The sequence below is a fragment of the Paramisgurnus dabryanus genome, chromosome 10 (genome assembly GCF_030506205.2).
Source record: "Paramisgurnus dabryanus chromosome 10, PD_genome_1.1, whole genome shotgun sequence".
Taxonomy (NCBI): Eukaryota; Metazoa; Chordata; class Actinopteri; order Cypriniformes; family Cobitidae; genus Paramisgurnus; species Paramisgurnus dabryanus.
The window spans coordinates 36,154,089-36,226,177 of NC_133346.1; the positions used below are offsets into that span (position 1 = coordinate 36,154,089).

Genomic DNA, 72,089 nt, shown 5'->3' on the forward strand with positions numbered 1-72,089 from the left:
CTCTTTAAAAATAATGTTGTGTCATCTGCTAACTGACTGATTGCTAAAGATTTACCAAATACATTTAACTTCTTCACTGATAAATCATGTCTAACCAAAGTGGATAACATATCTGTCGCCAAAATGAATAAAAGAGGGGATAGTGGGCAGCCCTGCCTTATTCCACGACTAATCGGAAATCTATTTGTAGTGCCAAAAGGAAGAGAAATTGAACTATTCATATCTTTGTAAATCATTTTTATGATACTAACCAATTGTTCACCAAAACCAAAATGTTGTAGGGAATTAAAGAGAAAACCATGTTCTATCATGTCAAAAGCCTTCTTAAAATCTAAAAATAATATGAAACCATCATCCTCTATCAAATGACTGTACTCAAGCAAATCCATAACTAATCTAACATTATCATGACTAGATCTTCCTTTGAGAAATCCTGATTGTGATTCGTTTATTAGATTATGTAAGCCCTCTTTTAATCTGTTAACATATATATGTGAGAAAATTTTATAATCATTGTTTGGCAATGTAATTGGGCGCATGTTGTCCACATATCTTCAGTCTTTATCTGGTTTAGGGATTAAGGTAATCAAACCCTGATACATAGTGGGGGATAAAGACTCTTCTTTAACTCTTTCCCTGCCATTGACGAGATATCTCGTCAATTAAGAGAAAACGCTTCCCCGCCAATGACGAGATTTTCCGTCTTTCCGCAATACCGCAACTTTTTAAAACCGGAAGTATTGCCCTATGGCAAGCTGCTGCATCTCCGTGTCTGTTTTAAAGATCGCTCTGAATGGGATCTCTATGAAAAGTCCGTTATAAAAATGGAATTATCTCTGCTTTTTGCTCAAAATATGGTGTTTTTGCAGAAACCTACCCATATTCAAAAGCTGATTGCAAAAGAACCACTAAAGGTAGGATGAAACGTTTTTTTTGTTTGAAAGCAGAGGGTCTGTTCTTTCATTTGGTATATTGTATGTTCAAATATATTAAGAAGAACATTTTCTGGAAGGCATTAAACTTTGGTGAAAATCATGAAAACGCTGGCGCTGGCTGGCAACTTTTTTTAAAAACGCTGGCGGTGAAAGAGTTAATAGATTCAACAAAAGCATTGAATATTAATAGTTTAATATCTTTCCAAAACAAATTGTAAAAGTTAGCTGTGAGGCCATCAGGGCCAGGAGCAGGGCTTTGAACCAGATTTTTTCCCAATTGGTTCGTTCTGAACAGAAACAGTATTTTAACGTTTCCGGTTTTCGGTTCAACCTTAAAATTGACATTCCTGAACTGGTTAGAACAAAAAAAATAAGGTTCCTGAACCGGTTAATAACGTTCCATGTCAGCTGTGGGACATACAAATAAGTAGGCTGATCATTAGGACTTAAAAAAAAAATATGACTTATTAAATTTAAATTATTAGTCTACATAATTTTCCTTAAGTGTCTATCTTGTCATCAAACATTAAAAATTGTTACATTATGTAAGCAAATTCCAAACAGCGCTTGGGAAGAAGATGCAGCATAAACAGTCGCTCCACATAAAGTGAAAATTACGTTGTTTTCCTGCGCTTTATTCGCCAAATGTATTTTACACAGTAGTGAAACTCTCTCTCTTATCTTCCAGAGTTCTGATCTTTGAAGGGCGGGATAATTACGTTTGATTGGAGTTGAACCGGACACATTCAATCACACTTTAGCGCCTTTTTGCGGTTAAATTATTTAAAATCACTTAAGTGTTAACATTTACAAGCCTTTGAAACACGTGCAAATGAACAACTTTCACCTTATTTAAATGTGCATATTAATCCGCAAATCGCATGCGAGCCAAACTGTGGGTCGTGATCTGTACGGATCACAGATCAACTGTGATCGGTTACACCACTAGTATTAAAAAAACACACATCTCGAGATACTTAATAATAATTAATAATTAATTAATTAATAACAATTCCCTACATTTATATAGCGCTTATCTCAGTACTCAAAGCACTTTACATATGAACAGGGGAATCTCCTCAACCACCACCAATGTGCAGCATCCACCTGGATGATGCGACGGCAGCCATATTGCAGCCATATTGCGTCAGATATTGTGTCTTTTTTTGACAGTATAGTGTCCCCATCACTATACTGGGGTGTTAGGACCCACACAGACCACAGGGTGAGCACCCCCTGCTGGTCTCACTAACGCCACTACCAGCAGAAACGTAGTTTTCCCAGGTGGTCTCCCATCCAAGTACTGACCAGGCTCAGCCCTGCTTTGGTTCAGTGGGCAAGCTGTCTTGGGCTACAGGGTGATATGGCTGCTGACATACTTAAGTACATACTTGGTAGCCTACAATATTTACCTCTTATGATTGAGCATTAGAGACTTGGGCTTGAGTAGCCTACTTGCTGGTGGCAAGCTTCTAATTTCTCCAATGAGTCAACGACGACCGGAAGTGAACTTCAGAGAGTCATATTAGACAGAAATCTTGTCAAAGAACTAAAAAAATAACGGTATTTACCGGTTACCATTATTTTCAATTAACGTTTCTGTTCCGGAACATATCTTTTTTTAAAGTTTCTGGTTTTGTTTCTGTTCCATGCAAAACATCAAAAGTTTCTGGTTTTCGTTTTCGTTCCGTAAACCGGTTCAAAACCTTGGCCAGGAGATTTGTTTGTTTTAAGCTTTTGAACTGCTAAATCAAGTTCTTCAATGCGCAAGCTAGCATCACAGCGCTCTCTCCAATCATTATCAATTTGAGGAATGAAATTTGTTATTTTTTCAAAGAAATTATTGCACACTATTGGGGAGAAGTTGGATGAATACAGGTCACTGTCAAATTTATGGATTTCTTTACTTATTAGAGTAGGGTCCGTATTTTCAATACCATTTATCATTAAAGATATGATTGTCTTTTTTCTAATCTACAAAAGTAAGAAGTGCTTTTCTCTCCCTCTTCGATCAATTTAGCGTTGGAACTTTTTAATGTAAAAAAAGTTTGGCTTTTTAATGTAAAGATTGTCCAGTTCTAATTGTAAAGAGACCATTTTTCTTTTTCCGACATCACTTAACATAGTTTCACTACAGTATTTGTTAATCTCTTGGATAATCGTATATTCCTGCTGTCTCCTTACTTTGGCTAGTGTTTTACTATAATTAATAGAAAATTCACATATTTTAAATTTGAGAAACTCCCATCTGACTGTATGAAAACTAAAGTTATCATTTTTAATTTCTGAAATTAAATCTTTAACTTTATCACAGAATCTCTTATTATTAAGTAACTCCAAATTGATTTTCCAATATCCCTTATTTCTTGAAGTATTACAGTTCGGTTTTACTAATAGAGATATGGCACAGTGATCTGTCAAAGGCACTGCTGAAATAGCACAGTCTTTGACAAATAAAGACAAGTTTTCTGAAATAAGCCAATAATCAATTCTTGACCTGCTGGAAGCATTACGCCTTAACCAAGAGAAATGTCTAAGATTAGGATGGATATGTCTCCACACATCTTTCAATTTCATATTAGTGCAAAAGTGGGAGATTAAAGGGTTAGGCCGTGAAGTATTGCTTTTAGGTGGATGTCTATCGTGCATCTCATCTGGTACCACATTAAAGTCCCCACCTACAACAATATTATCTGTTGGGTATAATCTTTTTAGATCAGAGATTACATAAGATACCTCCTGTAGTTGATTTTGATTCAGTTTAGAATTATTGTGGTTAGATAAATTAATTAAAATGAAAAAAAATATTCTCAATGTCTAAAACTACCTCAAGCCAATGTCCATTTAGATCAGATCTAGAAGACATTATTTTCCCTGGACAATTATTAAATAAAATTGCAGCTCCTGCTGAGTGGGAGGAACCATGGCTAAATAAAATTTTATCTCCCCACTGACTGGACCAAAAGGTAGCATCAGTAACAAAAGAATGCGTTTCTTGTAGAAAAATATAGTGAGATCCACTCCCTTTACAATATAGGAATATAGCCTTTCTTTTAACCTTATTTTGAATGCCCTTAACATTTAATGACATGAACGACAATGGTATTTAACTGGAAGCATTTAAAGTTAAACCAAAGAGGAAAATTAAATGCAAAAATATAAACAAAAAAGAATGCAAACACTTGTATGTAAAGGAACAAGAAAAAAATTCCACCAGGTTGTATGACCACAAACCTAGAACATAGGCCTACCTCACAACCTAGAATCTCTCCAAACAATCATATCTCTCATCATCCTACCTATAATCAGAACAAGTATATAACTATGTTGAGTCAATGCGTCGTCCCTCAATGTAACGGACAGGTCCACGGTAATATGCTTTCTTTCCAGCTTTGCGCGCCTGATCGATCAATGGCCACAGCTCCGCATGGGCCAGTCGGTCCTCTTTCGTAAGATCCTCCATGAATCTGACTCTGCGGTCCCGACAGACTAATGAGTTCTTAGTTGTTTTCCACATTTCATCTCTATACTTCCTCATGGTAAACTGCACAATCATCTGTCTTGTCTTCCCCAGTTCCTTCTTGCAAATACGATACACTGTATCCACAACGTCATCTATTTTGTGAACGAGATGCAGTGCTATTTCAGCGATAAGATCAGTCAATTCCTTGCTGTGATCCTCCTCAGGCGTTTCCTTCAATCCGTTGATCCTGAGGTTCCATCTACTTTTGTACCGCCTGAGTTCAGACATTCTGCTCGCCAGGTCTTGTGTGTTGTTGTTAAATCCAGGAGCGCTTTGCTCGTCTCTGTACACTTTCCTTTGCATTCTCTAATTTCAGCTGCATTAAATTCTACAGCCTTGGAAACCTCTGCGATCATGACATTGTTTCTCAGCATTTGTGTCGCCATTTCTTCTAAATGTACATCTTGTGCATCAAAACGAGCGGTCAATGAAGTGATGGCTTGTAGCAAAGTTGCATTAGTGATGTCTTCCTTGCAGAATCTTACTTTTTTCAAGGTGTTTGTTTTAGTAGGGGTTAAATAAGACAAGTCACGACGTTCACCTGCAGGGTCGGTCTGTAACTCCATCTTTGAGTCATCTGAGACCGGAGCTGGAGTTGAACCATCAGCCGGAGGGATGACGATCTTCGGATGAGTGGCTTGCTGAGAAGATTTCCGCATTTTGAGTGTGCAAAACACAGGAGGAGTGAATAACTTATATTTTAGGTAGGTGTAAAAGATAATTTTAATAACTTTTTAAATGGAGATTAACTAAGCAGCTCGGTAAAACACATGTGCTCAGCCCGCCATCTTGGCCAGAACCCCCTGGTGTGAATAAAGTTGCAAGCGTAAGTAAACAAGTTTTGCATCATTGAACCGTTAATCATAAGTGTAATTCATGTCTTGTAAAAATGAAACTTCATATTTACACTAAGTATAAACTGTATGCATCTGACCTCAGTTTTTCCGCGCTTACACTTTTGGCACAGTTTTTGCGCTGAAATACTGCCAAAAGCATTGCAAGTCTGCAAACAGTGGTGTGCAATAAAAAACAAATATGCAAATGCAAATATGAATTAATTGCATATAATCTGTCTCTGTGTGTAAAATAAACCAATGGAAAATGACTTGCATACAGAGGGAAAACTATTTCCTGAAATAACTCATCTACTTGTCCCTCTGTGCTCGCAGTTTTGTCACGATTCTCTCACTGATTTGAGTTTAAAAGCACGGGTGGGAAGGCAGGGCTATGAAATGAGGCTCCTGATGACTCATTGTTTTCTCTATACTGATTGGTTATATTCACAGCGCCCATTCTTCTCAGATCGTTTTAAAACATTTTAAATAATTTCGCGAAATTCCGAATAGATTTTGCAAAAGAAATCCGCAGAAATAGCAAAAAAATAAATCCTTACACAGATTCCTTACACAGCTGTACTACTCTTGCAGCAATTAAAGCAGTTCAGTTTTGTTTTAAATGGCGAAATAGTTTATATATACACTCACCGGCCACTTTATTAGGTAGTACCGGGTTGGACCCCCTTTTGCCTTCAGAACTGCCTTAATCCTTCATGGCATTGATTCAACAAGGTACTGGAAACATTCCTCAGATATTTTGGTCCATATTGACATGATAACATCACGCAGTTGCTGCAGATTTGTCGACTGCGCATCCAGGGCACGAAGCTCCCATTCCACCAAACCCCAAAAATGCTCTATTGGGTTGAGATCTGGTGACTCTGGAGGCTATTTGAGTACAGTGAACTCATTGTCATGTTCAAGGACCAGTCTGAGATTATTTGCTCTTTATGACATGGCGCGTTATCCTGCTGGAAGTATCCATCAAACTAGTGATTCCCAACCCCCGGTCCCCGGACCGGTGTCGGTCCGTGGACCCGTTAGGACCGGGCCTTGAAATATTCCTTGAAAATTCCCAGAATTATATTTTTATAATAATAATAATTGTCTTTTTTAAATGCTATGACATGTAATGTTATTTAATCTAAAACATAAACAATAAATCAATTAAATTGTTTCTTTGAGCACCTTGCGCCTTGCTTAGCAACACGTCGTATCTGAACGGACTGCAAAAATGCGCGTTGCACCTGAAGTGAAAGAGAAGTATGTGGAGAGATGAGCGGGCCTCAGCAAACTTCAATGGCTTATTTCATTAGTTGATAAATTGCCACCTAACATCACTGTCTGATGAGTTTGAGCGTTATTCTCCATCTGAAAAAGACCCAAGTAATGGCAAAGAATGGATGCGCAACCCACTCCGAGTCCAAGGTAAATGCACATTACATATTCATATATAACGTCCGTCCCCAAAGTATATTTTCTATTTAATTTTCAATTTGGCAAAATAGTAATTTCAGTAAATGCAGATTTTTCAAAGAATAATAGGCTACTTTTTATATTTAATTAATTTAAAAATATTATTTTGACTGTTGTGGACGCGCTCTTCCTGGAACAACGTGCTGAAAATAACAAATACCAATAAATTAACAACAATTTAGTATTAAAATAGTGTTTTCATCGTTATTATTAGCTGTGCAATGTTGTTTGAGGTGCGTGCGTTAAATAGATACCAGTAAACTGGAGCATTGCTAGCGCTTTATTTCACGCAAAGTGAATTCGAACGAAGTTATGTGCCATTCAGAATGCTCATGTGGTGGACGCGCTCTTCCTGGAACAACGCGACATGGCAACACCAAAATAATTCACAATGTTTTATTACAATGTTGTTCTCTTTATAATGTTATTTAATATGACAGTCCCAGTAGTCATTAGTCGTGCAGTGCCGTTTAAGATTCGCGCGCTGAAGCTGCGGATCTCAAGGCTGCACTTTACTACATTAATTTTTAACCAAATGCATCCTATCACGAGATAAATCAGATAGACAAAATAAAAACAATATTATAACTTACATGTGCACAAAACCAAAAGCTGTGAATTAACACACAAACTTATAGTCATGATGGTGTAAAATGGTCCCAAATATAACTCCTGCACGCTCTGCGATGTTTTGAATGCGTATGTTTTTTTTTCACATTAAAATAGTTTTGTTCTCATTGGTCTGGTCTGGTATTTTTTTGTTGAAGGTTAAAGCTTAATCTCTAATTTAATACTTTTAAAAATGATTGGCTGATTAGTGATTAGGCTGAACAGAAATTACTGTGTGTTTGATATTGTATCCTAAAACTGTCTGACTGTTGAAACTGGCTCTTATTTTCATACAATTAGTCTTTGTTGTCACCTGTTGGTAAGTGAAAACACTAAGTTGCTGTTGAAGTGATTGTCTTTGGTGGTTCTGGATAGATTTGACCGGTAAAATGGACTGGTATTTACATACAATTTGCCATTACTGCCACCTGCTAGTGACTGAGTGCTGTGTAAGTTGCTTTTGAAGTAGACCTAATTGTATGGGAGAAAAGGGAAACATTTTGTGAACCGGTCTGAAAGTTTTAAAAGATTGGTATATTCATACAAGTAGCCTCATTATATGCAATTAAATGATAGGCTGTTACTGTTTTTACACAGTGATATGTTTCAAACGATGCATCTTAAAATTGAGGCATTCAAATTGACAACTGGTCCCTGGAAATTTTTTTATGAATATGCTGGTCCCTGGAACAAAAAAGGTTGGGAACCCCTGCATCAGAGGATGGGTACACTGTGGTCATAAAGGGATGAACATGGTCAGAAACAATACACAATGCTCAATTGGTACTAATGGGCCCAAAGTGTGCCAAGAAAATATCCCCCACACCATTGTGCCATTGATGACCAGGTTGCCTTATCTTACAACTTTGCTATGCATACATTTTTTTAAATGTAAGCACTTTACCACAGAACATGGCTATATGTTACCAACAGTTAAACTAAGAAAAAAAGTCGGTCCATTCTCAAACAAGAAAAAAATGACACAGCCTTCTTACATGAATACAGGGAGAAGTCTTTTATAGATGATGTCTAATGATGATGATAAATATAGTAATTATGATTAAATGTACAGCTGTGCGTGTGTGTGTAGCAGACTTGTGTGATAGGTTAAACGTCTTCCTTTGTTTTACAATCATCAATGTCTCAACATTTCTTTTAACTAAATTGAAAAATATAAAAAGACGGAGAAAGCCAGAGGTCCGGCTTTGGATATTAGCCCAAACCCAGAGTACTCCCCATTCTTTAACTGGGGTAGATACCAGCTGAGAGTGTGATGATAGGTCAAGGTCAAGGTCAACTTTATTATCCCCCAAGGGGAAATTCGTGTGGTCAATATTGCAAGTCTCACAAAACATGAACAAACAAACAATAAATATACGACATTACAAACATCACAAAGACATTTCATGAAAAAGCTATAAAATAAATAAAGAATAAATAGATAAGATTATAGATAAAAAACTTTCCAATACCTAAAAAGAAGTTGCATAGATGTGCCGAAGGGTGAACTAAAGTGCAGCAGATATTTTAAATCTATTATTATGCAATCTGATTGCTGTAGGTACAAATGACTTGTGGTACCTTGCTGTTTTTATTGCTCTCTGCAGAATTCTACCATTCGACCTGCTACTTCTGACAAACTTTGGGAACAGAGGATGTGTTGGATATGCTAGGATTTGCTCCATTTTACCCAAAATGAGCTCATTATAAAGCTGGATTGCAGATACCTGGTCCACTCCGATAAATCTACTGGCTGATTTAATAATGCACTGCAATTTCTTATGATCATGTACATACATATTTCCAAAAACAACGATTAACCCAAAAGACAGGATACTTTGCAAAAGAGACTTATAAAATAATTGGAGGATGCTGCTGTCTGTTTAAAATCTTTTAGCTTCTTAAGAAAGAACATCCTCTGTTGCAGTTTCCTACACTTGTTCTGTGCACAATGGTTAAAACACAATTTATCATTTATCTCAATTCCCAAATATTTATAAGATGAGACCCGCTCTATCTGTTCACCATTAATCTCAGATGAAGAGACAGGTATCCCTTTTTTACTAAAATCTATTAACATTTCTTAAGTTTTCTTTACAATGACCTGTAGAAAATTATCTGTGCACCACTTAATAAAACCTTGAACCTCCCTTTCAAAGCCTTCTACAGATGGGGTATCAGGATAAAAGAAGCCCACCAGTGCTGTGTCATCAGCATACTTAAAAAAGGTGTGAGCTGAGGAGGATGCTTGGCAATCATTTGTATATAGTGTGTAAAGGATGGGTGATAGTACACATCCCTGCGGTAGAGGAGGAATAGTGTTAAAACTGTTACAGGACAGCGATAAGTGATGAATATATAAACAGATGTCTTTAAGGGGATAGGTTTGATTTACAGGACCATGCTCCTCCCAAACGTAATTAGAATGTATCAAATATTAACATAGACAGAAAAAGTCAGTCCCGGGAAAATATTTTTGTCTTCTAGCCCTGTAAAAAGGGTGCTATCCTTTATGGCCATTATCAGTAGGCGGAAAAACTCTTGTGAAGGACCACCCTCATCAACAGAACCCTCTGCCTGTATAGTCTCATCCATAAACACAACACTTTTTCGTGCTCCAGGATTAAAACTCTTCCTAGTAACTGCCCTTTTGGCACCGTCCATGATGTTATCATGACAAATGTTGATCATGTTACTGATGGGCGTCTCCTCCATGGACACTTTGAACACTAGAATCGTCAATAGGGTTTTCAAATCAACACAACTATAAATTTGTTAGTAAAGTTTCACAAAGTACACATTCATCAAAGAGGACTTTGGGCCATAGGCAACAGTTTTGATGTTGCAGTCTCACCTAACAGCAAGGTAATTAAATAAAATGTAGACAAACAGTACTTACTCGCTACTGTCAGTGCCATGACTAAAAACAGGCAAGTTAGCAATAGATGTGTTGGTTTCAGTTTGGTTTTCTTGATTAACCTGTCCATTCAGATCAAGATAAAGAACATTACTAAAGTCGTATTTACAATTTTTGAGGTTTCATACATTATAGTAATACAGGAATCTCACTTCCATATTTATGTCTATTTGATCCCATGTAACAAAAAGTGTGCAGAATTCATTGACATAATCAATTATCTTTCTTCTGGTTATGTTTATTTTTGCAGAACCCCGGGTTTTCTTGACAGAAAACACAGCTGTGGCCATTTTATTTGGATCCCACAAAATCGAAAAGGTCCTTTTAAAAAAATGAATGAAGTTTGTTGGCTAGCTGTCATGACCGCAACACACTTTTTCTAAATCAGATGTGGTTGATCAAAGAAATCTAAAACAAATGTGTGGCTTAGGAAATTGCTTTAGAACAGATCAAAAAAGCAGCTCAAACTGTTAGTTGTGGTGTTAAGGTCAAATAACACTTATGCTTGAGAATTTTCCTAAATTTTAACACAATTTCATAATACATTAATTGGTTCCATGAGGTTAAACCTCCTTAAGACATGGCCATCTGGATATTTAAATTGTAGGGGTATGCCATCCTTTGACTCGATCTGCATGCTCAATTTAAGACGATGTCTTTCCACAGCCTGCCAAAAGTGTATAAAAATGGAAATTAATGAGTCTCTGATTTGAATGCATACAAATGGGGGGAGGGGGTGTAAGTAACAATATACGTCCCTCTGTCTGTTATTAAGGTCTGCCGGGCACAGTCCTGTAGTGTAGAAGACAGAAAAAAGGAAATTACCAATATGAATTTGTATGCATAAACTTACATATACAGAAAGAAACATTTTATTTCATAAAAATAACTAAGTGTCATTAACTCTTTCTTGGTCAGCATGTAGACTGTCATTATATTCCTGATCTTGTCTAGCCCTAAAGGCACGCCATTCATGTAAAGCTTATGAGCAACAAAGAAAGTAATAACCCTACATATAATTTATTTTTATATAAAGTTACCAAAAACCCTTAAATAGTGCATGGAAATGTTAAAACAAACACTAACATTAATACTATTGTTTACCTCCACCACCTCAGGGTAAGGAGACTGAGCTGTGACCTGAACGACATCCTTAAACATATCACTGCACGGTCAATAACTTATTCTTTTTTATATATATATATAATTATTTTTATTGGATTTTCATTTGTTATACAAAAAGAACAAGACATCCCACAAAAGAAAAAAAAAAAACAACAACAACAACAACATACAGCTCAGATTCTAAACAAAAAATGACAAACCCATACATAACAGATTAGAGAAAAAAGAAGGGGGGGAGGTGTATATGAATAGGGCAAACAAGTTAAATGTCTAGACATTTACACAATTACAATGTTCCTTGTAGTATAATTGGACGAAGATGAGGTTCCATATAGTCCAGATAACGTATTCTTTTTTAATAAAAATGAATGAAAACTCTTAAATAGTGATTAACCTTCTAAACATTTTGTACCATAATACTTAATTCTGTTTAACTGGAACCTGTCGCACTCAAACATGGACAAATACACTGCTTCATGTTCTTAGAAAAATATTTGGTTATTATATTTATTGGTTCTTTCTAACCCCAAAATAGCTGGTAGATATCTGAATAAAAAAGACAAACCAAAGGTCGGGTTTTAGGAGGTAAAAATTTATATTTAAACTCTTACATCAACATCATCAGGTACTTCAACCATCTCTGTGTTACGAGATTAATCGGAGACCTGCGAGACATCTCTCACGGTGTGACCTTTTTCCGTGGGCGGAACCTAAATTTGAGAAGGTTGGTTCCGCCCGGAGATAGTTCCGCCCGGACGACTTACCAGAAACCCCGGAACTTCCTGTAGTCTTTTCGACAGCAAATCAAGCCAGATGAGACACAGGGGCAAAAAATCAATGCAGCGGTTGGCGACTGGTTGAAGCGGAGAAAGGAATGAGTATAAAAGGCACTCTGAAAATACAAACGGGGTCTTGTTGTGTTAGTGTTGGTTGTCGTAGTGCTGTGTTGCTGTTGCCATGGAGGTCTGGTGGAACTGGGAAACAGAGGAATTGGAGTTAGGCTAAACTGGGTGAAGGAAGCATCGCTAAATCGAGTCACTGGGTTGAGTAAGTGGAAAAAAATTGCTGGTATGATGTGGATGTAACGACACGACACGTCTTCGTGGAGCTAGAGAACTTGGAAAGCACTTACCGCGGCGGACGGCAAGGACCATCAAACAGCGTAACTCCAGCTGTGAACAGGATCAGGAAGAGTAGTGAAGCCTCCGGGAGTGTGAGTAAATGAACTAAATATTTGGGAAGAATTCAGCAAAGTGTATTACCTGTTTGTGTGCTGTGAGTTTATCACGTAGCGTTGCGGCCCCACTGGAAAGGGAAGCGTGGGCGAGCCGGGGAAACATACTGGAAGTACAAGACGCATGTGAGTGATATCAAGGTCTGTGTTACGTATTGTAAATCTAAAGTGTATTACCTGTTCGTGTGCTGTGAGTATCGCGTAGCGTTGCGGCCCCACTGGAAAGGGAAGCGTGGGCGAGCCGGGGAAACATACTGGAAGAACAAGACGCATGTGAGTGATATCAAAGTCATTGTTACGTATTGTGAATCTAAAGTGTATTACCTGTTCGTGTGCTGTGAGTTTATCACGTAGCGTTGCGGCCCCACTGGAAAGGGAAGCGTGGGTGAGCCGGAGAACCATACTGGAAGTACAAGATACATGTGAGAGACATTAAAGTCTGTGTTACGCTTTGTAAATCTGAAGTGCATTATCTGTTCTTGTGTTGTGAGTCTACCACATAGCGTAGCGGCCCCACAGAGGAGCGAAGCATGGGTGAGCTGAGGAGCACCAGTAAATACCACAAGGGGGTCCCGCGTCCATCTTCTATGCACTTCTTCCCCTCCACCGAGAAACAAAACCACCCAACCAACTGCACGGCAGGCCCGGCTCGAGTTCTGGCTTAGTCCGTAGTTCACTTAGTGTGTGTGTAGTGCCGTGGGTGAGTCCGTGTCTTCATTGTGTGTGTACACCTCAGCTTGCAGTGTTGTGCTGTGCTCGTGTTGACAGGAGCCACTTCGAGGCCAGAGGAGTCGTGAGGAAGACCCCAGCTGTTGAGGTCGGTGGAGTGTGGGTTGGAGGAAATTGCAACTAGGATTCCCTTGAGGTTGAAGCGACGAAATCTTTCCTTGACGAGTGAATGGGCAGTGGTGAAGCATCTGGGTATTGAAGTGAGCAGACCAATTTATGATCAATGCTTGCGACGAAGGGTTGTCGGGTTGAGGTCTGTACAAAATAACTGTTCTTGTGTGGAGCCTCTTCAAAGGTTCGCCCCTGTTCCGCGTCCCCGATACTGTGAGCGGAGGAAGAACAAGGGAAGCGTTCGGCTCTACACCTCCATACTCGACGTCCCCTCCCCTGCCCTTTTGGAGCCCGTAAGTCGAAGCACATTGTTAAACCCTTGATTGACACCTTGTTAAGCCCACTGCCCCAGGGTAGAGAGGAATTGGGAAGAAAAGTCCCAGTCTTGTGTAGTCACTTACCTTTGCTTACAGCACGAACCTGTGAAAGGAGAAGTCCCAGTCTTGTGTAGTCACTTACCTTTGCTTACAGCACGAACCTATGAAAGGAGAAGTCCCAGTCTTGCGTAGTCACTTACCTCTGCTTACAGCAAGAACCTGAGAAAAGGGTGTAAAGTTTCAGTCTTGTGCAACACTTATCTTTGCTTACAGCACGAACACGTGAAAGGAGAAGCCCCAGTCTTGCGTAGTCACTTACCTCTGCTTACAGCACGAACCTGAGAAAAGTGTAACACTTACCTTTGCTTACAGCACGAACCTGAGAAAGGAAAAGTCCCAGTCTTGTGTAGTCACTTACCTTTGCTTACAGCACGAACCTGAGAAAAGGAAGTAAAGTTTCAGTCTTGTGTAGTCACTTACCTTTGCTTACAGTACGAACCTGAGAAAAGGAAGTAAAGTTTCAGTCTTGTGTAACACTTACCTTTGCTTACAGCACGAACCTGTGAAAGGAAAAATCCCAGTCTTGTGTAGTCACTTACCTTTGCTTACAGCACGAACCTGTGAAAGGAAAAATCCCAGTCTTGTGTAGTCACTTACCTCTGCTTACAGCACGAACCTGAAAAAGGAAGTAAAGTTTCAGTTCTGTGTACTCACTTACCTTTGCTTACAGCTCGGACCTGAAGAAGGAAGGAAAAGTCTCAGTCTAGTGCAACACGCACCTCTGTTCGCAGCACGGACCTGAAGGAGGAAGGAAAAGCCAGTATTAGTATTGGTAAACAGTACAATAATTTCTTTCTCTTGTGATCTTGCCTCCAGGAGAAGAGGAGCGCGCCACGGGTTCAAGGGAGCAAACCCCAAGGAGTCTGCCCCCCCGTCCCTGTGGAAGCCCCGCCTGGAGGCGTGAAGGAACCATTGTTTTAAATTGTCCCTTTCCCCTTTTCCCGCTTGTTTTAAGTAATTTAATAAAGATTTATTTTAATTATAATTCATTCCTTGTGTGTCTGGTCATTGGGGTGGCTTTGGGACCTCCTCGAGGTGGAAACTAGGAAGGGGCGTGGCTTGTTACAGTCTGTGGTCCGTCCCGACCTGTGACACATCCTTACAGATAAAATTGCAATGTTTACAATTGTGACCAATCATGGAAAGTAGGGACACAAGTTGGATCTGGAGCATTTTGAGTTATTCGCAGATTCTGAAAGTGTAGTCTCCAAGCTTTTCAACGATATGTAACACATGGAAGACTGATAATAATTGCAGAAGTTGTGGCCATTTGAAGGTAGGCACTCAAAAAAGCTCAAATTGGAGAAAACAGGCTTTAATGTTTGTGCCGTTTTCACCTCTCTTAAGCCGAAAGTATACTAGGGACGTCCGCGTATGCGGGACGTCTGCATGACGTCATTTTCATCATCAGGAGGGTCCGTGGTCGGCCGCATGGACCGACCACGTGCAGCCCAAAATTTGAGACCGCACAGACAGTGCGCGTACAGTTGGCGTACATCAGACAAGACACTCCACTACAAACAATTATACAAAGGAAATAGACAGCATTTGCACACACACTATCGTTTTTCTTCTTTAACTTTTACTTCTTCCAAGAACAGAAACTTGTGGAGCATGTTTCTTACCATAATACTTTCCTGTTTGTTGTTGTCTTGTTGTTTGTACTAAACTGTGTTTGCAATGGTGGATCAGTTACTTTTCTTCACCTATCCTAATGTTTTAATGTACTGTTAATGTCGCAAAATCAGTGATGCCCTGACGGCCTGTTAGAGTAATAATTCAATAAGAAATAATTTGTATTGCGTATAGTGTCGAACGTTAAACAAAATAAAAGTTGCTGTTGTCTTTATAACCGTGTGCACGAGACACTGAAGTCACGTGACTGCAGTGACGCGGCTGACGTGTTATCTGTTGCACCACAGCTTTTTTGTTTTGTGCAACCAAGCTTTGTTTACTGTCTGAGGGAGACGCACGTTGTAAGTTTGAAAAAAAAACTTTGCAAACACGTTTGAGAAAACATGTCAGCCGCGTCACTGCAGTCACGTGACTTCACGCGGTTCACAACAGAACTGGAAGAGAATACAATGCTAAATAAAGTCTGAATTTTTGCTATTTTTGGAATGTATTTAAAATGTATTGTCAATGCTTCAACACATTCTAACTGACCCAATGATGTCACATGGACTACTTTGATGATGTTTTTATAACCTTTCTTGACATTAAAACATCTTACACTGTGCTCGGAAGATGAACGGTGGTCTTCCGAGTTTGGAACGACATAAGGGTAAGTCATTAATGACATTATTTTCATTTAAGGGTGAACTATACCTATTTAGTAGCCACGGTGCTGGAAAAACAAGCCAATTTCAACCGCAAAATGTATTCTTTTAAATATACAAATACTGTTATCTCAAACATGGAGAGGCTTCTTCGTGATCTCAACTAACAGAATCTGCAAAAAAAAGGAAATCACCAATTTTGAAAAAAAAAAATCTTTCTCTTTATCTCAAAAGTTGTGCTGCCAGCTTGTGTCACTGTTTTCCGTGATGGGTCGCATATTTGTTGTCATGCAATGAACTTTGTTCATTTTATTGGGCTAATCTGTAAATTAAGTAATACTTAGTTATAAAGTACTTAATATTTAATAATTGATATTAAAATTAAATTGAACATTTTACAATATATCAATCAATAAGATAGTAATAACATAAGATTGCATCTTCTGTTCATCACCCAACTTAACATAAAAGCAGATCCCATGTTTTCAACCTCTTTCCAAGATATTCCTCTTTTTTCCCCTGGAGTACCATTGACTTCCATAGTAGGAAAAAAATATATTTTGGAAGTATTGTGATAAATGATGGTAAGCACATGGTTGACGGAAAATATTTTGATAAATGATGGTAAGCACATGGTTGACGGTACCCATTAAATTCCATCATATTTTTTTATTCCTACCATGGACGTCTATGGTCACTTTCTGCTGTGTGTTGTGGGATTTTAAGGTTATATGTTTGTAAATAGTTTACTTAGAAGTGTTTTCAATAATCATTATAGCATGCTGAAGTAAAATATTGTTTGTGTTTGTCTAAGAGAGTGGAAAGTTACTGAGAGGGAGCAGTTTGGGTGTGCAAAAGCTGCAAGGCCATGGTTTCGGTTGGATAAGCTTGGAATGTGTACAGCTTGTATTGGTCAAGATAAGAGTGAGGCCTGAGGGAGAAAAGCAAACATACATTCATGTTATTAACCAATGTTTTAATATTTACAGGATAAAATATGCAATGTATTTCTTACTTAATCAGTATTAATCATTGAATAATTGATGAAATAAATATAAGATGTTGTCTTTGATAAATGTGTATTAACCAATGAAATAAAGGTTGCATACAGAATAACTTAATGGGGGCATGGCAGCTCAACTTTGAAGAACAGAATCTCCTGTGTGTGTGTGTGTGTGTGTGTGTGTGTGTTTTCTTTCCTAACAGATGGTTATTAATAATGATTAAAGTGTTTGCTTAGAAGTAGTATTGCAGTAAAAGACTTAATATGTGTTTATCTATCTAAAGAAGTTAATGTGTGCCTTATTCACATAACCAATTTTACGAATAATGAAATGATGTTATGATATTGAAATGTGTTTTACATAATAATCATTTCCATCTTACAGCTTATGTCTTTTTATGAATAAATGAATGTTTTATTAATGATTTGTTTTTAAGAGAGCATTGTAATATGCTATGTGAAGTCAATCATATGTGAAGTGGAAAAGTACTGGGGGAAAAGTTACAAATAGCAGGACTCTCAAAGTGGTGCGGAGAACAGTTTGTTTTTTCTTTGTCTGTGTGTGTGTGTCCATTTTTGCCTACAGGCTAAAACTGGGTGTGGTAATGGAGTCAGGTGAACGAGAACAACCGATGTGGGTGGAGAATTCTAAGAGAAATCGACGTCATATAATATATAAATAATTGTTAGAAAAGAGGCTGGGTTTCCTTCGCTACCGAGTGTGGTCTTGAGAAGGTCCGGCATGCTGTGAAACTTTTTCATATCTGATCAATAAATATTTGAACTTAGATATTTGTATTTTGTGCCTTTCCTCTAAATTATGAACATGCAAGGACGCCTTAAAGTCCAACAATTGGTGACCCCGACGTTTCTTTGGAGGGAAAGGAGAGAGTGAAAGGAAGGAGGGTTTCATATTGAAGAAACCAAAGTAAGGGAGGAATCCAATTCAACACAAAAAGCGCGCTCTACTAAAAAGGTAAGCAGAGCCTGTTTTATCATATTCTGCTCTTTGAATATACCAAATTACTTGTGTTGAAAAGGATATCCGAACTGAATTTTAACACATAGATATTTTAAACATATGATCAGAATGAAAAACTTTTGAAAAAGGTACCTTGGTAATTTATGGTTGGAGTCCATTAGTGTATTAGACACTATAAAGAACCAAGAGAAATAGTAATTTATGGTTGGAGGCCATTAGTGCATTAGGCGCTATAAAGTACCAAAAGAAGGGTGAAAGGCCCGTTAGGTGAAAATCCTACGAATATTAAAGCTGGGTTGGAGGCCCTCAGCGTATTAGGCGCTGAAAAGTACCAAAAGAGAGGTGAAAGGCCTGTTGGATGAGAACTCCACAAAAACTGAAAAGACGTCCTATTTTTGTATAGTTGTGTGTTTTTCGATTTTCTTTGAAAAGACGGGTCAGTAGTCGCGCGGGTGAAATTCCTGAAAACTACTGGTGTATATATCCTTTTGCTTTCAAACTTCGCTAAAAGACGGGTCAGTAGTCGCGCGGGTGGAAGTCCTGAAAACTACTGTTGTATATGCTTTTGCTTAAGATAGGAGCGACTTGTGTGTCTTTGTAATTTTCAGTGCTCGAAAATTGTCTTAAAATGGCTGAATTTCAAAAAGAGTGTGATGAGTATGGTTGCCCACCGGTCTATGTTCAGTGGCAAAAAATATTGAAACTGATGTTGGCCCAAACCGATCCAAAAGATATTAAGAAAAGACAAAAGGAGGTTACATCAGCATGGAACACATTGTGTGAAGAAAATTGCTGGGTTACGGAGGAGAAAAAACGTGTTCCCCTGACTCCCATCATTTTTGCCATGGAACATAGACTGGTACACAGAATTGAGATTGTAAAGGCAGAAGGAAAAAGTGGTTTGGCAAAGGGCCAACTGTGACAGGCTTAGAGAAAGAGTAGAGAATTTGGACGAGATTAGCTCTTATCGCTGCTGCCATGCAGGCTATCAAACCAAAGAAGAAAAGGGGAAGTTGGCAGTGGTGCAGCTGCAAAGCAAAAGGAAATTGAACAAGGAAACAGTCAGCCAGACTCAAGTGTGACGCCCACAACTCCTCCCATGGCTCCTCCTAAAGTGAAGTCGCTACACCCCTCACTGCAAACAACTCCTCCTTATGAGGTAAAGTCTGTTTCGATCTCAAAGCAACAGCCGGTGTTAACAGTAAACAGCGGTGAACTAGATGTTGAATTTGATGAAATAGAGGCCCTGAAAAGAAAAATGGAAAGATTACAACAAACAATTATGACACAGGGACAGATAGTCACAACTCTATTAAGACTTCAGAGAAATGTAAATGCTAACAACAGGGGAAAGAGATTTTACAGACAGGGCCATAAACAAATCACAAACAGAACTTGTACAGGTAGATATGATTGAGAATGAGCTTTTGAAACTGTAGCTGTACAGGCCACAAACAAAAAGAAACAAATGCCACAGCAGGTTGCCCAGCCACCCTCCACTTCAGGTCCTCCCAATGCGATACAGTATGACCAATACTCACAAGCCTATGGTCCACCAGACCCTTATGCAGGCCCACCCTACACAGGGAACCCATGGGGAGGTTATCAGCAATATAGAGGGGCTCCCAGAGGACGGGGTGGTAGTAACAGAGGGGGGTATGGTGCTTTTGGAGGGAATACATGTTATGTATGTGGACAGGAAGGTCATTGGGCCCACAGGTGCCCACAACTCGGGCCACAGCCCCAAAATTCCAGTGTACGGCATCCACTTAACGCACCGAATGCAAGGGGATGGGGTCCCAATAGAGGAGGTAGCGGGCGTGGACATGGTGGTTTTGGCAGGGGACCACCAGGGCCACACAACTCATCATCACCTGATTTAATGGCGCCTATGCTCCCATCATGGGGCCAGGGTGGTGGTGCAGAGGAATGACGGGGCACACAGGGAACCACCATGGGGGGAATGGCCGAGCCCCTCATGGACATAGTGGTGAATGGCACACCACTAAAAGCTCTAGTGGACACTGGAGCTACATACTCTACTGTAATAAGCGGCACCGTATGGTCAGCATATTTAAGTAACAAAACAGTGAGTGTGATGGGTTTCTCTGGTGAAATTGAAAAGTGGCCATTGACAAAACAGTTACCAACACAAGTTGCTAATCAACTTGTCTCGCATTCATTTCTGTACTCCTCCAACGCACCTGTTCCCCTAATGGGCAGAGATTTGTTAACAAAACTAGGGGCTAGCATACTATGTTCACCTGATGGTATTGTAGTTAGGTTTCCAGACGGACACACAGTTAACTGTTCATTGAGCTCAACAGAGACAGGTAATCAATGGATGTTAGTGGGGGGGAAATATAAGGAGTCAGTCGACATTTATTGGGCAGAACTGGAGGTCGACTGGGAGGATGAAATGTCTAGCAACAGTGTAGTGTCTCCTTATAACACCCACAAGTCATGGATACAAGACAGGGCCCTATTTTTACCCCCCATAGACCCACTTCACTGCACCATGTTTTATGACAGGTTTGTCACAACAACCTATGAGGAACTTTTCATGTCCATTGAGGGGACCAAGTGGAGACTGGTGGATGGTGGTATGTGGTATATTTGTTGGCAAACAAGGCGTGGCTGCACCCATATTTTTGTCAGACGGCCAGAAAGAATGGTATAGGATGTCTGACACAGCCGCACCACATATTTCACTAGCTTTGCACCCTAACCATGAGGCTAGAGAGCTAGGCAGCATGGTTAAGATGCTTTTAACCCTTACCGACTGGCAACCATCACATATCTCAGGGGTATGACACTCACATAGTCATGACGTTTATTGGATCAGGCAGCAGACAGAGGATGTAGCCATCCTAAAACACGAACAACTGACCAGGAGTCATGGTAGGGAAAACACAGACGGTGAAGGGACGGGACAACTAATTGAAAGCATGCCACATGACCTATGGTCACAGGGGCCTACGGACGTAGGTTTTTGCAATATCACCCCGGTTTCATTTAAGCCCTATACATTTCAACAGACAAAACATAACAAAGTATTTACCAATATATATTACTGTGTCCTACAGAAAGCTTACCAAAATCCTGGCCAACCAAACCTGAAATTATGTCCATGAGGGTGTAAACATGGCAGATCTAATCACTGAGGGTGAGCCATGTGACTGCATACCATTGACTGAAAAAGCAAATATATTGAGAGATGGTTTGTTCGCGGTACCACTGACAACTCCCCGACCGGTAATCACACTGTTTACAGATGGTTGTTGTTTCAGAGCAGCAGATGGCACATTGAAGGCAGGTTTTGCAGTTGTTGAACAGGTTGAAAATGATTTTGTAACAAGACTGAGTGGTAGGTTGAACGGTAAACAGTCAGCACAGAGAGCTGAAATGATAGCTGTTATCAAAGCCTTGCACTACATGGTGAAGAGAGGGTGACCATTTTTAGTGATTCTGCATATGTGATTGGTGTAGTATATATGGATCTGCATAGGTGGGTTTGAAACCAGGAAAGGCCGGCCTATAACAAATGCTAGCGAAGCCTGACACATACTACAGGCCGTGTAGGTACCTAATGAAGTGGCTGTTGTCAACGGCCTAATAAACCACTTATATCCCCAACCATGGTTTCCCAAGACAAAGTTAGATCTGACAAACTGACAAACCCGCAATGGAATTGACATATAGTTTCGGGGCTGCTTGACACCCCAATGACAGAGCAAAGCTGAAATAATGAAGCTGACCTTGATATCAAAACTTGACTTGACAAAATCTGTGCACAAACGAAAATAACATGGCTTGATGCATTGCCAATTGCATTAATGTCTATTTGCTTTTCTGTTAACAGGATCACTGGTTTGACAACATTTGAATTGTTTACAGGTCGCCAGTTTCCGGGTCCGAGGAATGCCCTGGTGAAGGACCCTATCCTGCCACTAACACATGCTGTTTCTTTTGACACACTAACTGATCTGATTGAACATTTTTCATGGCAGGCTACCAAAACACGTGAAGGGGACAGTGACCAAACCAAAAGTATAGCTGATTGGGTGAGAGTAACGGTGTTAAGGAGGAAGTGGGACGAGCCCACATGGTCCAAGTCGCTAAGAGTGACTGCCAGGCCGTCGCATTGTGTGTAGCTCCAAGGAAAAGGAGACACCTGGTTCCATGTTTCTTTTTGTGTTCCATGTGATTTTCCTTCCAGGTCACTGACAGACACAGGTGTGGACCTGAGGACTCAGGTCCAAGAGAGGGAGGTTGTTGAGAGGTTGTTGAAAGTGAAAGTGAAAGTAAACTAAACCTGCTGGAGAGCAGAGAGAACAGACGGGAAGTGAACCACTATTGGTAACACCCACACAACACCAACCACAAAGTCAACAGACAATCTGTAAAATTGTGCATAAAAAAGGTGACATTTTTTCCAGCCCAGCAACAGAACCCCTAGCACACTGTGTAAGTGCAGATTGTGCATACGGTGCAGGTATAGCCGTACAGTTCAAGGCAAAGTACGGTACACAAAAGGTTGTAAGTCAAAACAAACACACAGGTGAATGTGCAGTTACCCATGAGGATGACGGCAGACTGATCTTTCATTTAATAACCAAACAAAACTGTACTGATTTACCAACATATGAGAATTTTACTAACAGCCTCAGATGCATGAGAGATTGGTGTGAGGAAAAAGGAATAACAAGTGTGCCTACTCCCCGGCTGGGGTGTGGGTTAGATAAATTGATAGATAAATTAGATAAAAAGACTAAAGTGTAGGGGAGATCGAGCTTTTTACAGTGCGGCTCCAAGGCTTTGGAACAGCTTACCTGTTAGCTTAAGACAGGCTCCATCTCTCCTTACTTTTAAATCTAGACTCAAAACTTTTTTATTCTCAAAAGCCTTTGAGGAAAATTTTAATTAATGTGATTTTATTTTATTTTTCCTGTGTCTTTTATCTATTGATGTGATTTTATCTTATTTTCTCTTCTGTCTTTTATCTATTATTTTATCTATTTGGAAAGCACCTTGGTCAACAGCTGTTGTTTTAAATTGTGCTATATAAATAAATTGTCATCATTGTCATTAAATTGGATTTCCATAAGGTGGTGGAAATCCTGACAGAAGTGTTCAGGGACCTGAACATCACAATTACTGTTTAGTCATTATAACCTGGGTAACTACATACCATATTGGTATATGAATTTTGACCTTTGAATTTCTTAAGTTTCTTATATAGTCTTACATTTCAATGTTTCCTTTTTGAATTTACGATTGTTATTTGAGTATTAGCCAATAGGCATAAGTGTATTTTTTCCACAGAGATGAAGCTATATGGAAATTGGAAGGTTCTGTGGGCCCTAGGGGCTATAACTGCAATTATAATTACCATAATATTTGGCATAAACAATGGAGGTAATCTGAAAATTGACAAAAGGTCCAAAACAACACCACAAGATCCGTGTTTAAAGAGATATGGGGGAATTGAATTAAATTACACAAAAATTGAACAATATCATACACCTTGGATTTGGCCATACTGGTCACTTGTGGATGTTGTTGTATCCCCTGTCTCAGATCCCTGTGTAACAGGCTGATAGTGTCTGCAATAGAGAAAAAAAGAAAATCCACCCCCATACAGTACAGAACCTGGAGGATGATGAGGAGGAACAAGTGTGACCTCTTTCAGAGGTCAAGAGAGGGAATTGTGGGATTTTAAGGTTATATGTTTGTAAATAGTTTACTTAGAAGTGTTTTCAATAATCATTATAGCATGCTGAAGTAAAATATTGTTTGTGTTTGTCTAAGAGAGTGGAAAGTTACTGAGAGGGAGCAGTTTGGGTGTGCAAAAGCTGCAAGGCCATGGTTTCGGTTGGATAAGCTTGGAATGTGTACAGCTTGTATTGGTCAAGATAAGAGTGAGGCCTGAGGGAGAAAAGCAAACATACATTCATGTTATTAACCAATATTTTAATATTTACAGGATAAAATATGCAATGTATTTCTTACTTAATCAGTATTAATCATTGAATAATTGATGAAATAAATATAAGATGTTGTCTTTGATAAATGTGTATTAACCAATGAAATAAAGGTTGCATACAGAATAACTTAATGGGGGCATGGCAGCTCAACTTTGAAGAACAGAATCTCCTGTGTGTGTGTGTGTGTGTGTGTGTGTATTTTCTTTCCTAACAGATGGTTATTAATAATGATTAAAGTGTTTGCTTAGAAGTAGTATTGCAGTAAAAGACTTAATATGTGTTTATCTATCTAAAGAAGTTAATGTGTGCCTTATTCACATAACCAATTTTACGAATAATGAAATGATGTTATGATATTGAAATGTGTTTTACATAATAATCATTTCCATCTTACAGCTTATGTCTTTTTATGAATAAATGAATGTTTTATTAATGATTTGTTTTTAAGAGAGCATTGTAATATGCTATGTGAAGTCAATCATATGTGAAGTGGAAAAGTACTGGGGGAAAAGTTACAAATAGCAGGACTCTCAAAGTGGTGCGGAGAACAGTTTGTTTTTTCTTTGTCTGTGTGTGTGTGTCCATTTTTGCCTACAGGCTAAAACTGGGTGTGGTAATGGAGTCAGGTGAACGAGAACAACCGATGTGGGTGGAGAATTCTAAGAGAAATCGACGTCATATAATATATAAATAATTGTTAGAAAAGAGGCTGGGTTTCCTTCGCTACCGAGTGTGGTCTTGAGAAGGTCCGGCATGCTGTGAAACTTTTTCATATCTGATCAATAAATATTTGAACTTAGATATTTGTATTTTGTGCCTTTCCTCTAAATTATGAACATGCAAGGACGCCTTAAAGTCCAACAGTGTTTACCATCATTTCTCAAAATATCTTATTTTTTCATCAGAAAAAAAGAAAATTCATACAGGTTTAGAACAACGTGAAGATGAGTAAGCGATGACAGAATTTTAAAGTGAATTATCCATTTAAGTGTAAACAATGACTACAGAGTTATTATTTAATTTTTTAAGAGGGCCTTAAATTTGACCATCAAATAAATTCAGTTGTTAAAGGATAATTCCGGTATTTAACACTTTGAGTCTCATTTCTGGTTTGTTTTGGACGAACTACAGTGATGGACACAGAAACTTTGACAATGGGTCGTGTCTTGAGTTTTTGACTTGTTTAGAAGTGTCTCTTGACTGCTTCAGAATGGAAGTCAATGACCATGCACAAACATGTCATTAAAACAACACTTAACGTTCATTTTCAAAACGGTACTACTCACCGAGTAGTTCGTGGTGTTCGTTGATGATTAAAAACAAATATATTGGCGCAATGTATGATTTCAATCCGTGTTATTTGCTATAGTGGAACTATTTTTTCAGATACCTCACAACCGCGTATATACTTCCGCTCTATATTTGAGTCTGAAGCGTTGCACATAGCACACTCGGCATGCCTGTCACGCGTCCTGCAAGAACAGCATTAGTGAAACAAAACACAAGAGCACTTTTGATAAGGTAGCCTTACATTTTTTTAACAAACAAACACTCCCGTGTCAGAAATTAACAGCACAGTAATTACTGACAACGTAAAGGGTAGGCTATTTAAATAAAACAACGAAAATAAATGAACGAAGTTCAACAAACTGTAATAAAACGGTAGCATACTTTCAAAATTAAGTTTATTTATAACACTTACACCATCCAATATGTTTTTTCATCAGCAGAACAATAAAGAAGTTATTTGCAGAAACCCCAGTGCACTGTCATGCAAGTCAACCGATCCGCACACTTTGAGCTAAAGCATATATATCCAATACAACAGTAATCCCCCATAACTCCGTGTGACATATTGACGTCTTGTGAAGCAAATCAATCAGTTTTTGCAAGAAACTGGACGTTATTTACAACACTATTAGCGTGAATGCCAAAGCAGGAAGCGCGCTTTCCGTTCGAGGCGATCTCTTCCACTGGTGGCGTTTGGTGGCTGTTGGCTATGGATGTTGGTCTCTCTGCGCCACATATAGAGCGGGAGGGTGAAGCGCACTTCCTGCTTGACAAAAGCTCTGCATTAACGCTGTGAAATATTAATATATATATTCGAATCTAAAAACTGAAAATCGAATGTCAACCCACGGAACAAATATTCAAATATTCTGGTCCAGCCCTACAAATCTGGGAAAAATTTCTTCTGAGAGAAATCTATCGAAAAAACTACAACCACATGTAAACAGACCCTTTTCTGTTTCCCAGTGGCGGAGTGATATATCAGCGAGCAATGAGTCTTACAAGAGAGATCAATGGAATTTTACAAAATGCCAAAAAAAACGACAGAAACTGTATTTCGCTTCACAACTTGTTTTTAAACATCAACGAACACCACGCACCACTCGGTGAGTAGTACAGTTTTGAAAATTAACGTTAAGTGTTGTTTTAATGACATGTTTGTGCATGACCATTGACTTCCATTCTGAAGCAGTCAAGAGACACTTCTAAACAAGTCAAAAACTCAAGACACGACCCATTGTCAAAATTTCTGTGTCCATCACTGTAGTTCATCCAAAACAAACCAGAAATGAGACCCAAAGTGTTAAATACCGGAATTATCCTTTAAAGCAAGCGTTAAATAAATGGTCATTGTCATTAATCAAGTGTTACCATACTATTCTTAATGAAATACTTTATAATTTTAATGAAGTAAAATTTATTAATTTGGGCAATTATGCGTAAGTGAAAATAGCATAACCTTAAACCACTGTTGTGAATGAGGCAAGGCGAATAAGGATCCAAATGCAGTATAAGTAAAGTATTTATTAAACAACACAAGAAACAGATAAACCGAAGAACAGGCAGGTAAAACACATAGCTAAACTAAGACAACATTTAAACAACGACTAGCAACAGGGAAGTGTACAAACAGTGTATATATGTAAAACAAGAACCAATCACAAAGCAGAGACAATGGGTAACTATGACAACACACGAGAGGGAATGAATGAGTCTAATGAGTGTCCATGGAAACTAACAAGTGGGCGGAGCAAACAATCAACAATGGGGAAAACAGCAGACAGAAACACAGGGCAAAACACAGACAGAATTATTACAGAACCCCGCCCCTAAGAGCGGCTTCCAGACGCTCCCTGAGCTGCAATGAAATAGTCCAGGTGCAACAGGGGTGGGAGGGTGGGTAAAGTTCATGTGGCGGAGGATCGAGTGAAGTCAGCAGAGCAGGTAGCCAGGGCGGTGCAGGTAGGGCAGGTAGCCAGGGCGGTGCAGATAGGGCAGGAAGCCAGGGCGGATCAGTTGAATCAGACGGCCCAGGTGAACCAGGCGAATCAGACGGCCCAGGTGAACCAGACGAATCAGACGGCCCAGGTGAACCAGACGAATCAGACGGTACAGGTGAACCAGGCGAATCAGACGGCCCAGGTGAACCAGGCGAATCAGACGGCCCAGGTGAACCAGACGAATCAGACGTCCCAGGTGAACCAGGCGAATCAGACGTCCCAGGTAAACCAGGCGAATCAGACGTCCCAGGCGAATCGTTGAACTCAAAAATGAAAAAATTGGTCGAACCGGCAGACTCTGTCATTCCGGTCGACCCGATCGGCCCGGCTGGTTCTGTGGCGCGATCGGCCCAGCTGGTTCCGTTGGCGCGATCGGCCCGGCTGGTTCCGTTGGCGCGATCGGCCCGGCTGGTTCCGTTGGTGCGATCGGCCCGGCTGTGTAAGCAGATGTTTTGGGAATGCCGGCCGCCCGAACCGACACCATCGGGGTATCCGCCAGGCTTGAGACTAGCCGGTTCGCACAGGCCTGAACTGGGCTTACCGTGTAGCAGCCATCTTGTGAACAGGCTCGGGACTTGGCGTACCAAGGACTGGACTGGACAGGATTAATATAGTGCATTTGGTCGTCCGTGGCTGCTCTGGCTCGGCATCCCACAGACCCCGATGCCTACTGCCCCCCCAAAAAAATTTTTAGGAGCGGCGTCCACCTCAACCCTGGTCACGGTGAGAGTGGACCCGCCTAACAACAACGCCAAGTTAACATAGTCCACGAAAGACCCCACTTCACGGGTATCAGGCATTAAATACTTGATATTGTCCTCCAGACCCTGGCGGAAAATGTCCTTAAGTGCTTTATCCCCGAAATCCACTTGGTTAGCGAGGTCCAAAAACACTTCCACATATTCCTCAATTGGGGAATCTTCCTGGCATAAACAAAAAAGAATGTCTGCTGGATCCATAGGGGCTAGTCGTTCTGTTGTAAATGAGGCAAGGCGAGTGAGGATCCAATTGCAGTATAAGTAAAGTATTTATTAAACAAAACAAGAAACAGATAAACCGAAGAACAGGCAGGTAAAACACAGAGCTAAACTGGGACAACATTTAAACAACGACTAGCAACAGGGAAGTAAACAAACAGTGTAAATATGTAAAACAAGAACCAATCACAAAGCAGAGACAATGAGTAACTATGACAACACACGAGAGGGAATGAATGAGTCTAATGAGTGTCCATGGGAACTAACAAGTGGGCAGAGCAAACAATCAACAATGGGGAAAACAGCAGACAGAAACACAGGGCAAAACACAGACAGAATCATTACAACCACACTGTAAAAAAAATATTCAGTGGCTTTGTAAACATCACTAAAATAAATTATTAAAATAGCTTAATCAAATCTCTTTTATTTCAGGTGATTTTTTTTAAATGGACGAACCAAAATGACTAAAAAAATTTACAGATATTTTGGTGTAAAATGTACAGATATCATATCAAATAAAATAAGTATTTAACTAACAGATTATTCCTAATAAATATCCTTAATATTTGTTGTAAATTTTAATGAATATATTGAGAATGTAACACTTATATATTTTTTCAGTTTTTAAAACTGTAATAATTGCTCATTTCAAGTTAATATATGTATTTAACATGAACTAAAAAAGTTGAGTAGATTTCAACTTTAACTATTATTAACTCAATATTTTTGGTGAAACAATTTTTACATTGTATTATTTGAGTAGGCAAAAAAAAAAATAAGTAGATCATATGTAGATCATAAGTTTTTTAATCAGCAGCATAGAAAACTGGGCCGCTTGTTGGATCACAAACACCTAAATATATAAAATGTGTGTGTGTGTATTTACATTATATTGAAAAGTAAACCTTATTATGGTTTTACTACAAAGTTACATTCCTGATGAACATCCCCACAAGGCTCATTATGTGGCTCATTATTAAACTCTTTTCAGGGTTCTTGCAGGTTTCAGCAAGTTAAATTTAAGACCTTTTTAAGACCATTATGAGTAAAATTTAAGACCAACACGACACATTACTAGAAGCATTCGAATGATCTCAGAATTTCTCAAAACGTTCTATTTTTATTGATTCAGTTATAGAAAATATAAAATAAACACAGTATTAAAACAGATAATCAAAATACACGGAAATACATTATGCTTAACTCTATTAGACCGTAAGTGTTGGCACCGACAAATTCTACCCATAGCCCTTTAGGAAGAGACTTCTGACAATGGAAGCCCAAAAAGCTTGGCCGTCACATGATTCACAGAGACTTCAGTTAGTTCCTAGTGAGCCATTCAAATACATTGAATTAGAAGCAAAGAGCTGTGATTTTTCGTAATTAATAGTCAAGAAATGCATTGATTTACAATATTTATATATATATATATCACACTAATATGTGTAAGTAGTATTTTTATAAAATTCTATCAACAATGTTTTTTGACAAATAAAATCCACTAATATGAGATCAGATGAGTATGGTCAGCTGCTGGTTTGTGCCCACTTTTACACTGCTTCATACAACTTTAAAGCTTTAAAATGCATCACACTGTGTAATACGTAAGCGTATAGGGGCGGTTTCCCAGACAGGGATTACACTAGTGCTAAGAGCTGTCCAAACTGAAACAACTTGCACTGACATATCTTAAAATACATCAAAATTCACACAACTAATGTTTTTAGTAAGGCATGTTTGTTAAAACTAGATATATTTCATAATTAAACTAAGGTCTAGTCCTGGTTTAAGTTAATCCCTGTCTGGGAAACCACCCCATAATGTTAATGCATGTTTATAATATGACTGTTTGCTGTGTATATGTTGTGCCTGTTTGATTTATATATATACAAAGAACTAAAGATCACTTAAAATTATTATTAATCCCTAAAAGCAATAACATATGCATTTTATTAAAACAAGTTATTAATAAATTAATTTATTACATTTAATTGAATACAGAATCACAGAGAACACACCACCCATACATTTTATGCATAAATATGCACTATATAAAGCCATCACGTTTAATAGCCTCTCTAATTACACAATAACGGATTCATCTGCATTAAGAAAACGAAATTTTGTTATAATGAAAAAGAATTCCAAGGCAGATATCACAGGGAATTTGAGTCTTTAATAAAGGTAACAAAGGCAGTCTGGAGATATCACACAGCACTGGAATGTAACAAAGGCAGTCTGTTGGTAGCACACAGCACTGTGACTTAACAAAAGATACTTGAGTCCCGTTCTGGGAAAACGACACAGATATATTCCCTGGAGCTGGCCTGTAGCGCAGCAGTGGATAAATCAGGTATGGAGAATTCTCCTCAGCTTCACACGCAGCTGAACATCAATGCAATTAGAGGAGACACTGGACAGGACAAGACTGGGTGAGTTTTTCCTAGACACGACACGGCTGTTGAGTACACATGGTTTGTTATGTGTTGATAGGGGTGGGCGATAAACCGGTAGACAAAATTAACCGGTAGAAATTTGTCAACCGGTAGAGATTTTGGACTATCGTTTCTATCGAGGTTACGTGCCCACGTCACGCTCCTGTGCGTGTGGTCGCGAAAACGTAACGTTTGTACACGTATTTAAGCACTGCAGTTTTAAAACAAGTTATTTTAAGCCATTGAAACACAGACAACAGATCTGTATGCGTGCGTTCTTTCTGTGTGTCAGGAGTGGACAAGTCGCGCAACCGCTGCTCTTTCTGTCTGTGAGGAGCGCGCAAGTCGCGCGACCTCTGCTTATTAAGCTCGTGAGCATTTTTCCCGCTTTATTGGCCTTAAATACACATATGCGTCAAAATTCCCGTCTTTGCAAGCATCATCATAAACACGACCAGTAAGGTCTTAAGAGAAAGTAAACAGCTAAAAGAGAAAGCGCATGTGTAACAGTGTATTGGATCCGGACTTTGGTCTTAAAGGGGAAGTTACCTAATTTTGCTCCTGTCTGTCACTCGTGTTAATTAAACAGCATTGAGAAAAAAATCTCTCACTGCTCCTGATTAAATCACTTTTCTACCTTAAATAAAAATATATATAGGCCTATACATACATGCATAATTATTTATTATCATTCTTATTGACTGTGTATCTTCAGAGAGCTTGAGTTTTGTTTGTTTTTATCTTCTTTCTATGCTTGTATATGTTTTTTGTGAGAATTATGAACATTTCTATGGTATTAAAGATTTAAACCTTATTAAAACATAAAAAACTCTACCGTGATACATATCGTTATCATGATATAAAATTAATCCTATCGTGATAGAAGATTTTGGTCATATCGCCCACCCCTATGTGTTGATAACGTTAACCAGTAAGACCGTGTCTCAATCCAAAGGCTGTAGCCTCCGAAGGGTCGCATTTGTAGGCTGCATACGTCACAAAGACTGTCTTATTTCAGAATATAAACTTTGAAATTAACTTTAAAATATTGATTGTTATTAGTAAATCATAAATTGTTGAAATATGCTTATGACTTGCGAAAGTACTGCTCAGTTAACTTAAACAAACTAGGCTTGATGACGTATGCAGCAGCCTGCGTATGCGACCTCCGGAGGCTACAGTCTTCAGATTGAGACGGCATAAAGGGCTCTGCTCTGATTTTACCGCTATTCATTTAACCGTAACTCCTGAAGTATTTGCGCTATAAAAAAAAGTTTGAATTGTTCCTAAAAGACGACAATTGCGCTTTTTGGAAATAAATGGTTTATTATGGTACTTTCTTGCTTTCCGTCCGCCAATCGTTGCTGTTTGTGGAGATCTGAAGGGGGAGCGCGTTAGGTTCGAGTGCATTGCAGCAGAGAGCAATATTAAAGTCTAAAATATAAACTGTGTAATACTAAAGTTGACACGCTGTTGGTGGCTCGTGACAGCCCGACTTTTTGAGTTGATTTTCAATAAAGCAGTGTTGTTTTTGTAATTCGCTTCTGGGCCCTCTATGTTTCAGAACCTGGCAAATGCTCAGGTAAGCCACGGGATAAATTACCCCGAAAAAGATTTTTGCTTATACAAAACTAAATTTAAGGATTGTTTCTTGTCAAACCCACAGTTTACAGTCAGATCACAACCCCTGAAATACAGCTTATGGCACGATTTGCGTGGATTATGACAAAGTGCAGAACGTTTCTTTTTCGAGACCCACCATCAAACACTTTCTGCCTCCGCCACTGAGTTCTTCAGCGTTTTAAATTACTATTTTATTTTCTGCCGACAGCGCTTTTCGGGAATGAACGCATGTAAGAAATTTAAGACTTGGGTAAATTAAATTTAAGACCTAGGATAAAAATATGGGTGTTTTTAAGACTTTTTAAGGCCTTAAATTTAACATTCTGAATTTTAGACTTTTTAAGACCCTGCGGGAACCCTGTCTTTTGTCTCTCAGCTGTCAATCACTGATTATTCAGGAGCTTTCCCGCCTCCACGCATACAGCCTTTCCCAAGCAAAAGTGTCTTAGAAATTGTAAATCAATATCTTGCTTTATGTAAATGAGTAGGCCATATGATTTTCACATCATTTTGAAGAAAAAACTCTAGACTACTAGATCCAGTTTGGAAAGTCTTGGGAAAACATGTTTACAATGAGTTTTGTGGAGTTATATCAGTGACTTAAAAATTTTGCTTTTTCAAAAACCACGCATAAACATTTTTCTCTCAAAAATACAAACATGTACATACATGTTGATTATATGATATTGTAGCCCAGTTTGTGATGAACACAGTGTTATGAGACTTTTGCCATTAATATGTTTTTAAGCAACTGAAAAAAACACAAATGTCAGTGCATGTCAAAACTTCCCAAGGGCCCTAAAAACCCTTAGACCCCAGAGGGTTAACCTCAAAAGTAGTAGAACATGGCCCATTAGTTATCACAGCAGCAAGGGGAGCAGTATATAACAACTTAACTCAACTAATACATTTCTCACCCGACCGAATGTAGCTAGTTTATGAAACAAATAAGGCCATTCCACTATGTCGAATACTTTTCAGCGTCCATCGAGATAACAAGATTGTACAGTCCTTGCTGCTGTGAAAACTGAATAATGTTTAATAGTCTACGAATGTTATTACTTGAAACTTCGTCTTTTAATAAAGCTGGTCTGATCTTATTTAATGAGTTGGGGCAATAAGTATTCAAGTCTCGTAGCCAGAATTTTGGAAAGAATTTTAAAATCGGTATTTAATAAAGATATTGGTCTATAAGAGGTACCCTCCTCTGATGGTTTCCCCTTTTTAAGTAATAAATAAATATTGGCTTCCTGTAGGGAAGTAGGGAGAATACCATTCTTTAAAGAATAATTAAATGTCACAGAGTATCTTTGGGCGGAACCAAAAATGAGAAAAGAGGTTCCGCCCGGACGGAAGTCGACAAACACCGGCACTTCCGGGTATTCCCGGGGGAAGCCCCAAATCACTGAAACCCGCAACAGGTGTGGGAAATGACGCAGCGATCGCTGATTGGATGAATCGGAGGGTGAGGAGGAGTATATAGTGTGGAGATGTAGGAAGAGGAACACGATTTGGGGGAACAATTGCGACGAGCGAGCGGTGAGTCAAAACCCGGAAGTGGAGTGAAAACAGGTTGAAGCTCTTGTGAAAACGTGTAAAGCACGGAGAAAGAGGACGACGACGAATGGCACAGAGGTGAGAGAAAACATATGTGGAAGAAATAATACTTGCCGGTTGGGTGTGTGTCACACCGAAGGATTACGTGAATTACACGCTTCGGTAAAGCTCCCGCTGTAGCTCTGCATGTGGTGAGGACCTGCGAAAAAAGGAAAGACAAAGGGAGAGAGTATTAACACGGGCACAGTGAGTACTGAAGTCTTTACATCATTGATGTTGGATCCAAGTAAGATTGTGGAATAACCATCTGTTGTTTACACGGCCCCGCCGTTCATACTGAGGTGGGCGGGCAAGCCGAAGACGAATTAGCCGGCGTTATTTGCGGGACTACTATGACCCGGGAAGGACATCGTTGGGGCAGTGTATCGAAGTCTCCAGCTGGGGCGAACAGTGTGGACCTTCTTCAATTCAGCGAAGTGTGTGTTGTGCCGTGGGTGAGTCTGTCTGTGACGCGTGTGCACCTGAAGCTTTGCAGTGTCGTGCTGTGTCTCTTGTTGTCTGCACTTACCCCCAGGTACAGAAGGCCCTGTGGAGGCGAACGTGAGCTACCGCAACGGTGGTCCCCCAACCTCTATCACTGCCCAATATAATTCCGGCCCAACGAACGTGGATTGTGTCGTCAAGTGAGGTACTGTACCCAGCGTTACAGATAATCACATACTGTCGAAAGGGGCGTTGCGAGTGTTATATGAAGAACTAATTGCTGTGTGTGTATACCCCATGGTGGCTGTGTGATCTGAGCTGTCCACCCCCATGGTCTAGATCTTCACCAGCCTCTAGGAGGAAGGGAAGAGGACATGTCCGCTACGAGGACGGACGCGGATCGGCTACTTCATCCCTAAGCCTAACCATCAAGGAACCACCAGCCCTATTGGACCTCTCTAGCCACTGTCGTGACGCCAGTAACAAACTCCTCTCTTCCACCTGTGCCACCGAGTCTAGAGGTGATGTATGATTCCGAGTCTTTATCATAGTCCGAGATACTTACCTGTAAACCGAATAAAGAGTCTGTGATCGTCAGTGACATTTACTGCACCCCTAGCTAAAGCTATACTCACCTCGAAGAACTTGTAAACCGAATAAAGAGCCTGTGATCGCCAGTGATACTTACTGCACCCCTAGCTAAAGCTATACTCCCCTTGAAGAACCTGTAAACCGAACAAAGAGTCTGTGATCGTCAGTGATACTTACTGCACCCCTAGCTAAAGCTATACTCCCTTCGAAGCACCTGTATATTGAATAAAGAGCCTGTGATCGCCAGTGATACTTACCGCACCCCAAGCTAAAGCTATACTCACCTCAAAGAACCTGTATACTGAATTCAGAGTCTGTGATCGTTGGAGATACTTATCTCAGTCCTAGCTAACGCTATACTCACCTTGAAGAACGGGTGCGATGAATTGAGACCTTGTGATTGTTCCAAAATACTTACCTGTGTACCCAGTTAGAATCACACTCGCCTTGAGAAACCTGTAAGAGGAACAGAGTGCTTGCGCTTAACAGGGACCCCTACCTGTAGTTCGATGGAAAAGCCATACTTACCCACATCTTGTGTTCCAGCTATATTCACCCCGAGGCCTAGGGCGGCCATTGGAGTCAAGGGTCTTTTTTGGAGTCTGCGTGGAGTGGATTGAGTGAACGGGCCTCTGCGAGACTCAGGTAGTTACTTCCTAAAAATTTTGCTTTTTCAAAAACCACGCATAAACATTTTTCTCTCAAAAATACAAACATGTACATACATGTTGATTATATGATATTGTAGCCCAGTTTGTGATGAACACAGTGTTATGAGACTTTTGCCATTAATATGTTTTTAAGCAACTGAAAAAAACACAAATGTCAGTGCATGTCAAAACTTCCCAAGGGCCCTAAAAACCCTTAGACCCCAGAGGGTTAACCTCAAAAGTAGTAGAACATGGCCCATTAGTTATCACAGCAGCAAGGGGAGCAGTATATAACAACTTAACTCAACTAATACATTTCTCACCCGACCGAATGTAGCTAGTTTATGAAACAAATAAGGCCATTCCACTATGTCGAATACTTTTCAGCGTCCATCGAGATAACAAGATTGTACAGTCCTTGCTGCTGTGAAAACTGAATAATGTTTAATAGTCTACGAATGTTATTACTTGAAACTTCGTCTTTTAATAAAGCTGGTCTGATCTTATTTAATGAGTTGGGGCAATAAGTATTCAAGTCTCGTAGCCAGAATTTTGGAAAGAATTTTAAAATCGGTATTTAATAAAGATATTGGTCTATAAGAGGTACCCTCCTCTGATGGTTTCCCCTTTTTAAGTAATAAATAAATATTGGCTTCCTGTAGGGAAGGAGGGAGAATACCATTCTTTAAAGAATAATTAAATGTCACAGAGTATCTTTGGGCGGAACCAAAAATGAGAAAAGAGGTTCCGCCCGGACGGAAGTCGACAAACACCGGCACTTCCGGGTATTCCCGGGGGAAGCCCCAAATCACTGAAACCCGCAACAGGTGTGGGAAATGACGCAGCGATCGCTGATTGGATGAATCGGAGGGTGAGGAGGAGTATATAGTGTGGAGATGTAGGAAGAGGAACACGATTTGGGGGAACAATTGCGACGAGCGAGCGGTGAGTCAAAACCCGGAAGTGGAGTGAAAACAGGTTGAAGCTCTTGTGAAAACGTGTAAAGCACGGAGAAAGAGGACGACGACGAATGGCACAGAGGTGAGAGAAAACATATGTGGAAGAAATAATACTTGCCGGTTGGGTGTGTGTCACACCGAAGGATTACGTGAATTACACGCTTCGGTAAAGCTCCCGCTGTAGCTCTGCATGTGGTGAGGACCTGCGAAAAAAGGAAAGACAAAGGGAGAGAGTATTAACACGGGCACAGTGAGTACTGAAGTCTTTACATCATTGATGTTGGATCCAAGTAAGATTGTGGAATAACCATCTGTTGTTTACACGGCCCCGCCGTTCATACTGAGGTGGGCGGGCAAGCCGAAGACGAATTAGCCGGCGTTATTTGCGGGACTACTATGACCCGGGAAGGACATCGTTGGGGCAGTGTATCGAAGTCTCCAGCTGGGGCGAACAGTGTGGACCTTCTTCAATTCAGCGAAGTGTGTGTTGTGCCGTGGGTGAGTCTGTCTGTGACGCGTGTGCACCTGAAGCTTTGCAGTGTCGTGCTGTGTCTCTTGTTGTCTGCACTTACCCCCAGGTACAGAAGGCCCTGTGGAGGCGAACGTGAGCTACCGCAACGGTGGTCCCCCAACCTCTATCACTGCCCAATATAATTCCGGCCCAACGAACGTGGATTGTGTCGTCAAGTGAGGTACTGTACCCAGCGTTACAGATAATCACATACTGTCGAAAGGGGCGTTGCGAGTGTTATATGAAGAACTAATTGCTGTGTGTGTATACCCCATGGTGGCTGTGTGATCTGAGCTGTCCACCCCCACGGTCTAGATCTTCACCAGCCTCTAGGAGGAAGGGAAGAGGACATGTCCGCTACGAGGACGGACGCGGATCGGCTACTTCATCCCTAAGCCTAACCATCGAGGAACCACCAGCCCTATTGGACCTCTCTAGCCACTGTCGTGACGCCAGTAACAAACTCCTCTCTTCCACCTGTGCCACCGAGTCTAGAGGTGATGTATGATTCCGAGTCTTTATCATAGTCCGAGATACTTACCTGTAAACCGAATAAAGAGTCTGTGATCGTCAGTGACATTTACTGCACCCCTAGCTAAAGCTATACTCACCTCGAAGAACTTGTAAACCGAATAAAGAGCCTGTGATCGCCAGTGATACTTACTGCACCCCTAGCTAAAGCTATACTCCCCTTGAAGAACCTGTAAACCGAACAAAGAGTCTGTGATCGTCAGTGATACTTACTGCACCCCTAGCTAAAGCTATACTCCCTTCGAAGCACCTGTATATTGAATAAAGAGCCTGTGATCGCCAGTGATACTTACCGCACCCCAAGCTAAAGCTATACTCACCTCAAAGAACCTGTATACTGAATTCAGAGTCTGTGATCGTTGGAGATACTTATCTCAGTCCTAGCTAACGCTATACTCACCTTGAAGAACGGGTGCGATGAATTGAGACCTTGTGATTGTTCCAAAATACTTACCTGTGTACCCAGTTAGAATCACACTCGCCTTGAGAAACCTGTAAGAGGAACAGAGTGCTTGCGCTTAACAGGGACCCCTACCTGTAGTTCGATGGAAAAGCCATACTTACCCACATCTTGTGTTCCAGCTATATTCACCCCGAGGCCTAGGGCGGCCATTGGAGTCAAGGGTCTTTTTTGGAGTCTGCATGGAGTGGATTGAGTGAACGGGCCTCTGCGAGACTCAGGTAGTTACTTCCTGTTCTCCCCCACTCATTATACTCATTGTGTGTTTCTGATTTCTGCCTTCAGGAGAAGTGAAGGGCACCACGGGAGCAATTTACACCACAGGAAGTGGACAGGGACGAAGGAGCTCCGTCCTGTCCTTTCCCCGGGAACACTTACCGGGCTGGCTTCCCTTCCCCCATTCTCTGGATCCCCGTCGTCTCCTGGAGGAGAAAGAGAGAGAGAGAAAGTTATTTTAAATTCCCCTTCCCCACTCACAACTTATTTTAACTAATTTAATAAAGATTGTCAACTATTTTACTTATCTTACTCGTGTGTCTGGTCATTGGGGTGCTTTGGGGACCTCCTCGAGGTGGAACCTAGGGAGGGGCGTGACTCACAAAGTCTGTGGTCCGCTTCGGCCTGTGACATAAACATTTCCAAAAGTGTTTCAACTTAAATTTATCTGAAAATCTGCATAAAATTCACTACTCACTCCATCAGAACTAGGGGTGTAACGATACACCAATTGCGCGGTTCGGAACGGTTTACGGTTTTGGAGCCACTGTTCGGTCCGATTCGGTTCGGTTTGCTGTGGGTGTAGGGTTCCTGTCATTTTATCACCAATGCTAAGGAACAATAGATTAACTTAACTTAATAACAACAACAAAAATAACTTGACGTTTTCTTTATTAACTTTGGCAAACAAACTTAAAATCAGACTTTAACTTTAGTAATGCAGGACTCTAATTAGCTCTTTATCAGGGGATGAAAATCATTCCGTATCTAAAATGCTGAAAATGTTACTGTTGAAGTCAACTAATGCATGAAATAAATGTACTTTGAATCTGTAAATCTGAGTATAATGTGGGTTTATTATCAGTAATGAACTAATCAAGGTAATCATCATCACACACACGCACGCACACACACACACCAGAGGTCGCGTTAGACTTTCACTTTTAAAAATTCTGCCATCACTTATTATTCGTCATTTCATGCTTTTATGATAATAATTGTTTTTGTTTACATGTACATTTTTAATCATGGACTTACAAAACGAGCATTCAAGTTAAAATGTATTTAATTATTTGTGAAGAAGAGAACAGATGAACAGAGACCATGCATCACTTTACATGTTTAACATCATGAAACAGATGAATTAATGATTTTCTTCTCACAGTGACAGCGGAGGCGACTAAACACGCGAACTTGTGATGAACAGAAAAAAATAAACAAATCAAATCTCTGTTGCGATTAAAATAGCAACAAACGTGTAAACCCTCTGTTTTTACCTCAGACAGACGACGTCTTGTTAAATTTTTACTTTTGTTCTGGAGAATGATCTCGCGCTCTTCTATTTCACTTCGGTTAACCCGATCTGACACGCAAGCACACACACACGCGAACGCAAGCACACGCACAGTTACGACAGATTGTGTGTGATTTGTCTACGACACGAATTCCATTCCTGTACTCCACTGGAAACCACACAATGTTCCCACACAAGAGACTTAAATGTGTCCGGGGGATCTGCAATCTCAGGCGGAGCAGCCATCCTGTGACCTGCGCTCACTCCCAAGTCACGTGACATGACATGACATGCACTTGGAAAACAGTAACTTTGGAATATACTATTTAGAACAGGATTTTAAAAGCTCTTATTAGTCGTTACTAATACAATTTAATCAAAAATATGCAAATATTTTTTTTTATAAATAGATTAGTTAGTCAGAGATAAGTGACATTAACCTCAACAATGGGCAGCAGGAGGCGTGAGAGTACCGCGACACGACACGGGAGGTTCGCGATTCGTATCGTGGGTGGTGTATCGCGATCGTTTGGTTCGGTTCGTAATATCGTTACACCCCTAATCAGAACCAGGGGCTTTTCCAGCCTGTAGTCCCTTGATAGCTGTCAGTACCACATCTTTTGAAATAGGAGCATTAAGAGTTCTGATGCTCATTTATGGAAGGTAATTTAATTTTAGAAAAAAAACATCCATCAGATTTATGGAGTTACATGGGACTCCGCTTTATAGAGATTTTTAAAAAAACAAACAAATGCGTTATTATTATTTTTAACTCTTTCCCCGCCATTGACGAGATATCTCGTCAATTAAGAGAAAACTCTTCCCCGGCAATGACGAGATTTTCCGTCTTTCCGCAATAACGCTATTATCCACCAGGTGGCGCCCTTCTGCAACTTTTTAAACCCGGAAGTATTGCCCTATGGCAAGCTGCTGCATGTCCGTGTCTGTTTTAAAGATCGCTCTGAATGGGATCTCTATGAAAAGTCCGTCACAAAAATGGAATTATCTCTGCTTTTTGCTCAAAATGTGGTGTTTTTGCAGAAACCTACCCATATTCAAAAGCTGATTCCAAAAGAACCACTGAAGGTAGGATGAAACGGTTTTTTTTTTAAAGCAGAGGGTCTGTTCTTTCATTTGGTATATTGTATGTTTATATATTTAAAGAAGAAAATTTTCTCGAAGGCATTAAACTTTGGTGAAAATCATGAAAAACGCTGGCGCTGGCTGGCAACTTTTTAAAAATACGCTGGCGGTGAAAGAGTTAATATGAGAGGAAAGATGCCCTTGATCATACTTAATTTGAAAAACAAGTTTGAGTCTGCTTTTTTCTTGGTAAGATAAGCCAAGTATTTCCCTGGTTCATTACCATGTTCATAAAGCCTTTGCTTAGCAAACCTCATTTTTTTCCAAGCTGATTTTACATGCAAGTAATCTAAAGCAGAACACAAAGCAGTTATCTCTTTTAATCTGGCTGGCCTTGGATTCTGGACATAATCCCGTTCTACTCGTTTAAGTTTTGCTTCTAAAATATCCAGATTTTTGCAGGAGAAAACGAAACTCTATAGAGAAATCCCAGACGTACTGATGAAGCGAAATGAAAATTAAGCGGAAGCACATAGGAGGGCGGAGCCAGGCTAACTGTGCCCGCCACACTTCCACATAATCTAAATCCACACATAAAGAATTAACAAACTTAGCCTAAAGTGAGGGAGTTATATTAGGTGTGTTCGACATCGGCTGTGGCTAGATGTAACCGATCGGCGAGATTAGCCGCGTGCAGGCGGGGAGGAGCTGAAAACGGAGACGTGAAGTCGGACGCGCTGTGGTTCCCGTAGTTTGCTGCATTTACGTCAGGCATGGCTGATCACGTGCCGTTTGCTTGCTTAATCGCATTCAACATGATTTGTAAGATGTAAACTACATAAAAAGTGAATTATACTGTTTTGAATGTCCGTGTATGAGCATGAGTGGAACTGAAGAGGCTTACAGCATCTGTTTTTACAAGAATAAAGTTTAACAGAAGCATAAATTATTTAAATACCAATGTAGTGGGGTCTACGTTTTTGTATCCATTTTATTTTGATGAAGATGACACAATATAACATCGCGACTACATGAAAAGAGCTTTAACTGTTATAAAAATACAGATTTGTGAGCATTTGTGGAACTGAGGGCGTGAAAATACACACGAAACACACGTGATTGTTGTCATGTGGTGAATCCGACCAATCTTGAAACAGCTGTGTCGTCATTACAGCCCGTGCAGCTCCTCTTCGGGAACTGCGCTGGCTAACTCAGGCGGCTGATCTCGAACCGCTCTCGCGGTACTTAAAAACCATATGACACAGTCACGTGCCTGCAGCGCCAGCTTAAGTCGGACAAAAGTACTAACCGGAATGCACTGCTTTAAGTCAGCCGCCGATCGGTCTGCGCAGCGCTGCATGAAGTTGAACACACCTATTACCTGAGGGGAGTTTGTCCATAAGTGGGTTCAACTGGCAATTTAAATCTCCACCCACAATAGAACGAGTAACCTTACATTCCAATACTTTGGCAAATGCACTAGTCAGAAAGTCACATTGATGACCAGGGGGAAAATAGACACTCATAATAACAACTTCTTCCCCATTTAACATACCCTTCACAATCACATAATATCCATTTTTATTTTTAATACAATTTAACAACCTGAAATGTATAGATGAAGAGCTCTTTTCCAAAACGCTATAAATCCATTTCAATAGTTTTCAGAAAAAGTAAATTTTTACCTAGACCCACACATTTTGTGAAAATTCTGTTAAATTTTTTTTTTTTGCTCAGTCTGAACATGTTGAATAATGATTATTAAATCAAACAACAATATTGTTGATTATAAAAAACAAAAAACACAATAAGAGAACATGCAACATATATTCAGGGACTCTTCATACTATCAATGAATAAGTAAATTAATCAGATTGTGATATACATTGGAGCCAGTATGAAATAAACAGAATTACACATAACTTGCTAATCTTTCCTCCACCATTTCAGTTTTCTGCTTAGCAGGGCGTTAGGAACCTCTTTTGCTTTATATATTTCACATCTCTGTTTCTCTCTCTCTCTCGTCTACACACAGTTTGTATTAACCTCACACACACACAGCGAACTCCCCACGATCTGCTCTTAATGACATACCATGTAACAACGCGCTCATAATATCCAATCCAAAAAGCAGAACTTTACAGATGTCCTTGCATTGTTCACTAGCCACATTTTGTACTTTTGCACTACACACAATCTACAATAGCACCTTATCATGGTCAATGTATCAAACGCCAGTCTGTCTATCAGCAGGCTATCGAACTATTCAGTACTTTAATGTTACGTTAGCAGGCTTCTTCACAGGAAAAAAAACTTTATCGCGAAGGAGAAACGTTCAAAACCGTATTAAACGAGCCAGTTCTGAAACAAAAGTTGTACATACCAAACACTTTGATGAAGATCGCCTTGCAAATGGGTACCTTCTCCGGATGATGTATTAACATGACATTAATCCTCATTTTGAGAAATTAATGAACATAAACAAACATCTGTTCAGAGCGCCGCCATTGGATTGCGTTGAACGCTTACGAATTCTGATTGGTCGACAGGATAAATCGCGTTTAGGCTAAAAATAGGCTCTTATCACATTTTGGAAAAGAACGGCATCTTGTACCTACATTTTAACAAGGAAATTTAATGATTTGGCATGAACGTTAATGGAGCAGTGAATAGGTTCAGTACACAGCCAAATGACATGACAAACTCATTTTTTTTAAATGGCGTTTATCGCGTTTTGGAAAAGAGCTCTTCAGATTTTTTAAATAAAATTGCCACTCCATGACTCCTCGACGTGAATGAAGAAAAGAAGACATTACTGAAGCCCAACTGTTGCAACTTAAGATGTTCTTTATCATCAAGATGAGTTTCTTGTAACAGGGCTATATCGACGTTTTCCTTTTTAAGAAACGTGAGGACCGATTTTCTCTTTACATATGTACGTATGTATCCCGTTAACGTTCCATGAACAAAACCTGCGTCTTTTCGTTGTCATGTTTCATAGAAAAAAGCAAGAAGATTTCTGACAAGATGTATTCTATATTAAGATATAATGCCATAATGATACATTCTACATCAAAAATGTGACCCGAATGGTAACAAGAACAATTCAGGAACACAAAACTATAAAACAAGGGGTAATGCAAACTGCATTAGAACTTATGTCAGTCATTTCTCTGGAATATTAGGTATAACACAGTTCCATGCAAGGGGGGTCCTGAACGACAAAAGAAACTTAACATGTTGCACTAACAGGCACGCAGACCATAAGCATACACAACATGATTGTATAACGTGGAGCCTAAAACACAAAGCGTGTCAGAGACGCATATTCATCATCAAACAGATGGGGATGTCCCCTCTAGTGACAACAGGTACTTGTCCACTTCAGATGGATCTTGAAACACGTTAGTATTTCCCCGATGGGTGACTTTGAGAGTTGCAGGATAAAGCTGTGCATAAGTAGCCCCGGTCGCTCTCAGATGTTTCTTGACCTCATTAAATAGTTTGCGTTTACGTAGAACGGCAGCAGAGAAATCCTGGAAAATTTTCACCTTAGAACCTCCAAACATCAGAGACTGCTCCCCGTTACCCATGACTCTTGCTGCAATAATGACCCATTCCTTGTCAGCATAGTTATGAAATCTGACCAAAACTGTACTTGGGTATGAAGATGCGTTCCTGAAAGGTCCGCCTGGAACGCGATGAACAGATCATCTAAGTGGTCTGTTAGTTGCCAAACTCGTCTCTAGCGTCTCAACTTTGCCTTCAACCAGCACAGCAGCGTCTTCCACCGCGGAAATTTGACATTCAGTTTCGGTGATTCGTTTTTCATGGTCATCTAGTTTTTCCTTCTGTTGATGCAACAGCTGTGACAGTGGACTTAACTTTTCAACGATTAACTTTGAAATGTTATCCATAATCTCCGTTATAACTTGACGCAAAGCAGGGTCGGTAACATTTGCGTTAGCCTCTGTGCTAACAGCAGCAGTATCTTGAGAGCCATGCGCCTGCTCAGATTTGCTTGAGTTTTTGGTGCTCCTGTGAGGCATGTTGTTCGGCTGTCTCAAAAAATAGTTGTCTAGATTCATAGCAAACTGTACAGTAAGCACAGCATACAATAATGAACTTAAAAAATAAGAGCAATGATCAGCGCAACCCGACAACGCGACCGTTCTCTAAACCGCCATCTTGGATCCCCTCTACCCAGCGCAGTTTAAACTTGGCCAGCAAGACTGAGGCCAGTAGGGCTTCCTTCAAGTCAATTGTTGTGGCAAAACGAGTTTTAATTGCTCCCGCAACCCAGTAGTCATTTGTGAAAGACCATTTTGCATTGCTAACGTTTTGGCCATTAGAACTTCAAGTGTTGGTTGAGTGTCCCATAAAAACCAGTTTACTCACCCTGTAGGATGTCCAGTGCAACGCTGAAAGGCTTCATAATGGAGTAGAATTCCTTCAAAAACTCATACTCATACATTTAATCTGAAGCTGTGTGCATAGATTGTTAATTTCAGTTAGTGGCATTTCTATGATCCGAACATAAGCGTCATAAAATAAGTTCCATTGGGTTACTGAGGGCACAATCAACTTCCTTTTACTGATCTTTTGTAGGCACTCAGACGCAACTGTGGACCGGCTAACTTTGGTCCATAGTGCAGAACACTTAGCTGTGCAACTCCGGTAAACAGCCCTGGATTCTGGGCTTGATGCCAACCATTTACCAATCTCATTGTTTGCAATGAGGTTAAGGGTGTGCGCTGCACATCTATAATGTGTAGGCAGCACACATAGCCCTTGCTGGGCATCCTCATCGTATCCTCCAGTAAGAACGCTGTGGGGGTCGGTGAGGGCCACTTCATCATCCTCCTCCACCTCCTTTTCTTCGTCATCCTCAGATTTGACTTGTTGGTGTTCCTTAAAACAATCCAATGGACTGTCACCCCCAAAAAACTCTTGTTGTAGGCAGTCCAAATATCTGCAGTTGTTGACACGTACTGCTGTTCCTCAAATGTTTTCTTAAGCTCAACTTCCATTGCAGAATAGTTCCTATCTAGTTCTTTGGCGAACGTTGTTCTGCATGGCAGTACATGCTGAAAAACAAGCAAAATACACAGATATTAAAACTTCAGTTGATAATCATGCTATGCTAAATATGAGCCCTACTGTACTGACTGCGACCATCAGAACTGCTACTTTCTATTTATAACAGTCCGGAGGTCCGCCCTGGGAGGCTGTTGAGGATGACGAATTGGTACCCAAGCTCTTTGCGGGGAGCACGATTCGCCACGCTCTCGGTTTTCATATCCCATGGCTTTCACGGACCGGGAAGGGTTCGGGGCTGAGACCGATAGCCATTTCCTTGTGTGTGGTGAGGCAAAAACTGAGTGAATGCCTCCTCATGTTTCTTTACTTCAGTGAATTTAGTAACAACGGAGTCAACTGCATCGCCAAACAAACCCGAAGGGGAAACGGGCATCTAAGAGAAAGGTCCTATCTTTGTCTTTAATGCCTGAAAGATTTAACCACAAATCCCTCTATGTGCACACTAGAGCAGACATTGAGCTGAGCTGAGCTGAGTCATTTGCTTGGTGGCCCGAAGGGACAGATCTGTACCCCTACGCAGCTCATCAAATGTCTCCTTATCTATTGTCTTGCCTTCACTTAAATCCTTTAGCAGATCAGCCTGGTACGCCTATAATACCGCCATGGTATGCAGCGCAGTACCAGCCGGACCTGCAGCCTGATAAGATTTACCCACAAAAGCTGAAGTCACTCTACACGGTTCCGTGGGTAGGGTAGGTTTCTTTAACGACGTAGCCGAACCAGGCGAGAGAAAACTTGTGAGCGTCTCTTCCATCTGTGGCATCTCTGTATATCTGCATGTTTTTGCACCCACGATAGTCAAATAAATTGACGTTGTCGGAAGGAAAACACGCAATGAGTACGGTCTAGTCCATGATTTATTTAGTTCACCATGGAGATCCTCAAAGAAGGGGAGAGGCTCATGTTTCATCCTCTCCCCTTTGTCACTATATAGAAACCTATCCCCTAATTAGTTTATTGAGGGTTTCCGGCTCGCGCAGAAAGTCGATCTGCAACCTAGCCACCGCGCGGGTTACCACCTCAAAAACGCTCCTCGACCGACTTTTGGTCGTGCAAGGAATGCACAGAGGCTGGCTTATCAAAGTCCGCAGAGCCGAGAGAGAAATCATTATCATCATCATCATTACCCCCACATGAACCGAAGAAGCACCGGGGTGCGCTTCGGAATCACGTGAAGGAACACATGGATTTGGTGACAGAGCAGGCGAAAGAGACTCACCGGTCTCCTGCTCATCAGCCAAGTCCATCTCGGAGCCCCATGATCTTAAATTTGATGGTGCGGTTAGAAAATAATCACGGCGAGCACAAAACATTTTTACTGTGAGTGAATCACAATGCTCGCACTCATCCGACTGTAAAGCTGTGACCGCTTGCTCCTCCCCCAAACACACAAAGCAGTAAGCATGTGTGTCGTCCGTCGTCATAGCACGAGAACAAACACAGGCTCTTCTTACTCATATTTTTTCTTTCAACTTTTTAATATATATCGAAAGAGAGAAAAATCTGCACTCTGTCTCGTTGAAATCTAACTCCTTACAAAAGATCTCGAGTGGAGTTCAAAAGGTAAGATAGATTTTGTATTCAGTGCTTGTAGCACACACACATTCAGTAGCGGTCTGAAAACAAAAGACCTGATGACACAGCTGGTGCTCATCTATTTTATAGCCTTGCAGGTCAACAGTAAAGAAGTTTCCCCATAGCGCTTAGCAGCGCAGCATTGAGAGAAACTTTTGATAGGGAACACAAGCAGAAGTGAATACTGGATGTTAAATAATTCTTTATTCTTAAATGATGTTTTTAAACATGAAGTCTTACAAAAAATAAAAAATACTTTAAACAGGGTGTAATTACTAACCAATTGATTTACATTAGGAACTTATGAAATATATGCTAAATGTCTTATTTTTTAGTAAAACGATTGCCAAAAATAAACAAGCCAAAATGCAAGCTCTCTGTATTACCGAAATTATTGATAACATTAAGAAACTCAAGGAAAGCAAATCTCCTCTCTTATTTTTTTTTTTTAACTTTTGGGGATGCCCTTTGCCCATTTATTTTAGCCATGTTTAATAAATCCATAAAGAATGGAACTTTATCTCCATGTCTTAGACGGGGAGTAATTACATTAATACCGAAACCAAATAAGGATACCTTATCTCTAGAAGGGTGGAGATCCATTACTTTATCAAATACTGATGCAAAGTTATTTTCTCTTATTTTTGCCAACAGACTAAAATTAGGATTGGATTCCCTCATTGATCAATCTCAGTCAGGTTTCATGAAAAGGGAGACATATATGCAACAATATTCACCCAGACAGCACACGTGCGTCTGCCCAATGTCGGCTCAAGAGCGTACGTCGGCCTCCTTATCTGAAACATCTAATAAGTATCGGCCAGGCATCGGCCAAATCTTCAGTCAAGTCAACGGTATTTCCCGCTCATCAAGCTTGTCTGTTACGTCGGCTTTGGGTCGGATAACTATACTGGAGGCCGATGCTGCGCTTCTCTCTGTTGGTGCGTGCCCAGTTATTCCTCCCTTTGCAACCCACCAGAGCAAAGGCGACATCATGGGTGTATCAAGTATGTACAACAAGAACTAAGTAAATAATAATAAATGAAGAAAAATGGAATCCGTTAAGTAAATGTAAATGTTTTAATATAATATACAAGTAAAAATAAATAAAATAGCAGCGCTTTCTTTGCTTTTAATGACACACAGCTGCTAAGTTCCATTATTCCGAAGCAGGAGGGGGCAGTAATGTACATACGCTGGTTGCCAGCCACCGTTAATACTCAAGTAAGTTAGAGAAAAGGCAACTCGGAAAAGTGAGAAAAAATAAGGGATTATTGGCTTGTTTTACACGTATCATTGTTTTGTGTTCTTCTCCTTCGTAAAAAACCAAACAATTCCACGTCAACTCGAACACGCAAAACCCCGGTATGAAGCATTGTCATGAGCATGCCAAACCAACAGAGGGCGATGTATTCCTTAACCCAGACAAGCCACTCCAGTCTCGTCTTGCCATGAACAAGGTAAAAAGTGCGGGAGCTGACTTCGCAGACGTATGTGGTTCAGGTAAGTTTTCGACAAAAATCTTATATTAAAAGTCTTAAAAGTTAGTATAAGGCACTCCGTCTACTACAGCACAGCAAATAGTAATGTTTGTAGTACTAGCAGCGCTATTCAGATTTGAGGCATTTTTGCTAAAATGTTTGTGTATTATTTAATAGAGATTATAATTTCCATTCTTTTTTTGTTGTTCTAAAATGTTTCTGTAAAACAATACGTGTCAGCTTGTTGTTATGCATAGTCTGACCGACTAGAGGTAATGTTAACGTTGAGGACAGAAAGGTCATTTCTCGTCTGTTTTTTTATGCTATGACAAAAACATGGTACTTGAAATCAATCTAAATACCTTTCACTTGTGTTTTTGTTGCTATATAAAAGATGAACTTAATATAGGCAGATGGCCATTGCTTTTCTGAACAGCAGTTGGAAGTATTCTGAGGTAATTTAAATTTTAGGAAAAATATGAGGATCATTATGAGTGTTTGTTTGATGTTTAAATGATCAACATAATATTATGGTTAATTGTTCTGTCCCGTTTGTTAGAAAAGCTTTTGCAAATATCTTGTCTGAGGTAAATTGTCATTTTAAACACATTTAGTGAGTGTGAATAATATGATTTTTGTCTCTATATATATTTATGATGCTCTGGCAGTTTTAGTTACTGTATAAAGTGTATTATTATGATCTGTATGATAGTTTGAGTGCTTACAATGGCAGCAAATTTAAAAACAAAACAAACAAGAGATGTTTACTTTGACATTATGTAAGTTAGTTCAGATTCTTTGACAACCATTTTGTTATGCACAGTGCAATCTGATTTATGTTTTTTGTATATCAGATGTATGAAATGTACAGGGATTTAATGAACAGGTGTTTCATATCATAGTCATTTGCCATACTGTGGATTTTAAACACATCAAGGGCTGGAAATGACTGTATAAATTTCTTGCCTTTTTCCTTAGCTAATATTTCCCTCATATATGTTTCCTCTCTTCTTGTGTGTTAACAGGTCATTGGCACTGCTGTGTAAGTATTTCACTGACAGACACCTCAAGACATTTTAGTGGGTGTAACTGGACATCATTTATGTAAATCTGTAATATTCAATTGTTATGTTTTATGTCTTTGCAAAACAGTTCACAACATCATTTGCTGTAAGTTGTTTTTAACCAGCTGTTACAGACATTTTTATTATTTGACTTTAACCCTAAGTGTTTTTGATCTTAACCATACTGTCATATTAGTTTTATCAGAGATAGGACATAGAGGTACTAAGCCATCTGTTTCTCTGTGCAGGGCATGTACATCTAGGATGCAATCTATCCAGATGAGATTCTCTCCAATGCCAGCAAACCGACAGTGGAAGACACAAGCTAGCACTTCTCCCCCCACATTGCCTCAGGCTTTTGAGATACCCACTTATAACTGCTTCTCCCCCTATGTTGGGATCACCGGGGCCTCCATCGCCCGGCATGTACACGCTACATCAGGTGTAGGTAAGACGCACACTCGCTGCTTCCCTGGTGCTTGTGTTCTCAATGTTTCTGTGCAGGTGCCTGGGATAATGAAGACAATTTGGGTTGTCATATTACACGCCAGGTGAACAACATCAGAGTGTGGCAGTCAGAGATCCTAAAGAAGGACTCCATATGTTTAGTCGAGACAGTACGCCGTACATCTCTTACGACGAGGATATTTGTTTCAGGACCGCTTTCCTGATACTGACAAGGACATTTAAGGTTCAATGGACAACTTGCTTTCAATGAATGGTTAATGTCTGTAGCCCTTTTCACACACATATTATGGAAAAAATACAGAGTACACATCCGGGAGTTGTTCGGGATTATTTGATTTTGGTTAATTCACGCTGCCATTCGTTTTCTGGATTTGTTTGTACTTTCACACACATGCCATAAAGACATGACATATTTAAAGTCTTGCACTTGGTAGGTTTTTTGTAGTATCTGTAGTTTGCTTATCCGTGATTTCTCTCTCGAGAAACCACATGTGTATTTTTTTGTTTATGATAAGATCATAAAGGAGTGCGTTACACCAGTGCTTCCCAATCCTGGTCCTCGAGCACCCCCTCCCAAATTTTTTTTAGATGTCTCCTTATTTAACTCATCAGCTTGTTGGGGAAACATGTTTACCATTTTGGAAGGAGGCTGATAAGTTGAATCAGGTCTTTTAAATAAGTTTTTGGGAGGGGGTGCTCCAGGACCAGGATTTGGAAGCACTGCGTTACACGCTGTTTAGTTATACTGGTGAATGTTCATAGCTGATAGTGACGAGCCCCCTGATTTCTTCTTCAGTCCAGTTTGCAGTTATTTCTCATTGTGAATGTTAATCTGCATTTAAATCTGCCATGTCAAAGGGGAAAAGGCTATATTTTTGTCGTGATGACACAATATTTATGTTGACTAATTATCGACGTTGAAATTGACACCGCCGATTCTATCGACCAAACGCAACAGCTCTAAGTCTAGCATACACATAATTGCATTCACTAACCTTTGCCTCAGGTTATAAATAACTTAATAATCACAACTATCCACTACCTAAAAAGCTATGAACAGCAGTCATGCAAATTTTCTCAATTTACTTTTCTATTTCTACAAGCAATTATGTGAGCTGCAGTCTGGATCCTGCCTCTGTCAGATGACCTAACACAAATTGAAAGATGACATCGCCCCTTGCAAGGACTTCAGACGATGCCAGCACTGGACTACATACAGTGGTAATCATGTGCATTTCATGTTTAACTTTATGCCTTTTGGAGATCATTTCATCTTCCCCTCGCTTAAATGTTTACATTAACAGAATTTTTTTTTTTACCAGGGGTGCCCAAACTTGTGCATGTCCCTGTACTGATATATACTATACAAATAATGTAAGTTGAATTTACTTATTTGAAACGCATTATACTAAGCACTACACTGCAATGTTGTTTTTAACGTTTGTGCATAATATATTATTTTTTGTCTTTATCCTTCATTAGATTTTCAGTAGTCCGTGTCAAATTTTATTTCAAGGTAAGATAGCTTTACATGTTTTTTATTGTGCTTTAGTGATCACACAGGCCCTGTTTATGTTCTTAACCGGCATGAGTTTATTTATTGTGATATACACAAAACAAGATATTTTGATAAATGATGTTAAGTACACAGCTGCTCATTTACTTCAATAAAATGTCTTTTTCCTATTATGGAAGTCAATGGGTACCATCAACTGTATGATTGACATAATTTATCAGATTAAAGAATTTTTGGCAAGTTTATAACAACATGAAGGTGAGTAAATGATACAATTATAATTTTTACGTAAACTTTTAGCTTTGAAGGATTATTTACTCAACCCCATGTCATCCAAGATGTTTGTCTTTCTTTAGCCAAACACAATTAGAGTTATATTAAATACTGTCCTGGCCAGTGGCGGCTCATGACTGCTCTTCTGAGGGGTGCGAATTCAAAATAAGTGTTCAGAGTGTCATGTGTGTTGCTCGTGTTTTCAAAAATATGTGTTTGTTGCGTCATGTAAACCATGTGCATCACTTGTCTTGTCAAAAGAAGTGCCTGCTGCACACGCGTCAAAACCGTTTATGATAAAAGAGATGCTCACGTTCACAAAATACACGCAGCACATTCACTTAACATTAAACTCTGATTACGCATGAGATAATGCAGGTATCTTTTATCATAAACCCTTCAAACATGTGTGCAGCAGGCACTTATTTTGACATGACACGTGATTCACATGGGTTTATGCGATACGCCTAACACATATTTTAAAATGACGAACCACACACATGACGGGCTACATACATGTTGGGATTAGCTTCGCATTGCATTGTGCGCCCCCGGAAAATAAGTCATTGTCCGCCACTGGTCCTGGTTCTTCAATGCTTAATAATGGCATTGACTGGGCATCAATGTTTTGAAGTTCCAAAAGTGCATCCATCCATCATTAAAGTGATTCATATATAACCCAGTGGGTCTTCTGATGCAAAATGATAGGCTTGTGAGAAAAACTTTATATTTTAAGCTTTAAGCGAGTTACGATGCATATGTAATTGTAATGGTTTTGTTATGTGTTCTGGTTGTATTCTGTGTATTTTTGTATTTTGGACTTTTATTTTGACATCCTGTTCTGTTCTGGCTTTTATTTTGATATACATCCTGCCATGTTTCACTTCACACTTCCTGTTTGTTCTTGTATATAAGTCACATCCTGTTCACCTGCTCCTGGCTGATTATTACATCGCCAATACCTAGTGATGGGAGAAACAAAGCTTTTCGAAGCTTCGAATCTTTTCGAAGCTTCGCAAATTGATTCAGTTTTTTTAAGCGTTCGAAACACCGCACACGCTGGCGACACCTGCTGGTCAAATTAGTGTAAACACTGAAATCTAGGCCCAAACATAATGACACATTTGACAAACTATTGTAAATATGTTCACAACACTGTAGTATTCTGCCGTCCAAAGCGAAAGCGCAGTAACTACACACTTGGTCGAAATTGAGTTAAGGCTTGAAATGAGCTTTATGACATCTGTTCTGTCTTGTGACAAAGTCTCCTGGTTCAATTTTGTCCCGTTTCAGAGAAATGAGGGTGTCAAAATTGCAGTAACTACAAAATCCATGCTAATACCAAGGCAAACCGCAGTAAGTGATGTTACTGCGTTCTGGCTTTGTTTTTCCAGCTTTGATACCGCAGATACTGCGGTTTCCCCCGATCGTAACACACAGAAACAACAAACCATTGCACAATCCCGCGGCCAAATGATGGTTGAACTCGCGTTAAAACGCAAAAAAAACAAATACTGGTAAGGAAGATAGCTAAATAATACCTCATGCTAAGGCAAATTACAGCTTTATAAGTAGTTAACATTGACTAGCCAGCTGCTAGCAAGTTTTGACCTACCTGTGCTCGTCCATTGAAGGCAATATCCTCTGACAATAATGATATAATCCGATTCAAGCGCATTGGTGTTTGTTGATTCGAACATCTCTCCACTTTTTAGGCAGCTAATCAAATTGTATTGACAGGGGTTACTCCTTCAAAAGTTTGATAAGAGTCTGGTAAAGTTTTATTGTTAGGCAAAGATAGCGGAGCCCAGGCAAACTGACGAGCGCAGCCGGGCCAGCAGAAAGCACACTATGTGAAAAAGTACACTTCCATAATAAGTGCTCTTTCTCCACGAACTAATTTTGTAGGCTACTTAATATTAAAACAATTAGTTTAGTACTTCTTAAGCTAATCTTAAAAATATCTAAGTTTACATAACTGTGCTACTTTGAGATGAAAATTAACTAAAATGTACATACTGTTAGTTACCACTTATAGTACATTTGAAACAATAATATCTTTGGGACAAACATGTTCTTCTATTTTTAAATTGTTAATTTTTAACTACTGTTTTAAAGTAAACCTCGTCTAATGTAATTTTTTTAATAAATAAAAATTAATAAAGTGAGTTAAATACTCTCTTTGTGGTAAAAGGAGCATTTTTAGCATTCACAAACATAAATAAAACTATTACAGTTATTAAAAACAATCAAAATGTATTAAGAAGCATGAGGAAAAAGTTGAATGAACACATTTAGTTCGTAGATACTGCACTTTGCTTTTGCAATAGTGTTTTAGTTGTGTAAGGTCTTTCAAAGGCAGAGTGCAGTATCTGCATTTTGGGAGTCAAAGGTCACATCAGTGGTCATGTTTTTTATCTATAAAAAATTTCTTCCTAACAAGGCATTACATGAATGCATTACCACTAATCTACCTACAACATGTTTGGCTGGCTAGTGTAAAAACTTTAAAGCCATTTTTCTCAGTTTCAGTGTTTGCGTAGATACTGCACTTAGGCTTTGGAGGGCAGTATTGTCAAAATATTTTTCAAGTCATTAAATACCATTAAAAATTAGTGTTTGGATTATGTGTTTCAGTTAGGGTATTTTGTTAATTAGACAATTTACCTGCAGTTAGTTTTACTTTTTAATTATACTCACATGTGTTTGTCATCAAAGCTGCCTATAAAACACATGCAAAGTCGAAGTGAACTGAATGGAGATGAACACTATGGGGACTCTTGGATAGTAAGATAAACATGCACTTGTGTGTGAAATTGAAGTTGTGTTTTAAAAAATGGAAGTGTGACAAAATAAACACAAGACCAATGCAAAAATTACATTATGAATTTTTATTTAAGAACAGAAGTTGTTGTAGTGTTTTAGCACTTAACCGGTTTCTTTTTTTTTGCACAGAACTTCTCCAGCTTTGGAAAAAACTCTTTCACATGGCACAGATGTAGCTGGTATTGAGAGGTATTTTTTGGCAAGCTGAAAGAAATGAGGGAAGAAAGTTTGATGTTTTGACCAAAACTCCAGTGGATCACTTGTTCTGTTCATGTATGGTGTATTTAAATATCGCTGTACTTCAACTGTTGCATCAGCAGTGACACTATGGATCTTTTGTGTTTCCTGTATCTTATTGTCCAAGAGTTCCCATAGGTTCTCTCTGTCTTCCTGTCCTTCTGCTGAAGTGGCTGCAGCTGAAGTTGATGGCTGAGGTGACCCAGGTGGTGGAGCCGATGATGTTTCCCGCATCACTGCACTGCATTCAGCAATGCAGTCCTTGACTGCAGCGTCAGCATTGGCTGCACAGCCAAACACAACAGTCTTGAATCTGGGATCCAAAAGTGTAGCCTTAGCCAAGGTCCTCAAGGATTCCACTGTTCCAAAACGTTTATTAAGGTTTTTTATCAAGTTGTTTGTGAGCTCTATTGCTGTTGTTGATGAAAGTTTCTGTGCCTTCTCGTTTATTTTATAAAACAGCATTCTGACAATTGGTATAATTTTTGAAGCTGTGACCACTTTCTCTGCAGAGAGCTCAACTGTGGCATGGTTAAGGGCTGAAAGGGCTTGAAGACACTGTGCGATTGCTTCAAACTGTCCACTGTTCAAGGGTGTCACATTGGTGTTTAATGATGTTAGAGCAGCACCAACTGCTTCACGTTCTTCATATATTCTTTGGAGCATGAAAAATGTGCTGTTCCACCTTGTTTCCACCTCTTGAATCAGTTTCTTCTTCGGTCTGCCCATCTGCTGCTGAATTGCTGACAGTTTCTCAGTGGCATTTGTGCTGCATCTAAAGAAGGTAACAACTCTTCTGCAGTGATCTTGAATGGCACTAAGATCTGCTGTTTGAGAGAGGGCATTTTTTACAACCAGATTTAAGGTGTGTGCAAAGCAAGGAATATGTCTAATCTGAAGCAGATTAGCACACAGTGTCATGTTCGAGGCATGGTCTGTGATGAGACATGTCACTTTGTCTCTTATTCCCCAGGACTCCAGCAAAATGGACTTCGCTTCTTTGATGTGCTCTGCTGTGTGGGTTTCAGGAAACTTCAAAACTCCCAGCACAACACTACACAACTTCTCTTCATTGATATAATGGCATGTTACTGCAAGGTATTCCTCCGTATTTATTGATGTCCACATGTCAGATGTAAGATTCACAGTGTTTGCGCTTTTGACTTCCTCCACCACCTTCCCTTTTGTTACTTTATACCTTGCAGCAACCATGTTCTTCAGCCCATGCCTTGATGGAAGCACATATGTTGGATCCAGTTTCTGCACAAAAGCCCTGAAGCCCTCGTCCTCCACCATGGAAAATGGCTGGGAATCCTTCACTATCATGTCCACCAGAGCCTCATCAATGTCCCTTTGCCTTGCTGGAAAATTGAAAAATAAAATTTCATTATTTAAACTTTGTCATTATTGCATATACATGTGCCTGGTTTCAGTCAAGGCTTTGTTGAAGCCTGTTCTAGGCCTTGGTAACATTAAGATGTTTAAGCAAATTCAATAAACATGCCTTAGACATTACTGGAGTGTGAATTGATAAACAATAGCACTGGCATCTTTTAATATTTGTCTTAAGTTTTTTCAGTTGTTTGTCTCTGAAATTGGGGGTTAGGTTTTAAAGTCCCACACAAACACACACTTTTGACAAGCACAGATCGTTTGGTGTGACAGATTCTATACATACCTTGTTTGGATGTGCCAGATATTTCACCTCTACTGGATGTGCCAGATATTTCACCACTACCGGATGTGTGCCCAGCAGCTTTATCTGGATGCTTGGAGCGCAAGTGCCTCAACATTGATGAGGTGTTATTGTGGTATGTCAGGTGTTGATCACACAACATACATCTCACAATATTGTTCTCCAAACTCTGAAAGTGATCCCAGACAATTGATCTTGGTCTTGGTCTCTTAATTCCACTCATTTCACAATCGCTATCAAATGCCAAATTAACAATTTCATCCACCAACTCTCTAACCCACAACATCTTGCCTTTGCTTGCTGTTTATATAGTCAAAATTGGCGGGGTTTCACATACTGGTTCATGGGTTCACTTTGAAATCAACTCCCCCTAGTGGTGAACCAACGGAGTTTCGAAACGTTTCGAAACAGTAATGACGTCATGAAGCCTCGTTTGCTGAAATCACGTGACTTGGCCAAATTTGAAACAAGCTCCGAACCAATGATTCGAAACAAAAGATTCGTAAAGGTTTCGAAGCCTCATGAAGCAGTGCTTCGAAAGCGACCATCACTACCAATACCTAGTCTGTTTATCTGCCTGTTTCTGTTATCTGTTTATCTGTTACCTGGATCTGCCTGTGTTTTTGACTTCTGCCTGTATTTTGGATTTTATGCCTGTTTGCCGCCTGCCCTGATATATTTTGCCTGTCTCTGGATTACGATTGTGGATTTACCTTTGGATTTGTTTGCTGGCCCTTATTGGGATTTTACACAATAAACACCTTTTGCACATGGATTCCCCTTTTCATCGCTTTCTTTAAAGCAACCCTTACAGAATAATCAGCCATAACCCGGAATCCAGCGAAGGTTTGTAATCTCCCACCAGCAACATGAAACCCATTTTTGCCCTGCTTGAACTCCGTCAGAACCACCGGCCCTTTGAGGATTTTGTAAGTGACTTTCTGGAGCTAAGTAATCAAGTACATTTTGATGAGGACACTTTAAAACCAGTGTTCTATAATGCTCTGGATGAACATTTGCGTCTGTGTATGCCCCATGATATGTCTGCCTGGTCATTGGAACAATATATTGACTTTGCTCTATTGTTATATGGCTCTCCATTCACGGTGGGTGTTGTGGATAGCAAACCAGAGGCTATTCACAACACGCCACGCCATGTCATGCCTGTTTTGTCCATGTCTGATCATAAAATGGCCGCCACCATGCCTGTTACTAAAAAGGCCACCACCATGCCTGTTGACAAAATGGCCGCCATCCTGCCTGTCCCTAAAATGGCTGCCATCCTGCCTGTCTCTGCACCTGCACCTGTCTATGTGAGAGCAATCACAATTTCTGCACCTGTGTTTGAGAGAACAACCATCATCCCAGCACCTGTGCTTCAGAGGGCCATCATCACCACCACACCTGCACTCATGAGGGCTATTAATCACCCAGCACCTGATGTCAAGATGGCCGCCCTGCCTGAACCAACCGCCACAGAGATATGCCTCATTGACTGTATTATTCCTGAATTTGCCATGGCCCTGTGGTGCGTTTGGTCTGCCTTATGCTCGTTTGTCCCCTGTGTTCCTCCAGGCTCTGAATCTGAACCACCGGAATCCTCAGCCTCGTCTGACTCATCTGATCTGCCCGACTCATCTGATCTGCCCGACTCATCTGATCTGCCCAACTCATCTGATCTGCCCGACTCATCTGATTCGTCTGTCCTGCCTGATTCGTCTGTCCTGCCTGATTTGTCTGTCCTGCCTGATTTGTCTGTCCTGCCTGATTCGTCTGTCCTGCCTGATTTGTCTGTCCCGTCTGGTTCATCTGGCTCAACTGACTCATCTGATTCGTCTGGTCCACCATCTGGATTATCATCACCCTGGTCCACGGAAGCTTTTCCAAGTTTTTTTTTTTTTGGGGGGGGGGGGTAGTACCCGGACACAGGAAGGAGGCAGAGGACACAGAGGCGGAGGCCGAAGTGTACTCTGATCCTTCCTTTCCTTGTGTTCTGGGTCTATTCCTACCCCATGACCAAGCTTCACGTATGCCCCTTGATCCTGCTCCAAGCCTGCCCCATGACCCAGGTCCAAGCCTGCCCCATGACCCAGGTCCAAGCCTGCCCCATGACCCAGGTCCAAGCCTGCCCCATGACCCAGGTCCAAGCCTGCCCCATGACCCAGGTCCAAGCCTGCCCCATGACCCAGGTCCAAGCCTGCCCCATGACCCAGGTCCAAGCCTGCCCCATGACCCAGGCCCGCATCTGCCTCATGACCCAGGCCCGCATCTTCCTGGACCATCCTGGCCATATGGCCCTCCCGCCCACCCTCTTTTGGACTGTATGTTTTGTTTGTTGGGCTCCGGGAGTCGCCCTTTAGAGGGGGGGTTCTGTAATGGTTTTGTTATGTGTTCTGGTTGTATTCTGTGTATTTTTGTATTTTGGACTTTTATTTTGACATCCTGTTCTGTTCTGGCTTTTATTTTGATATACATCCTGCCATGTTTCACTTCACACTTCCTGTTTGTTCTTGTATATAAGTCACATCCTGTTCACCTGCTCCTGGCTGATTATTACATCGCCAATACCTAGTCTGTTTATCTGCCTGTTTCTGTTATCTGTTTATCTGTTACCTGGATCTGCCTGTGTTTTTGACTTCTGCCTGTATTTTGGATTTTATGCCTGTTTGCCACCTGCCCTGATATATTTTGCCTGTCTCTGGATTACGATTGTGGATTTACCTTTGGATTTGTTTGCTGGCCCTTATTGGGATTTTACACAATAAACACCTTTTGCACATGGATTCCCCTTTTCATCACTTTCTTTAAAGCAACCCTTACAGTAATGTAAACAGTTTACAACAACTCAATCGCATTGTTTCTCACGTGTCTCTACTGCGTCTATTCACAATTCATATTACGACTAGTCATGAGATGCATAACATCCAATGCGATAACACGTGCAGCCATATTTAAATTGTCTTTTTAACTTTGTATATGTCTTGTCTCTATCACAAAAAGCTATAAATATGAATAGTTTTTCTCACAAACGTATTGTTTCGCTTCGGAAGACATTTATTAATCCACTGGGTTATATATGGATTACTTTAATGATGGATGGATATACTTTTGAGCTCTGAAAAACATTGATCCCAGTCAATGCCATTATAAAGCAAAAATATAAATACAATATATAAATGTAAAGAGCCAGGAAATTATTTAAAGGGGCCATGGCATGAAAATCTGGCTTTTTCCATGTTTAAGTGCTATGATTGGGTCCCTAGTGCTGCTATCATCCTAGAAAATTTGAAAAAGATCAACCCAGTAACTTAGTTTTGGTAAACCATTCTCTACAAGCACATGAAAAATAGGTCGTTGAAATTTGGCTCTCCTTATGATGTCATAAGGAGCTCTTATTATAATAATACAATCCCTTAATCCAACCACAGCACTGCCATTTATTGCTGAGAGAAAATAATTGTGTTTCAATTCTAACAAACCACCATCGTTGTGATCAGTGCTTGCACTTCATCTGCTCATGTGCATTTTAGAGGACACACCCAAAACGGCACATTTTTGCACACACCTACTAAGTGGAAATTTTAACATGCTATAATAAATTATTTATATGGTTTTTTGAGCTAAAACTTCACATATGTGTTCTGGGGACACCAAAGATTTATTTGACATCTTAAAAAAGTCCTGTGACATGGGCCCTTTAATATAACTCTGATTGTGTTCTGTTAAAAAAGTAATAGATAACTTCTTGGATGACATGATGGTAAATAATCAGTCAATTTTCATTTTGGTGGGAGGAGTAATCTTTTAACTCATTCGAGTCTTCAGACAGTCATCTTGTTGCTTTGACTGAATTCATTTACAGATCAAAATCCCTGGTGGTAAATCAACACTGCTCAGTCTTATTTATTTAAGTACACTGACGATCCTGAAGGTGTGTTTAACATTAATTAAATAATAAAGTAATGCATAAAGTGATAATTGAACATTACTGATGATGTGTGCTGTTAACAAGCAGAAGGGTAAAGATAAACTAAAACAAAGATGTCAAAGCAACAAGATGACTTGGTTCAGACAACTCAACCCTTTTAAAATGTCTTTAAAATAACAGTGCATTTTATCCTTTATCTTAGCCAAAGCGCAGGCCATGTTAATTTAATTTAATACATTCTGGAACAAATCTGGGTCCACTTATAATTTCTACTTACAAATTAACATTTCTGTTCTGCTCCGTTTACAGTGTTTGGGTGAGATCTAGACCGAGGACTAAGGCGTATACTAGGACAGAACTAAGTGTTGTGGCCCACAGGTGAGACAAACTTTGCAACTTGGTATCTGTTAGACACGATACATTGAAGAAGGGCCCATTCATATTATACTTAAACTTGGTCCAGGACCATTTGATTTTTGGTTCATTCACACTGCCAATGATTTTCCGGAATCTGTGTTTGTGTCGTAAAGACACATGATGTGTTTAAAGTCCAGCACTTGATAGATTTTATCCACACTGTCTGAAGGTTTGTTATTATTTATTATATTTCTCTGTGCAGAAGACTGCATTTTTGTTTATGATAAGACTATAATGGAGTGCGTGATGCGCTGTTCTAGTATGCACATGAATTAACCCAATTTCAAAGTTGATATTTGAAACTCCCTGAACTCTGTCCTAGTCCAGTTTGCATCGTGAATGTAAATGTTCATTTAAACCCCTGTTTTAAAGAGCTGAACAGTATATCATGTTGTGATGACGCACATGTACTTTGTTTAATATAAGCTCATGTGAGCGCCTGATGCGCTAGAACTGTTGTGCTGCTAAATGATCTCTGCTTCAGGGTGGATAGCGACGAGCTCCCTGATCTCTGCTTCACTCCAGTTTGTCGACCTTTGTAAAACCCTTGTTTTAAAGAGCTGAACCATAACTTCAAAACTACGCCATTGTTTCTGCGTCTCATTCACAAAGAGGGCTTTCCAGGTATCTTACGGTAATGTTACTAGGTCCTCTTTCCTGGAACAATCCCAGAACATCTACGGCACATGTTTGCAATCACACAAATGCCTGTCTGCCAATTTTACGGATATTTTCTGGGACCAAAGTGCTGTGTGAATAAGGTTATACTTTACGCGATTACACGAACACTGATGCAAGCACTTGTTCAACACAGTTTGGTGGTAAGCAAGTCGGTGACTGTTATCTTTAGATATCTCTAACAATAAAATGTATACTTTTCAAGACATTTGCATTAATTCCTCCTATAGCACTCATTTTAAGTATAGCTGAGGATGCAAAGAAGAATTAACACTGTTTGTAATGCACAGCCAGACATTCAGGAATGCAAAAAACGCGGAACATAGACTAAACACGGTGCCCAAAAAACTTGCCATTTTATTGTTACCGCTCCGCTAAAGATCCACTGATTCCGGTGATCCACTTCGTGTTTTCTCGCCCGCTCCGCAGAATCTCTGTGTCCACTCTCTGCCTGGAGAGCGAAGACGACAGTTTCCGAAGTTCGTTGCATTAACAGGTAGATTCATTACATTAAATCAGTTGTTAAACCGCAGAATTAGTAATTTGTCAGTATGTTTATGTATTTCTTCCGGTAATGATTTGCTGTTAGTGTTCTAAAAGTGCTACTAACTTAGCAAGTTAACAAAACCAAAATATCCACATTCTTATTTACGTTACAATGCTTGTCTAATCGATTTAATGTTCCCGATCAGATCTAAGTTAATATAAACACTAAATTTGCTGTTGTTGGCACACTTTGTAGACAAAAAATACAAAAAACACCAATGCCTTCACAAAATAACGACAGAGAACGGAAAGAGAGGCTTTTAGCAGCAGTTCAACATTGCAAACATGGATTCAAAGCTCCATCAAGCCAGCAGGTAAATCATATTGAATATTTAGCAGATTGTCACACTTTAATTCTTATTATATTTCCCATTATAATCACTTGTCTAAGTTGATGCTAGTAATTTAATACATAATATTTATAATACTTTATTAAAACCATAATAATAGTACCACCCCCCATAGTCCCATTTTTGTTTGGGCCACTGCCCCATCTAGCATTTTCATTTTCTAAATGACTGTTCTCATTACAAATATATTCCAAAGAAAAGTGAATGGTTTATAAATAATTTTGGCATTAAGGCAAAAGAAGTTAAATTAAAGCTTTTCTAACTATAAGGCCAGTGGGTTTTGTTCAGATGTAAATTTGTGTGTATAGTATGTACAGTATGAGTGTGACCTTATGAAATGTAGTTTTCACAGAGCTGTGTGTTTCTCTGGTTTTCTTGCTAAACAAACTAATTAATTGGTTTGTTAAGTTAATTTTAACACAATTATCAGCACACTAAGGTTTAAAAAAATTATCCGGCCCGCACTTCATGGCATTATTTACCATCCGGCCCACAGCCTAAAATGAGTTTGACACCCCTGCTCTAAGGTTTAAAGGCACTGCTTGCAGAGACGAGTGCAGAAAACAAAGACAGAAGACCTGACGAGAATGTTTTATGATTAAATGTTTTTGTTATGTACATGCACATTATTATTTACAATATATTTCTAAGATACATAAATATATATACGTATATGAAAGCCAGGCTACTGTCTTAAAATCTAATGACATCTAAAGTTTGAATTTACTGATTTAACATTGAGTTCAGTCTTTGGCATGACCTTACTCAGTCAGTATTGAAGATGTCAAGATTATATTTTCAGAGAATGTTTTCTGAATTGTGTAGGATGATTTTATGTAGAAAACAGTAAGTCACAAAGAAATACTTTGCTGGGTTTTCACAGGCCGTGTTTTTCCCATTTGTACAACATATGTAAATTATCTTGAGACTAAAACTTCTGAAATCCAAACTGTTATATTTTAGCATTTCAAATGCAGCCACCCTTTGCCTAGAATTTGAAATATATACCCTTGGGTTTTTTCAGTAATTTTTTGAGATCTTACCCTGAGATATTTTTAAAGAAATTTCCATGTATTATGGGCTTGAATTACTTGTTTATTTTATCATTTTGTCCAAGTAATTTAAAAAAGGTTTTAAATTAAATTTTAGTTCTCAGTTGAAATAAATGTATATGTTGAGACTATATTTTTGTCCACAAACGTAATTGAATCATATACCTTAAGAGTATATTATTTTGAAGGGTATAAGAAATTTTTAGTTAAGTGTTTCAAAACGTTTACACAGTAGTATAGCAGTGTATAATAGTTACAGAATATGTAATATGTGTGACACATCTAAATATTCTGTTACTGATTTATTCGAGTTGTTTATGTGTTATATTTGTCAAATGAATAAATTTGCAACGGTTATTGACAGTGGTGTACTTGTTTTTAGTTATTATTGCACAGAAGCACATTATTCTGAATAAGTGTGAATGAATAAAGGTTTAAATTAATAAATAAATGCCCGGTAAAGCCCGTGCAGAGCGGCTAAAATTGCATCGTTTAAACATTGGCCCGAGGGCATTTGCGACGAGATGCCGACATCTAGACGACATCTTCCCAATGAGCAAACGCTCCCTGAGCGACATCTTGCCGATGGAACTTTGAAAGTCGGCACAACGTCGGCCAGATGTATGTGTGCTGTCTGGGATGACGTGAGCAGGTTCAAGATCACCACGCCCTTGTTACGATCTCACAACACACTTAGTTCGTCCCATCTATCTCCTTGGGATCTGCCCACTTTTCTTGCATTTTTCAAATATTGCAAGTGGGTGGAGTCAGGCTCTGACCAGGGGTTTAGTTACGCTTTAATTAAATTTTTTGACTCTGTGTAATGTTCAGGGATGGGACGAGAGTTTGATAGACAACAAGAAAGTAAACAGAACTTTCACAGTTCATTCAATAATGTATAGTTACTTTTAAATAGGTGTACCCACGGCCACCACTGCACATCTGGCAGACAAAAGAAAATCTCATGAGCTGGAGATGGATTGGCAAAAAGACAAGATTGATGAGCTGACCAAGGAGAGAGACTATCTAAAAGAGCAACTGGCCGCAGGTTAGGCTCACAACACACAACATGTATCTAAATAATAGTAAAATTGAGTTTGTGTTATTATTTGAGTGAAGCTTTGTGTTCTTATGTACCACGTGATTCAAGCTGTCAGATGTATGTACATATTTGTATCCATTTTTACAGCTCTTAAAAGAGGGGACACCGTTTCAAAGCAACACAGTCTCACACCCTATTCGTCACATACTGCCATTTGGTCATGACCCCCTCACGTTCGTAGCTGACGTTGAGGGTACCCCCTATTCGTCGCTTGAAAACGTAGAGGGTCGTCCTATAGATTTGAATGCAAACCCCTCATCTTTGAATTTTGACGAAATGGGTTTATCGGTTTGCCTGCGCAATATGGTTTTAGGCGATTGATTTTATGCTGCAAATGTGCATTTTCCACAAGCGTGTGGCGCATATACGTTTACAATCATTATTGGTGCGGTGACCAAACATTTTCCTGGGGCGGAAACCCTTGTCTGAATTGCTGTATCACGACTTTTCTCTCTCTTTTTTATATAGATATATTTGGTCTACAATAAAATGACATGTTTACAGGGCTGTATTTGCTGTATGTTTAAAACATGCCTTAATTAACGTAGAATATTTTATTATTTTCGATCACGTACAGGCTACTGTTGGTCATTCCCCTCACGTCTATTAGCTGACATTGAGGGTACCCCCCAATTCGTCGCTTGACAACGTAGAAGGGTCGTCCGATATTTGAATCAATATCCCTCATCTTTGGATTTTGACGAAATGGGGTTATTCATGCCTGTGCTGCAAAGTATGTTTTAGGCAATTGATTTTATGGTTCAAATCTGTATTTTTCAGTAGCGTGCGGCTGTTACATTCATTGGTGCGGTGTCTATACATTTTCGTGGGGCAGAAACCCTTGTCTGAAGCGGTATCACAACTTTTTTTCTCTCTTTTTATATATTTTTGGTCTACATTAAAATGACATGTTTACAGGACTGTATATTTGCTGTATGTTTAAGTAAGGTAGGATGTTTTATTATTTTCGATCACGTACAGGCTACTGTTGGTCATTCCCCATCACGTCTTTAAGCTGACGTTGAGGGTACACCCTATTCGTCGCTTGACAGCGAAGAGGGGTCGTCCGATATTTGAAAGCAAATCCCTCATCTTTGGATTTTGACGAAAGGGGATTAATCATCTAGCCGTTTGCTTGCGCTTGAAAAGTATGGTTTTAGGCGATTGATTTTATTCTTCAAATGTGTATTTTGCAGTAGCGTGCGGCGCATATACTGTTACAATCATTATTGGTGCGTTGACTATACATTTTTGTGGGGCAGCCAGAAACCCTTGTCTGAATCGGTATCATGACTTTTTTCTCTCTTTATCAAGATATATATATATATATATATATATATTGATAAAGAGAGAAAAAAGTCATGATACCGATTATATATAAATTAAAAATGATATTTAAATAAAACATTTCTTAAATGTGTATGTATGTATATGTATGTATATATATATATATATATATATATATATATATATATATGTATGTATGTATGTATGTATGTATGTATGTATGTATAGTTCTACATTAAAATTACATGTTTACAGAATTGCATATTTGCTGTTTATTTAAAACATGCCTTAATTAAGGTAGGATATTTTAATTCCATCACATATACTGCCGTTTGGTCGGTGCCCCCCATTCGTCGCTTGACAACGTAGAGGGGTCGTCCTATATTTGACTGCAATTCAGGTTCGTAACATAAACAAAGTTTTTCTTCCAATATGACTATAATAAATTTTGAGAAATATATATATTATATATATATATATATATATATATATATATGAAGAGTTTGGTTCCAAAACGCAATAAATGCCATTTTTGAAAAAAAATGAGTTACTGCCAGAATCAGTATTATATCAGGTCAGTATTAAAAAGTAAATTCTTAATTTTACGCAAAATCCAATATCCGCCGTGTTATTATGTCATCTTTTCTCCCTTTTGCCCCAAAATGCATTAAACGCCACTCCCCCTTTTCTACAAAATGCCATAAATCCACTCCACAGATTACAGCGCACCATTCCACGCAATGTAAACAAACAATGGCGGCGTGTTGAGTACACGGAATCCTAGTTTTCCTCATCTACTATGTACTTCGTGATCAACAAACAAACAAAAACAAAATAATACTTTAATAGCACTGATAAACCTGTGATGGTTTTCTGTGACGGGAAAGAAACGTAAGCCATCAACATCTAATAATTTATGCAAGAGGCACTCGGGAGATGGGTGCTTGTTTGCCCGGGCCGACAGCATCAAGTTTCTGTCATGATAACACATTGACCCCAGGGGATCTTATGAAAAACTTTCCATAATTTTACTCCAAGTCAACGAAAATCAAGCAGGACCAAAACATTTTACAGCTGATCGCTGTGAAAAATGTTAAGCGATGACGTCAAGTATAACCGCAGCAATGACAGTGTTCTTCTTAATATCACAAAGTAATGGCGCTTTTCCATTGCATAGTACCCCACGGTTTGGTTTAGTTTGGGTCGGGTCAGCTTACTTTTGGGAGCTTTTCCATTGGGTGCAGTACATAGTACCCGATACTTTTTTTCGTACCACCTCGGTTGGGGTTCAAAGCGACCCGAGCTGATACCAAACGTGACGCGAAAACACTGTAGATCACTGATTGGTCTGAGAAAATCGCATCATCCTATAATGTAGATTAGCTTTACCTGTGCTAGCTTGCGCTGTCTCGAGCAAACATGTTGTCATCTGTGCTCTGCTATAAGTTCCCAAACTCCCTTTTAGCGATGAAAAACATCCACAGGTTGAGAATCAGGAACACCATAACAGTTTTTTCCAAACTTGCAGTTTTTGGCAGAACATTCACATCGAGCACTTCAGCATTATATGCTTAAATGCAACTTCATTGAGGCTCAGCGGAGCGCCGTCGACTGACGCCGCGGTGTTTGAACAGAAACTGTCATGTGAGACGGAGGTAACGTTAATGATAAACGCGATGTGCAAACATCTATTTGTGGTGGCCAATTTTAATTTTGTGGCGGACTGAGAAAATAATAAATGTATGGAAATGTACAAGGACGCTCTCTTGTATGATGTCACAGCAGTATGCAGCGCAAATATAACGACACCCCTATAATCCCTCCCACTACGAAGTGATACTAAACTCGATGGAAAAGGTAAACACGCCAAAGTGAGGTGAGCTGACCCGACCCAAACTAAACTAAACCGTGGGGTACTATGCAATGGAAAAGCGCCATAAGTGTTTTAACAGAGTCCTTCCTTCAAGAGCTTCAAAGCTCACTGTTGGAGGACATACATGAGGATGAAACTGCTCTTCAAGCCTCAACAGACTGGTTGACCCGAAAGAGCCTCATATCAGGGTGGTGGGAGAAAGAGAGACCCCGACTGGTCAACATCATGGTGGCTGGACAACATGTGGCAACTCAGATCTGCCAACATTGTGGAAATGGCCCAGCCGTTATCCGTTGTTGTGATTGTCGACCACACCCATTCCTCTGTGGCCAGTGTGATGTCAGGGTCCACCGAGAATCAGTGTTCCACAACAGGGATTCGATGACACACGCATTTTTTTACCCATTACCTCCCACAACCTGTGTTGTGCAGAGGGTTCTAACCCAGTGTGGTAAGTGGTAGTCACATTTTTACACTTGACTGAAAAACTGATAGGTCGATGAAACCGTCAAGTACATCTTGTTTAAAATAATTGCCAGTAAAGAAATGTTATTCTTTAATTCTTATCCTTTGGAGATGCCAGAGACAATATGCGGTTGTCTACGAGAATCGTCCAGTGTCATTGCAGGACAGTCCATAGTTGTGGTTACAATGAATGGTAAGAAGAACTTTATGGGTTTGGGTGGGGGTCATTTCTATAGAAGTGTCTGCAGAATTTCACCGGCAGCTGTTTGCTGATAACACCTCGTACAGTATATATACTCCCTCTCACTTTTCGTCACAATAATGCACATATCAAATCATGAATATGTTACATTTATACATGTTACATTGTGCAATAAATGTTGCTGGAAATCCAGAGGTGTCAATAGGTTGTGTGTTGATTCGATTGGCTGGGCTTACCTATGTGGAGAAAAGCAATTATCCTTTGTTTAAATTGGGATAGTTAACTTGCCTCAGAAAAAAAGTAACTTCCAATAGAGTGAATTACTAAATGTTTGTAGAAGTGTCCTCCTGATCCATCCTTAGTCAAAGGTTCCCATATCAGTTGCCAGAATAAGACAGTTTGGTCTTTCAGAATTAACTTTGTGTATATATTTTCTTCTCTTCCCAGGGCGATATGATCTCAGATTGCCTCAGATAAGATGCAAAGCATGTGAAGCCACTTGGAGTCCTGGGGCCGGTTGCACCAACAGGGCTTTACTAAGCCTGGTCCTAACTGCTAAGTAGGTCTTAGTTAAGACCAGTCTTTAGAGTTGATCTAACGTCGGTTGCACCAACCAAACTTAAGCCTAGGCGTAACAACGCCCGGTCTTAGCGTTGCGCGTTCATGTGTTGTTTACCAGCAGCGTGCGTTGCTAGGTTACGATGTAAACTATCTTCCACTGTTTTGTTGTAACGTTAGCTGTTTCGATGGAGGAGCAAAGAAAAAGAAAAGGACATTTCACCGACATTGAGATACGAATGTTAATAGAGCTGTACAGTCAGCACAAACACACACTGACTGCCAAGCAATCAAACCCACTTACAAACCAGAAAAAACAAACAACATGGAGACAGATAACAGAGGCGATTAACAATTTCTCTGACTCTGGCTGCCTTAGGACAGAGAGCGATGTAAGAAAAAAGTGGAAAGACCTCCTGAGCAAAGCAAAAAAAGATTTGTCTGCAAAAAAACACCACCCGACCGGCGGGGGTCCTCCCCCAAAAACTTCCCTGTACAGTACCGTAATTGTGGATATCTTTGGAGAGGATTCCCCGGCTTTTATTGGTTTGGTCGGTGCGGAAAGTGGCGGTTCCGACATGCAAGAAACCCTTGTCTCTCCAGAGATGGCTGTCGATCACTCAATCGAGAGTGTGAATTGTGAAGGTGTGTAGCCCATATTAGAATGGCCTAAAATAAAGATTTTAGTAGTTGTCAGATAACAATAGGGCTATGATAGATTATCTGTATTTTTAGACTCGATGGAGGACCCAGTCACTCCACAAAGTTCTCACGAACACAGCAGCGGTGCACCACCGGTGAAACGGATGAGGAGGATGGATAATCTGCAGCAGACACTTTTTGAGAAGGAAATTGTTAGAGTGGAGACTGAAACAAAAAAATTACAGACCGAGCAGGAAAAGTTAGAACTTGAAAAACAAAAAATATTGTTACAAATACAGTTGCTCCAACAACAGATAAACAGTTCATCTTTGCCTATTTCTGAAGATTTCTGTAAATAAGCCTTATGTCAGGACTCTGCCTTGAAGTCTTGTTATATTTGTATTTTGTCATGGTGGCAGAGTTCTGGCAGTCCCTGGCCTTGTGTGGAGGTTCATGCCTTGTTTTTGTGTTTGGCATGTGCCTCCGGTGTCTTGTCTCTTGTCCCCGCCCCCTCGTTCTCCTGCTTTTTGGTAATCATTAGTTTATTCCCATCACCTGTTCCCTCCTCGTTATCTTGTTTGGTTTTCTTATTTAATGTCAGTGTATCTTTTGTTCTGTGCAGGATCATTGTGTTGTGTCGAGTTCTCGTGTTGCGTGTATATTTAGAGTCTAGTTACCCAGTCAAGTGAAGTGTATCTGTCAAGTATTTCATGTTTCATACCCCCTCGTGGGTCTTTGTGTTTTGTTGTTAAATAAAGTGTTTTCTGTTTTACCCCGACATCGTCTGCTCTTGGGTTCATCTGTTCCTCAAATCCTCACACCTTATGGCAAATTGTGTACAATGAATCAATGACAATTATATGTAAATAAAAGAAGTTTATTATAGACCTAGTGGGCTTTCTTTGTGGCTTATTTTTATGGTTTACAACCTGCAGATTATTGGCAGAATTATTTTTAACATTTATAAAGCATTAATTATGCATGTACGGACTAGTCGTCCACCGACATCTTCATGCCCTGCATGGTCCACAGGGTCGACACCTTCCTCCGGCACCGGCTGATGGTGTTGCCTAGGGAGAGGGATCATCTTGGTGACACAGATGTTGTGGAGGACAGTGCACGCTGCTATTACGGTGCAGACTCGCTCAGGGTGCATCCGCATTTCTCCATGAAGACAATAAAACCTAGATGAAATAGTCAATGATTAATGTAAAGCCTAAATGTGTCACTTTTTTACTATTAATAAATGAGCAAAACTTGGCCACTAAATATGTAATATTCAATTTTTTTGATTATTTTGACGATCACCATATTCATAGTGAACGCGCATATAGAGAGAAATGCACATAATGGATTACATAATCAGAGAATAGCCTTTGTCTTTTCGTTTGTAATTATTTCGTTTAAAGACATTTCAAGCTTTGTGTATTTGATGTATTTCTCATATCTGTGTGAGGCATACACTGATTTGCGTTAAGTTAGGATGAAATGCTCTTTTAACATCCAGTGCAAGTGACAGCGTGGGCGCATACATTATTGTCTGCTATATTTGCTTCTAATTTATTAAATGGGTCATTCTATGAAAATGGTGGCTTTTTGAACAGACAACTTTTTAAAAATTGGATTATTTTTTATACCAAAACTTATAGTCAGATAATAGTTAACCTCTTAACATTATTAATCAACTTAAATGACAACTTAATGTATTTTTATATTTTTACTAGCCTACATTACATTAAAAAATTGCGCTACATTACATTAAAAAAGCTTGTGCTGCTTTTTTGTCACTGATGTTACCTATATTTTAGATGACAATTCAGGCTTCCCAGAATGTATTTTGACTATTTTATTTGCATACATAATCAAAGGCAGAAAAAGTTAATGTAATATTAAGGAATTGTCTTCATTAGTAATGACAAATCTGCAGACAAAATGGCATATCTAAGAGGGCGGCCACAGTAGCTCAA

The 72,089-nt window shown here is 39.7% G+C and overlaps 1 long non-coding RNA gene across 1 annotated transcript; it reads left to right on the forward strand.

Annotated features, from left to right (window-relative positions):
• The first annotated feature begins 16,866 nt into the window (after nucleotides 1-16,866).
• Nucleotides 16,867-24,924, forward strand: LOC135718175 (uncharacterized). Its single transcript, XR_010520631.2, has 2 exons — nucleotides 16,867-18,387; nucleotides 18,479-24,924. It is a non-coding gene; the product is annotated as an uncharacterized lncRNA (long non-coding RNA).
• The last annotated feature ends 47,165 nt before the right edge of the window (nucleotides 24,925-72,089 follow it).